Genomic DNA, 72,089 nt, shown 5'->3' with positions numbered 1-72,089 from the left:
TCTCTCTTATTCTATTACAACGAGAATCAATAGCAAAAACAAGCCCTAACACAATCTAATTTCCAACCACTAGCTAGCTTGGGTGAACAAAACCTCAAACTATAAAAGCTTAGGCAACACTAGGCAGTATCACCATGAGTATGTGAGACATTTCTAGTGTCACACTTATAAGACTATGTGTAGTGGAGGGGTTACAAAATGAAGTGTTTTGCGTCATGTGGCGTCCAGTCAGCAAATAGTGAGTTTTTGTTTTAGGGGTGTGATGGTGTTGTAGCCCATATATATATATATATATATATATATATATATATATATATATATATATATATATATATATATATATAGGGTAGGGTTAATATAAAAAACAATATTTTTGTGAGAAGAATAAAAATAGATCTAGGCCTTTGGATCTATAATCTAGTGGTTGAGATTGGTAGTTTCTAAATAATTGTATTGTTTCATATTTACATTGTATAGTGTCATATTTAGGTGATTTATTTTATTTTAAAGCTCTTTTCACACTTCTCACAAAACACTTGTTTTTTATTTGAACTCTTTTCTAAATATATATATATATATATCACTCACATATAATTATAATAATAAAAAAACAAAGATGGCATGTGACAAGAACTAGTCGTCCACCCCCAAATCGCCTTTTTTGTCGCCCTCCATTACTCGCCCACTACTGGCTACACCTAGCCCGGCTAAGTGTTGCATCAACATACTAAACATCAAAAATCTTATTTTCTGCATGTCTTCATCTCAATCCTTGATACAGTTGACACGTAGCGGTCTAATAAATTCTACATTAAAACATCAAAATCACCTTACCTTTTTCCTCTTGATTTTTATCGTGTTATCGTTGGAAGAAAGAAAAAGAATGCTATCAAAATTATTGGCTTATCGTCCAAAATCCGAAAGTACAAACATGAAAGCAAAGAGTAGGATTTTCTTTCCATTCTAAAATTCATGTGTTTAGTGGTTGTTCTTACTTAGTGCATGACAAGCTGCAAAAAGGAAATTATGGTAAAACGCCCTTTTTCTTGTCTCCCACTTTCTATTGTCAACTACACATGATGCTTCAAATTTCATTTTTTTCCCAAATATTATTATGTCATGTTTGCATTTTGATAATTGGTCAATTGTATGTAGACATCAAAAACCTGCCTTTGTTTCATTTTCATTTCCAATTATTTTAATAAGCATTGTCTTTTTTTAACAAATTTTGAATAGTTAAAAAGTGAATTATAATATTAAAAATATCAAATAATTATGATAATTTATGTAGTTTTATATATTTCTGTATATTTTTTTGAGACGGCAATTTAAGTTCTAACCCGATGATGAAATTAATGAATTGTATTAACAACTTGCATTGCTTAAACGCAAAATTGTATAAGAAAATTTCGATTTGCTCTATGCATTTTTTACTAATGCTTAAATTAATTATAGTCAAAGTGTATATTGATATTTTGAGATCACTTTCGTCAAACTTAACCCATTTATAAAAAAGTTAATACATAAATAACCTTTCCAATGTAAATTACTACTTCACACGGATAAAGACAACATATGGTATTACATAGGAAATATGGTGCACTCTCGTTTGTACCTTAACAAACCACGATCACTTATGGTCGGTTTTGTTAGAAAACCGTTAGTGCAGTGGGTTATCGACAAGAATCCGCCAGTGGTGCTCCATCATAAATATGATTTTGATGGCACTTAGACTCTATTAGTGGCGTTTTACTACCAACGACACATTTAAAACTTTACCGACGGTTGTCCCTAGTTAATTTTACAATGAATGTTGAAATGAATATGAATGACATTTTACCCATTACAATCTTATCAATTAGTATGTTCAAGCCATTTTCTCTTCTGTAGCGTGGACGATATCGACCATGTTTGGTTCAAGTCTGAGAATTAACCAAACCAGACGATCCCTATCCTCACCCCCGAAACACCACTTAGTCGATAGATGGGGAAAATCTCGGATCTAAAGTTAACATACAAATTAATATTGAAAACTAAATTACAAAAACAAATATAAATTCAATAGTTGGATTGGTAAAAAGAACCTAAAAAAGGGAAAGTGAAATTATAAAATTCAATAGCGAGTTTTAGCTTTTACATTTTTGATCTAAAACTCAAAAAAAATAAAAATTCTTGGCTGAATTTCATCGAGTTTCACAAGGAGACCTTCAAACTCATAGTTGTTAACTGCTCAAGTAACAAGTTGAGCGAAACCTATTACAAGAGTCGTCTAAAACCAATAGGCGAAAGCATGAATGTCAAGGGTCATCATGTTAAACTGTTTTGGATGGCGTGCATACTTAGTAAAGTATTTAAAGTTGTGTATGATTAACAATGAATTATCTTAAATATAGAGTAACATGATCAGTGTCTCATTATAGATGCGATGTGACTAAGCTCCAATTACGAGTCTAGTTATGGATACAATGTGGCAGGGGTCTAGTTATAGATGCGATGCGATTCAAGTTCAGTTCGGATCTAGTTATGGATACTGTGTGATAGGGATACGATGCGATACAAGTCCAGCTATGGATATGATGGAACAAGTCTCCATATATGAATACTAAGATTGTCGGGTCAGTCAGCCAAGGCCGACTCTAAGAAGTTAAAAAATATTTTGGGCATCAAGTAAAATAAGTACTTTGTTAGGTTTAAACAATTTAATTTTTAAATAAGCTAACTTGGTTATGATTTGGGTTATTTAAACTTTTTTTGTATAAAAACTAGTTTAAACATGTCTCAAGTGAAACTAGAACCCACAACATTTTGGTTGGGAGTTATACCCATTCGTAAAAAAAACATATGTTTAAAAAAAATTCTGGCCTAACGGGGTGTCGGGCTGGGTGGTCGACTGCTAGGGCCGGCCCTGGTTTCACTTAATAGAATCAAAATGAGTTTAGATTAAAGTTAGTTGTTTTTAGAAAAAGAACTATATATTTCATTCAAGTTAAAAACGGATTTTGACCAAAATGAAGTTGGATTGATAGGAATCGTTTTGAAAATTAGAATTGTATGTGGCTAGTGGCGATGTTGATTGTGTCATCGATAGTGAAAGGGAAGACTATTAGGTGGTGTTTAGGCGACGAAGATGGCAGCGAGGCCGTCCAGCGATGGATACAATAGTTGTGTAATGCTATGATATTCTAAGATATATTATCGTGCTATGCTATGTTATGACGTGCTACACCCGAATGCTTATGATGTGTGAACGAAAGGGGTATGATAATGATGAATGTTGTGTATCTTCATGATATACTATTACATGAGACTAAACTTGGTCAAATTCTATTTTGTATTTGATATACTATTAAGTTGGAGACTCATTTTAAGCTAATGTGAAAAAAAATGTAAGTGAGGATAATAGTTAGGATGAGCTCGGTAGTCGGTACCAAACCAATACTGATCCCAAAAATTCCAATCCCGTTTTTTCCAAAAAACTTTGTACCAATACCGAAATGTTAGGTTGGACACCGGTACGATACCGATAACAAATACAAAAATCCAGTAAATACGTTACCGGTACGTACCCATTCCAAATTCTCGATCCTGATTTTTCAAAAAACTTGTTACCGGTACCGAAATTCTCGTTTCTTCACTGTATCAGTAGCGGTACTGGTACCTATTACCATTTGCTCATCTCTTAATAATCACTATGATCCAGCTTTGGAAGGTCAGTTGTCGTAAAACACGATAACGTTTCATAGGTCAATGTCTAATTTTGATAAACAGATCACAAAGATAAACAAAAAGCCGAAAACATGAACAAGATGAAAAACTAGCGTAGACTTCAAATCTACAACAAAAATATTGATAAATACATACCAAAGATGAACATTCAGATTTACAACAATCAAGATAAATAAAAAACATTAGAAAAAGAAATTAATAGTAATCAAGTCTTTCAAGACCATCCAACAAAGAACAAGCTTTTAAAATCAGAAAACATGATATTCATAAGAGAGAAAAATAATAGACTAACAACATAAGGCTGTTCTAGATTCCTAGGTCAGATATACAACTTGTAATTCTTAGAAATTATCAATAAGAGACATAAACAGTAAAAAAAACATGTCACAAAAGATCTCATCTACTCATATGGAAGGAAGCATTCAAACTAATAAAAGAAAAATACAATATCTTAGATTACCTTTGTTTTATTTGCACAAGTCTATTCACAATACTAAAAAGCATCTTCAGGTTAATAAATAAATGGTCAACACAGCTTATGTTGAGTCACTTATAGTACAACAAACATCTGACCCAAAAATGGTCAAACTCGGGTCAATGAGCCAAAATTGCATAAACGCATTCATCTTCCCGTTACTCACTTGGTTTTTTTTCGTGAGGGTGAAGTGAGAAGACGTTTAAAAACGGGAGAATACGTGTGTCTAAGAATGATGGTGATCATGACATACATATTAGCAGCAAAGAATAATAAACTTGCAGCCCAAAGTTGTAAGAAGACTTGCTTGCCTTTAAATTCAAGCATATAACCCCAAAACAGCCAATGAGTTTGAGCTCCAATCCACAACAATATGCAGAAAACACCTTCCCATTTCAGCTTCATTTTGGTCCATGGTAGTACTAGTGGCAACAGACAGAAAAACCACACAAAGTACTGAGCTGTTATTACCTGAAAAATGTGGCATATATTATATCATCACATTAAACTATTTACAGGATTTAGGGAAGAAAATCCAAACACCCCCTTAACATGGTTTTAAAAAGCTCAAGGCGACAAGCAAGGGTGTAAATGAGCCATGCCGCTTGTCAGCTACTCAAAACCGGCTTGCTAAAAGCTCGAATCAAGCCAAACTTAAACAAGCTCAAGCCTAAAAATAAGCTTGCTTAGTAACCGAGCCCAAGCAAGAGGATCACTTATCGAGCTCAAGCTGACTTGCAAACCTAAACGAGCCTGTTATTTATACAAATTTTATTTGATATTATATATATACATTCATTTAATAATCATTATTATGTATAAAACTATGATAAAATAAATAAATATATATATATATATTGTATATATAAAAGTTAAAATAAAAAACTAAATATATATAAATAACTATAAATGTGAATAAACTAACTAAAAAAATAATAAAAGAGCTAAGCCTGAGGAGAGTATGAAAAGCAACTCACAAGCCAAACTCAAGCTTTGGAAATAGAGTTCGAAACAAGCCAAGGCCATGCTTGAGCTCTAGTAAGTTAAAACGCTCGCCTTGGCTCGTTTACACCCCTAGCGACAAGCTTGGTTTAAAAAGGCGCGCTTGAGGCGTGAGGCGCTCGAGGCGTTATGAAAAACGCCTTATTTCACGTGAGGCGAGAAATAACATGAAGCGCCCTGAAGCGGCGCATCAGTGGGTGAGGCATGAGGCGTTTGAGGCAGCGCTTCATGTGATGCAGTCTGAATTAAATTAAAAATGTAACTGCTTGGGCCCATTTGCTTAACATATTAACGTTGGGGCCCATCTGTAAAACATTATCAGTCATATTATATACATTTATCATTCTATCTTCAACTCAAACCACTCTTTAATTTTCATAGTCAAAGTTTATCTGCTCCTCGATTATTACTCCCGTCTTTTTTAATCAATTCAAGCTTATCCTCTCCTAATTATTACACATCTTTTTATGACTCGAGGCATGTTTTCTTCATTATTCCTTTTTGCTATACATTTATACTTTCTTTTGTTATTAAACAAAAGTGTAATACATTTTTTTTATATTTAATCAGCTTGTTTTTTAAGAATGTTTAAGTGTTTTGCAACTTTTAAGTATGATTTTGTAATGTTTAAACTAAGTATAAAGCATTCATGTTTAGTTTTATAAATATGTTTTATCTTTATGATTGATTAACAAGTAGAATATGGCATGTATAATTAATTTTTAGTATTTTTGTACTGAGCGCCTCACGTACGTGAAGCTCTCGCCTCGCGCTTTGCGCTTCGGATTTTTGGACCAAAACGCCTCGCCTCGCCTCGCCTAACGCTTTTTTAAACCAAGGCGACAAGGAAACGCATCACGTAAGTGAGACGCGAGGTAGTTATATAACATTTTTCATATTTCTGATAGGCTTCTTTCGTCACTACCCTAAATTTAGTTATAAATATCCTCTATATACGCCCTTAAGTATATTAATAATAATTGCAGAAACAACTACAACTAACCTTGTTAAATGCAACAAACGCCACCGTCTGAACAAAGAAACAGAAAGGAAAATCTTGTGCAAACCGGAAAACTAAAATAATCTGAACCATTAACTGAGGCAGAAACGAGATAAGTTTTTCCAACACTGCGAATTGCCGTTCATAATTGAGATAAATGTGATAAAAGTATATGGAAAAATTATGTCTAGGATCCGTGCGAGTTAAATGGTATAATAATGCCTCATGCAAGAACTCCCATTCGTATAGATAAAAGAATATTCCAGTGAAAAAGAAAAACACTGTTGCTGATATTAATCCAAACAAGATTCTTGATCTTGTAAAGATTTGATTAAGATCTAAAATATTGGTGGGGCCCAAAGTTCTGTTTGATTTGGGTTGTTTTGAATTCCAATTTGTGATGGAGGGGTTTTTACCGGATTGGAAATGGTTCGGATCAAGGGTTAGGATAATAGGAAGGGCGTATATTATAGGGTAGATTCTCATATGAACAACGAGCCCGTACCAAACAGCCCCTTGAAAAAGATTACCTACAAAACAAAACATACTGAATGTTGAATATTATTACAAAAATCAAATTAAGAGTTAAAACATCTATGAATGGGTTGGGGCGGTTGGTTGACCGGCCAGCACTTTTATTTTTCTTCCTTGCAAATTGCAATAGCACAAATGATTAAAATATTAAATACAGTTAAGATGTTTAGGGGGTGTTTGGGATTCCTTATTTTACCTCTTTATAACTTATTTAAGGCATAAGTTATAAGTTACAAAGTTCTAACTTATACCTTATACACTCACAAAGCCTAACTTTCCCAAACACCTTATAACTTATATCCCATAAGTTATTAGTTATAAGGAGCTAAAATAAGAAATCTCAAACACCCCCTTAGTACTTAAATATTAATCCATTTTTTTAATTAAACAAAGTAGAAGGTCGTAAGCGGTCTGGTACACTGCAGCTGTCTGCAGGCAACTTCTAAACCGTCACCTGTTTCGTTTTTAATTATTTTGTAAAGTTCCCAATATAACCCATTAGAAATTAAAATATAACACAAACAGATATGCCTGTAAATGCATTGACCATTCAGTGAAGAGTCCGTGAACCGTTTGGCAGGAAGTTCATAAACATAAACAAAAGATTTGTTTATTTAGTTAAACAAACGAACATGAACACATGTCTCATTTGTTCATTTACGTTCGTGAACTTCATTCATTTATGTTTGTTTGCTTACGCACATTCATTTATGTTTGTTCATTAATGTATTCACTAAAAAAATATGGCCCATTCCACCTTAGTCTAGTTTTATAAATCTTTAGGCCTAGTATGTTATTTTAACTAGTTTTAGCTATGTTATACTCGTTCATCTTTTTTCAGTTATGTTCATTTACTTTCGTAAACAGTTTGTATATTGTTAAAGAATGAAGATAATCGACCACAAACATGTTCATTTTGTTAACGAACGAACACAGACAAGAACAAGAAAACACCCTGTTTTTATAGTCTGTGTTCAATCGTTTGTTCAGTTAAAGTTAAATGAACAAGCATGAACATAGCATGTTCGTGTTTGGTCAGTTCATTTAAAAGCTTAAACAGACCGATTTCCACATAACGAGTTCAAACTGTCCCCTCTAACCCTTCTAACCGACTACTTATCATCTTTCTTTAAATAAGTAGCCATAAACATGCATGAGTTGAACTTATATCCAAGGATTTATAATAACCTATTTAATCAAAAGGCAAAAGTTATCTTATTATAGAAAAATTGTACCTCGCATTAGACAAATAATAATCCACAGAATGATGGCACAAATAACAGGCTCGCAGTTGCCTCGTGTTCCAATAGTAAAAGTAAACGGATTAAAAAGCCATACAATTACAGAATACATGCTTAGATTTTCAGGCACTCCACGAAGGTTCAGAATTATGCGGATAAAATATCCCACAAGTAAATCTGCATATTTTTAAATGTAACATTACACCTGTTTCAACTCAAATAGTAAAATGTGCATTAATGGGCCAAATGTTTGAAACAAACTGTTTACCCGAAGCAGAGAAGAGAAATTTGCCCCATGAGGGATGAATAAATGAACTTGGTGCGAGAATAAATGCGATTAACGGAGAGTAACGGTATGTGGATCTTTTGTAAGGGGATTTTCCAGAGGCTACTAAAGCAGCAGCATCGGAGAAAACAAGATAATCAACGTCTGTATACCTAACCTCCATATGTGTATCTTGCCACTCGCCATAGACAATCAATAACACCCGTAGAAGAGCAGAGAAAATGATAACGGAGCGAAGATTAAAAACTCCCATTGCTCTAGGCTGCAAGTAACCAAACAATACATAAAATATGAAAGATTGTTGAGTTTTGTAGTTGAAAACTAAAGTAGCAGGTGTTAAAGAATTGAAATTAATTACGCCTAAATTAGGGGATGAAAGAAATGACTGCTAGGGTTTGTGCTGCAAAATGGAATAGAAAACAACCGGTCGGCAAGGGGTATCAATCGATGGCTTAATCATTAACCCAGATTCAACTATCAATCAAAAGATTGAAATTATACATACCTGCCTGCGATCTCCGAGGGAGCAAGACCTCACTTCGTTTTGTTCCCTTTGGTATGGTAAATTCACATGGCTAATTAAGAGCTTTAGGGACGAGATAGATATATATATATATATGTAAACATCCCAAAAATTATAAACACAAGGTGGCTCTTGATATATATGGCAAATTAAAAGATTTCGTCATCTCTACGTATCTATAATATATATAAACGAAAACATAAAAATTTTCACCATAAGTGTATTATTAATTTTTATAAATATTATTTATAATTAAAAAAAATTAAACAGGTCTTGGATCTCATCAAAACCATATAGCTTTTAAACCAGGTTATAACATCTCATTTATATGTGAAACAGTTTATCATCAAACCATAAGTATATTATTAACTTTCATACAATAAAAAAAATTCAAAAAAATAAATAAATATTAGAACAAACAATATAAAACAACCCCGTAATACGGGGGATAAAAACTAGTAACTAACGAAACCATATTTGAAAGGTATTTTTTATAGGAAAATTGGATTTAAATAATCCCACATTTAATGTATTGGCCAATAATAATCTCACCTCCGGTATTTCCCGCTGGCAGTCCCACCTTTTCAAGGTTTTTTGTTTTATAATCCCCCGTTAAAAATAATTAACAGGGTTAAGTTTTTGCTGATGTGGCTGGTGACTTGGCAGTGTCATAATCCTACATGGCGAGTGACTTGGCATTAAAACCATTTCTCTTATTTTTAAAAACTGTAAATACTTAATTAATACTATCCACTCGCCTAACATCATCCGATCCACTCACATCACCACCAATCTCTGGGAAACCGTCTGCACTGGCATCCACAATGACCTCGAGTTTCCAGATCCTGACGTCATTATCGCTGCCGTTTCCATTCTCGCTGCCATTCCGTCTTTTCGCCTCGGTAAACTCATTACTGATAGTAATAAGGAGATCTCTAGGTGCTTTGATTCCCTTAGTGATAATTTGAGGTTCTTGATTACCGAGACGTTAGGCTGCGTTTTAGCGCGTGATGATTTGGTGACTCTGTGTGAGAATAATATTAATTTGTTGGCCTTCACCGGAACCCTAATTTCATCTTCCGGCGAGGTGGTTGTGGTGGTGATGAGACGATGCTTTCGTCACAGTCTGAGGATGAGAATCCGACGGTGGTGACGTGGTCGTCTACGACGCTTGATGCGGCGGTTTGACGGTGGAACTAGATTAATAGTAATCGAGGAGGAACTTGGATTGATCGTGTTCCATTGATGGAGTGAAGAAGAAGTTAATGGGAAACTGAAAGCCATGTAATTAATCAGATAGAGGGGGAAAAACTAAATAAATGCCATGTAGGATATTTAAAATGCCAAGTCACCAGCCACATCAACAAAAACTTAACCCCGTTAATTATTTTTAACGGGGATCATAAAACAAAAAACCTTGATAAGGTGGGACTGCCAGCGAGAAATACCGAAGGGATTATTATTAGCTAATACATTAAAGGTGAGATTATTTAAATCCAATTTTCCTTTTTTATACAATTCTAAGTTGTTAAGATGTCAAGTTTGGTGAAGTGCGTTTACAATACTCGATGACATATTGAAAACGAATTGAAGTTATCAATATTAATGTACTAATACCAGTATTTACTTATTTTTTATTTAGTGATGTATAAGGTGAATAGTATTATATATTTAGTATTAGTTTTTAGCCCGCGTGTTACGTGGGGTTACTTTATTTCTTTTTCTAAAATCATTGTGAATATATATTTTCATGTATGATGTGTTTAGATATTAAAATTAAATGTTACATGAATCTATAGAATATGTTATGTTTTTTAAGTTTTAGTTAAAGTATAGTTTGTTTTGTTTTCGGTTGTATGGAGTTATTATGGTTGATTGTTGACTTCTTGATGTAGAACGTATGTCACCTTAAATGGGTCTCATGAGTTTATCAATTAATGTGGCCCAATATTTTCTTGTTATTGGATCACTTTAAAATTTCATAGATCTATCAATTAATGTGTCATAATATTTTATTGTTTAATATGAAATTTGGACTTAATAGTGCATTGAACTTTTAATAAATTGTTGAAAATATAATATATTTTCAAGACAAACAACTACCTATACATTCTCATCTCTATTGATTCCACATATATTGTTACTCAAATAACAACCATCTCTTCTCATCACATTACCATAATAGAAATTCAAAGTTCATTCACAACCCAACATAAAGTCAAACAAAAGACGTATTGTATGTATAAAAAATTAACGAATATATCGAGCCGAGGGTCTCATCGGAAGCGGCCTCTCTATCTTTATGGGGTAGAGCTAAGGTTGTCTACATGTTACCCTCCTCAGACCCTACCATAGCTTTGCTATTAGTGGGATATACTGAGTACGATAATGATGATGATGATGATCTTCTACTTAAAACTGAATCTCTCATCTCCTCTGGTGATGACATATACAGTTCAATGTTACGACTGCCAAGTGTCATCAGATCTTTGGCAAATGCAGCCTTTGAATCTTCCGAACTTGCAAATTCCACAAAAGCTTCTCATGTTGATCTTTTTTCTGAATTAAATATTATATGACTCGCGTATTCAGATAATACAAACACTTTAAGAAATCATTACATTCATCTATTCTAGTTGAATATGGTAATCCCCTCCCTCCTGTGCAGCACATTTGTATCTTCGTCTGGTGGTGTTGGTACATTTCGTCTGAAGTTTGACCGAGAAAAGCCAAACTTCACATGTGAATTAATTTTGGTAACACAAAATTAGTGCTAGGCTCCAACCTTTTTCAGAAACAATTGTGGTAATCCCGTTCCGTTGTAATAGCCTGACTTTTTGAAAAGTTTCACATTCTCATCCATGATCAAAGAAACCTTTGAAAAACGCCTTTTTCATACGCAAGTTTCCCATGACCACCAGGTTGGCAGTCGGCCTAAACTGTCCCTTTGCTAGCCACTAACCATCTTCCGCAAGCTGGGACAAAAGTTGTTAGCAAGTACACTAAATAACAAATTATGTATTGTCTTAAATTTGTGAAGAAATAAGCACAGAAACTTAAACAAAAAAAAACATAAATATGTTGCTATATTTTTATACAAAAACACAACAGAAAGTTTATAAGTTTTGGATGGATTTGGTTCGGGTTCGCTAACCGAGTTCGGGTTCAAACAGTGTCTCATTAGAACTATTATAGATATAAATTTAAATAAAAGACGGCTTGTTTAGATCCGTGAGCCAGCTCAAGCTCAATAAGTGAAGCTAGGGTACATGCTCACTATTAAAAAAAACTTATTTTTAGGCTTTAGTGGTCTAATTTCAAGTAGCTCACGCGTGACTTGGCTCGTTTACACACTCAATTCCAATTATTCATGGTATGTAGAACTGACAGCCACAACCCATTTACTTATATATGGATTGATTTAAATTATGTTTTCTCTCTGTGAACTCTAAAGTGTATAAAGAAGGAAAACAAAACTCAAGGAATGGGTCAAAAGTCACCTAGAGTAGGCTTCTAATGCATCATAAACCTTCTAAATCATTTTGTTAACAATGATAATTTATTTGAAATAATACAACTAACTATTTGATGAAAATAAAAAATTAGAAAAATATAACTCCATGGTTTTGGGTCAACTGCCCGTACACCAGAAACTATCGTCCCTCACAAACTTTACCATCCTTTTAATTTGTGAAACCATAATAACATTATAAATTTTTTTTTGTATAAATTGCTTGTCATTTGAAATAAAATGATCCAATTACAACAAAGAGACAGGTAAGCGGGCAACAAGCTGTGTCGCCACCTCTTTTTGAATGGACATTATAAATTGTTCGTAATAACCATAACAAATATCTGCAGCTTTTAAACAAAAAAAGAAACAAATTATATATTGCTTTAATGTCCATTCCATACCTCCTCATTTGTGTTTTCAACCACAATTCTGTTTTAATCAGCTTTTTTAGCCATGTCTTCTGCTCCATGTTTAACGGATGAACGTGTTTTTTCATAAGCAAGATCAAAAATGTCCTCAGGGTTAGGGGCTGTAAAAGAGTGATAAATTGCCTGAAAATTTTTATAATAATGAAAATTAATATTTAAGACAATACTTGACCCAAACCCAACCAGAAGCACGATATTTATCGCCAGTAGCGAATTAACACCGATTATAACTTACGCTTAAAAATAATTGTTATATTGAAATTAAGGGTACACTGAAATGGAAGTTGTTTGGGTTTCGGTAGCGTCATCCTTGTGAGAGTTGTAATAGAGTCAAATGGTGAAGTGGCCATTGACTTTTGATGGAAGTCAAATTGGTAATGAAGATTAAAACATGTAATTGTATACAAAAATAGGGAAGATAAATCCAAACATTAGACGTGACAACTATGAACATCTTGATTCGGGCCATGTTTAATGGCTCAAACATGTAAACATGATTTAAAAGGTAGCTTATAACGAAACAAATCAAATGTTTAAAGTCACACAAATCATATTTGTCAAAATAAACTCTGTTAAAAAGTAGTAAATTTTGGATGATGTTTTATAACATGCCTACTAGCAAGAAGATGAGAAGAGAATTAGGGAGAGAATAAGTTTATATTATTATTTGTGTGTCATACAATGAAATACCAATTGGTATTTATAAGAGAAGGAAACTTAAGGAACAAGCCAATCTATATTTGGTGGTTGATAATCATAATAAGAAACATAATAATATCTATATTCATAACACTCCCCCTTGATTATCAACTTCATACGCTTTATGCTGCCTCATCAAAAACCTTGCCAGGAAACCCAGTGGGACAAAACCTTAGCTAAGGGAAAAAGAGTGCAGGGCGTATTTTCTCCCCCTGATGAGAATCAGTTAAGCTCCTTGAGTCGACGCATCCCGATCCCATGAACCAGTTTCTTAAATGTTGAGGTCGGGAGTGATTTGGTAAACAAATCTGCTAAATTATCACTGGAACGAACTTGTTGGACGATAACATCTCCACTCTTTTGCAAATCATGTGTGAAAAAGAACTTTGGCGAAATATGCTTGTTTTTGTCACCTTTGATATAGCCCTCCTTAAGTTGAGCAATGCATGCTGCGTTATCTTCGTGTAAAACCGTTGGCCCCTCGTCTTTGAAAGAAATACCACAAGATCCACGAATATATTGTATTACCCTTCTTAACCAAAAACATTCTCGACTAGCTTCATAGATCACTATTATTTCTGCGTGATTAGATGAAGTAGCGGTGATTGTCTGTTTTACTGAACGCCATGAAATTGCAGTACCTCCATATGTGAACAAATATCCAGTTTGAGATCGACCCGTATGAGGATCAGAAAAATAACCTGCATCTGCAAAACCAACCAAATTTGTTTTCGATTGGTTAGTGAAATACAAACCCATATCTTTTGTACCTTGGAGATATCGAAATATTTGTTTGACCCCATTCCAATGTCTCCTAGTCGGGCATGAACTATATCTTGCCAATAAGTTTAAAGAAAACGATATATCCGGTCATGTATGGCTAGCAAGAAACATTAGTGCACCAATTGCACTTAAATATGGTACTTCTGGACCAAAAATTTCTTCTCCATTTCCCGGAGGTCGAAATGGGTCTTTCTCAACATCCAGTGCCCTTACAACCATCGGAGTACTTAGTGGATGCGATTTCTCCATATAAAATCTTTTGAGTAATTTTTCTGTGTAATTTTCTTGGTGCACAAGGATTCCATCTTTAAGATGTTCAATTTGTAACCCAAGACAAAACTTTGTCTTTCCAAGATCTTTCATTTCAAATTCTTGTTTCAAGTACTCAATTGCCTTTTGGAGCTCCCCCGGAGTTCCAATTATATTCAAGTCATCGACATATACAACAATTATGACATATCCAGATTCTGACCTCTTTATAAAAATACATGGACATACATAATCATTTTTATATCCTTCTTTCAACAAATATTCACTAAGGCGATTATACCACATACGTCCAGATTGTTTTAGCCCATATAAAGATCTGTTTAACTTAATTGATAGATGTTCTCGAGAACTATATTTACATGATGTTGGCAATTTGAATCCTTCCGGAAGTTTCATGTAAATATCAGTATCAAGTGAGCCATAAAGGTAGGCTGTCACAACATCCATTAGACGCACATCAATCCCTTCTTGTATTACCAGACTAATAAGATAACGAAACGTCGTCGCATCCATCACTGGAGAATATGTCTCCTCATAATCAATCCTAGGTCTTTGAGAAAATCCCGGTGCTACCAATCGTGCCTTATATCGCGTAATCTCATTTTTCTCATTGCGTTTTCGCACACAGACCCATTTATATCCAATGGGCTTTACACCTTCAGGTGTATGGACTACAAGTCCAAAAACTTCTCGTTTCGCGAGGGAATTTAATTCTGTCTCAATTGCGTCTTTCCATTTTGGCCAATCTTTTATATTTTTACATTCATTGACAGATTTTGGTTCTTGATCCACATTGTTTTCCATTACTTCTAGTGCTACATTGTATGAAAAATTGTCATCGACGTCGACTATATTTCGGTTTCAAACCTTTCTAGACATAATATAATTTATTGAGATCTCTTCGTTTTCAGGTACATGAGGTTCTTCTGGAACCATTATGTCTAGTATCTCTTCAAGAGACTCCTTTTCAGGCATTGAAGTTACCTCGACAAGACCATCTATATTACTTGCTCTTTTTTCTTTCGAGGATTTTTATCTTTAGAACCGATTGGTCTACCACCTTTTAGGCGGACATTAGACTTATTACCAATACGTGGTTGTCCATCAGGGACACCAATTTTTATTGGAGCATTAACAGATGGTATATGTGACTTAGTCACTCTTTTCGGGTCAGTAAATGCGTCTGGTAATTGATTTGTTAATTCTTGTAAATGAATTATCCTTTGAACTTCTGTTTCACATTGTTTAGTTCAAGGATCAAGATGAGATAATGATAGTTCATTCCAAATTATATTGTTTTCCAATTGTTTTTCATCTCCCCCTAATGTTGGGAAGGTTGATTCATCAAAATGACAATCATCAAATCGAGCCGTAAATAAATCTCCTGTTGATGGCTCTAAATACTTAATGATAGATGTTGATTCATACCCAACATATATTCCTAGCCTCCTTTGAGGTCCCATATTTGTGCATTGTGCTGGAGCGATTGGAACATATAAGACACAACCAAAAATCCTTAGATGGGAAATATTTGGTTCCTGACCAAAAACCAATTTTAATGGGGATGAAGTATGATAACTTGTTGGTCTGATGCGAATTAGAGTTGCTGCACGTAAAATCGCATGCCCCCAAGAAGTAACTGGTAGTTTTGATTTCATAATCATCGGTCTTGCAACCATTTGAAGTTGCTTGATAAGCGATTCGTCAAGTCCATTTTGTGTATGTACATGAGGTACAGGGTGCTCTACACTTATCCCAATAGACATGCAATAATCATTAAATGATTGGGATGTAAATTCACCAACATTATCCAATCGAATTTTCTTAATGGGGTGATCTGGAAAATTTGCTCTTAGCCTTATCAACTGGGCAAGTAGTCGTGCAAATGCCATATTGCGACTTGATAGTAAGCACACATGTGACCATCTCGTTGATGCATCAATTAGCCCATAAAATATCTAAATGGTCCACTAGGGGGGTGTATAGGCCCACATATATCCCCGTGTATTCTTTCCAAGAAAGCAAGGGATTCACTCTCCACTTTAACTGGTGATGGGCGAGTAATCAACTTCCCTTTTGAGCATGCAACACATGTAATGTCCTTAGTCTGAAGAACCCTTTGGTTCTTTAAAGAGTGTCCACATGAATCTTCTATAATTTTTCGCATCATTATTGAACCGGGATGGCCTAACCGATCATGCCAAACCATAAAGTTTTCTTTGTTCATAAACTTCTTGTTTATGACCATATTAGATTCAATTGCAATAATTTTAGTGCAATACAAACCGGAGGCAAGCGCGGGTAGCTTTTCTAATACATGCTTTTTACCCGATTTCATACTTGTGATTTGAAGGTACTCATTATGACCATCACTTATTGTCTCAACATGATATCCATTTAGACGAATATCTTTAAAGCTTATTAGATTTCTTTGAGACAATGGTGAAAATAAAGCATTGTTAAATTTTAATTGTGTTCCACCAGGTAACACAATAAAAGCTTCTCCAAAACCTTCAATTAGTTTTGTACTACCGGATATAGTACTAACGCTTGCCTCTTTTATAACTAAATTAGAAAAATAGTTCCTTTTCTTGAGAATTGTATGTGTAGTTTCACTGTCTATTAAACATATATCTTCGCCATTAATAGGGTGTTTAGTTAACCACTCCATATGCTTCAAATAAAATAAAATAAAGTTGCATAAATAAAACATTTAAGATATTTCAAGCATAAAAAAATACCAAAACATAATGTCTAGTGTGCTTCAAAACAAAACATAATCTCAAACATAAAGTCTAAAGAAACATCAAGCAAATAACATAACTTAAACCAAATCATTCATATGTAAAAAAAAAATTGGAAGCATCCAACTGGGTTATATCAGCCAAAATATCACCAGAATCCAAATTAATTGGATCAACAAGGAAATAATCATAATCCAATTTAGTTGCATCATTAGTAAAATCACCAACATCCATGTGAGTATCTTCATTAAGGTCTTTTTGACCACCGGGTTTATCAACATTTCCATCATCATATGTGAAATGTGTCTCAATTTCTTCTCCTTTACCTTTGATGGATTGTTGATTATTTTGCTCAGCCACAAGCAAACAAGATATAAGCTCAGAATACTTGGTGAAACCCCTTTCACGATATTGTTGCTGCAGCAACATATTTGAAGCATGAAAGGTGGAGAATGTCTTTTCCAACATCTCCTTATCAGTAATATTTTCACCACACAGAATCAGTTGTGACGTGATTCTAAACATTTCCGAGTTATACTCGCTTGTAGACTTAAAGTCTTGCAATCTTAAGTGAATCCACTCGTAACGAGCTCTCGGTAATATTACCGTTTTCTGGTGGTCATACCTTTCTTTCAATTTGGTCCAAAGGACAAGTGGATCCTTAACAGTTAGGTATCCAGTTTTCAAAGCCTCATGGATATGATGGCGTAAGAAAATCATGGCTTTTGCCTTATCTTGGGTAGTTGATTTATTCCTTCTTTAATAGTATCACCAAGATTATTAGCATCCAAATGGATTTCAACATCCAATACCCATGACAAATAATTTTTTCCAGTAATGTCAAGAGCTAAAAACTCAAGTTTGCAAGATTCGTCATGATGAACTATATTGTAACGATACACATGAATTAATATTTGATATACAATTATTACATGAACATAAAAGTAAACCGTGAAGTAATGTTAACAGGATGAACAATAGTAATATCTTAAGATTAATAGAGGTATCTCAAATATAAAAGTTAATGAACATTTGTCACATATAACTAATAAAGAAAAGAAAACAGAAATTAACGATGTAGCATTATTATAATGACATCAAATCTGATAACCTAGTTTATTGCGTTTCCATAAAGTATTTCTTTGATGTTAATACGAGTTCGTATAAAGATTTCAAATCATATTATTCAAAATATTACATTATAATTTATAGAGAGATATTATTGAATCTCTTTTAATAATTGTAATGGATATCAGTTTTCATAATTCTAGAAAAAATAGTAATGATTAAATAATGAATACCCTTTATTTGTTGTGATAATTCTAATTTAATAAAGTTCCAACAATCTTTCAACATGTACACAACCTATTGCCAATCTTGCAATATATAAAGATTAACGAGAATAATTCAATTTTCAAAGCTATGCATAATTAATAATCGTATAATAATAAATCTTGATAAAACCCGTAATAAAATAATACTCTAATGCAACCCAAAATCATATGAATTACAATATGGATTACCTTAGAAAATAAATGCAAGTTAACTATAGTGACATACATTTCAACTACAAAAGCAATTCGTGCTGATAACGTGTTTTATAACAAGCCTACTATCAAGAAGATGAGAAGAGAATTAGGGAGAGAATAAGTTTATATTATTATCGGTGTGTCATACAATGAAATACCAATTGGTATTTATAAGAGAAGGAAAACTTAAGGAACAAGCCAATCTATATTTGGTGGTTGATAATCATAATAAGAAACATAATAATATCTATATTCATAACATATGAAGCTGTTTTGGGCAACCCAACTAAGCTGTTTTCTATTATGATTTTAAAAATGTTACAAATCTGGAAATGATAATAAGATTTTTGTATATGAAAATATAAGATATATAAATAATTTGCAAGTTGATCAACAGTGATATGAAACAGTTTACTAAGTTTAGAAACTGAGGAGATCATCCAACAATCAATTCAGGATTCTAATTTTCGTATATCCTCCACTGTGATAGTGAAGATGGGAATGTTTACCATCAAATGTACCAACCCGCCCGTTCTAAATTGTATACTTAACATAAGCTTAAAATCAGCTATAAATAGAATTTCCTTTTTATTTTCTTACTTGAGCACAAGTTCTTAAGTATGATGATAGAAAATAGTATTCTATTCTTTGATTATAGTTAAATTAAAGAATACTTTAACACCATTCTCACCATTTACTCCAAACTCCAAAGCCTAACAGCAATTTTACTAACAATTGATTTAGAAATTTAATTATAAATATAAAACAACAAAAGGAACAAAAGGCTGTGCAACACTAACCTTTGGCATGACAACGTTCGTCTAGGGCATTTCAATGTGTTCTTGGTGAAAGCAGGTCAAATTAATGATGAGTAATTATTTAAAAGACTCAAAGATTGATAGTCTTCCATCCGCAAACTTTAAAGCCCAATTTCCAAAGCCTGAATGTAAATTTGGGTTCATCTTGCTCCAAATCAGCATATTTGTGGAAGTCTTAACATATCACGGAAGCGATGGGGGCTGAGTTAGGTTTTATGAGTGTTTTGTGAGGGAATATGGTGGATGTAGAGAGGATGCGGAGGTGATGGGGAAAGGTAATAAGGATAAACGACTAAAGGAGGTTTGAGATGTTAACTCGTGTAAAGGTTGAACGGGTTAAATCAATGAGAGGTTTCCATTCAGAATTCAAGAAATCTGGTAACTTTAGAACGGGTGGGGAGCGACACATAAAGACAATTATATAGATGGTTAGATTTATTCTTCTTATCCTATGACATTTACCCTATGTATAAGTAGTAATGTGTTTATGGTATATGACACGTAATCAACAAATTCCTTGATAATAAAGATTCTATCATATCTCTAACTCATTATCACTATTGTATATTGAAACAATAAAAAAAATGGTGAGCCGTTTGAAAAGTTATGATCCCACCACTAAAATAGACCCGCTCATACTATGTATAGTGTTATTTGAAACAAGTGATATTTATTAGGATCAACTACTTGAGAATGATTCGATGCATACAAACCTACTAAAAAAACGGGTTTTTGGTTGTTCAGACATTCAATTGCCACCGAAGTAAAATTGAAATGGATGGTATTCTTTAATGATGGTGTTGGTGTGGCTTATATTTAATAAAATTATTAACAGAGTTAATTGGCTGGACTAAAACCGATACAACATAAAACCACCGAATTGATAACGCCTAAAAGTTATTTTGAATTAAAATAAGTAATTTGGTAAAAACACATGAACAAAACAAATAATGTTTTTTTCCCACCGTGTACCACGTTTGGTCGTCGCTAAATAAAGCGTAGCAAACAAGTTGAACCACAAATGGTCATCACCTCCTGATTTCACCTCATCATCATCTGCCATTAACATCACCTTCAATTTACTCAGCACCACCTACTACAAGAGCAATTAGCTTATGGATTCCATCCAGAGTCTCTAGTTTCTTTCCGGCAAAGAGTTGTAAGCAGGAGCTACTTGAGAGCAAAGCCCCACTCGATCGAGGTGCAAATGCTACTTCCCAACAACTGGACCAAGTTGATCAGGTTTTCTATTCTAATCATGTTCATGTATTGTATGTTGTTGACTTGATTGGAATTCCAATTCTCAACTTGCATTTATTTAATTTAACTTATTATTCTCTCACAAAACTTAGGAGATCATGTTTGATAATAAGTTAATAAAATAAGAAAGAAATCCCAAACACCCACTTAAATTCGGTGTCTACTGCTTGTTTTCAGTTTCACTTGTTTAACCACTTTAGTTAAACAATACATGCCAACCTGTTATACGTTTACCTGATTATCACCTGTTCAACCTCTTTTTTTTTTACAACCCCCCAACCTGTTTACAACTTGATTATTACCCGCCAACCCCCCCACCTTTTAAAACATTTAGATTAATACGATTTTTAAGTGTAGGTTGGCTAGGGTTGATGATTTTGACACAAATTAAAATATGGGTCGTGTTCGGGTGGATTAATCCAACCCGACACTGTTGATGCTAGGGACCTGGGTTCGGTTCGCGGGCTGTCAGGTTTGGAGTCTTGAGCCCTGAAGAAACACGGATCTACTCCCCAGTAATGGGTCATAGATCCAATGAATCTACATGGTAGGATATGTTTAACTGCCAACACGATATGAACTCAATTGCCCAAAGTACAGTGACGAAGACCTGCAAAACAGACACCGTGAGCTCGTTACGGGAAGGACAAGAAGGGGGGGGGGTCTTCCCGTAACTACCCTCCAGCGTGAGAATAAGTACAATTCTGATGAAGATAATGCACTTAAGTAAATTGAGAGAGTATAGTGGGAGTGAATGGATACCTTATGATGATTGAGAGGGTATTTATAGCCGAAGGGTGTAGGGAAGTAATTGGGCCAGCTGTCCCTTTAGAAGATGCTTTTATAACCGCCTGAACACGTGTCCTCGTATGATAGGTTTAGCCTATACGTTGCATGTGCATGTATAACAACCTGGACACGCGTCCTTCTGATATTGGTCCATGGGTAATACTAACCATGTGCATGGTTATAACGGCCTTGCCAGGTGTCACTTGCTGATTGGCCGAAGGATCACGTATTGCCCAAGAAAGCATCTTGGCAAATCTTCTAGAAGGTAATTAGTTATCGACAGCTGGCCTGGAGCATTACCTCGTGGTCATTTACGCGGAAGAGTATTCTTTCTTGCGGATGACTTTTGAGGGTGCCAAGATGCTTTCGCATGTGCCTTGAGGTTGTTTCTTCCTCAGATGATTTATGCGGATGGTTCATATGTCCCGCGGGTGCCTTATGAGGGACTTCTAGTTAACCCGCGGGTGTTACTTAAGGGTATTTGGGTCTTTTTGGTACCCTACCTCTATAAGTCCCCACAGTTCAGTGTTTCTTCCGTGTGAAGTATTTTATGCGAGTGAAATTCTGGATTTAATGTGAATTTGGGGATTATTAACTTTGCAAGTTGGTGAGAAATATCTTTTGTTGCTGTGGATAATCATGAAAAAAGGACAAGTTGACCACTCGCAGGCACGTGTGCAGGTGACAGGACGTTTATGACGGCTGTCACTGTATCCGACTATACAACTTTTTCCCTTTTTCGAATTCCCCGTGTGACGTGTCGATCATTTATTGGACGATTTTTTCTCTCTCCACTGTTCGCGTCCCATCGCATTAATTGCGGTGGGTATAAATAGAGGGAGTTAACTTCTTTTTGAAGTTTTATCGCTTTTGAATTCTGAATACTAACTTGCTTTATTTCTCTGAAACTTTCGATCTTTCTTTTAATTTCTTTAGAAATAATCCAAATATTTCACCGAGTGTTTTCCATAATGGCAGCTGTGCAATCTGAAGTTGATGAAATAGAGGTCCAATGGGACTTGGATGAGTACCAGAAACTCATCACGACCTACGGCATTCCGCCGGAATAGGGATCGGAGTTCCTTTCTCCCGGTTCTATTGCCAGCTTTCCACCTCCTGGGAAGATGGCTTTATATGCCGACTACTTTGACCGTGGGAACTTTCGCCTTCCCCTCATAAAGTTTTTCAACGAGTGGTCAAGGCGTTTGGGATTCACTTATCTCAACTTTATCCTCGTGCCGTCATGCAAATTCGTCACTTCGAGTTCGTGTGTATGGCACAAGAGATAGTGCCTCGGTTAGACCGGTTCGTTGTTTTCTACAAGATGGCCAACTGGAATGGATGGTTTACTTGCCACAGCTTGCCGGACAGAGTTATCGGCAACGTGACCGAGGAGACTTCCTAGGATTGGAAGAAAAAGTTCTTTTGGATCTCTGAGGACGTGGTACCGAAAGCCATGGTCCGTCGCGCTGTTAATGATGCTCTCATTGACATTACTCCTGCTTCCCATGAGAAGCGCGACCGGTTCCGCAAGCTAACTTCTTCACCTACGTCAATGCGGGCACTTCCTGAGGAAGCCCTTGTATGGGCGGGCATGAGCCATTTGTGGCCTTCCCCTTTCATGGAGCCTGTTTTAATTGAGCTAGATGGCCGTGAGTTTTACTACTTTGTTCCTCTGCCTTTCCGTTTTTGAGGTTTTATTGTTGACGTTTCCGTTTATTTCAGGTTTCGGATCAATGTTGAACGCCCTGGATGACGGCAAGGGCTGCGTGGGTAAGACCATTCGCGACGCAAAGGATACGCCTATCCTTGAAAGGACTGCTAAATACTTCCTCTTCCCAGTCAAAGTGCGTGCTGAACCAGTTGTCTCAGAGGCTATCTTCGAATCAGGTGCATACATCCTGAACCCTCCGCCTCTTAATGCGCTGACCTCCGACGGGACAATCGTCATTCAAGTGACGATTCTGCCATCCTTGAGGAAGAAAGCTCAGATGATGCTTCTGAATTTTCATTTGTCTCTCATTTGCTGGCAGAACTTTACCGGAAGAGGCCCTTCCACGTATCTCAGGCGAGTGACGCAGGTACTAGTTCTGCGGATGCCAGGAAGGGGCCGAAGACGAAGAAACGTCGGACACATCGTCCGAGGAAACCACCACCGCCCAGCCTTGCGGAGCGTCTGGGGACGGTGACTGGTGAGTTCTTACTTGTTAACTTTGTTGTTTTTTGATAATGAGATCTGATTATGATTTTCTTATGCAGATCCGTCCATTGCTGAAGGTCATGCGGTTGGTAGGCAATCGACACCGACACCAAATGTTGAAAAACAACCGTCGCCTCCTCCGGAGAAGGAGGTTGATAATCCTGTTACCCCTCCTATTGAGACGACCGTGGAGGGGTCCAACGTTCAGCCGGTGACTACCGGATCCCTGGATTACCTTTTCTAGGGTGGGGATGCCACCGGTCCTCAAAATGATAACCCCGAAGTTACTGAAGAGGGCTTCAGGGTTAATGAATCTCCTCCTCAATCCGCTCCTCAATTTTACTCTACTTCCTCGCCTTTTACGTCGGGTGGGGGAGGTGATTTCTTTTTTGAACCGTCTATCCATGAGGCCGGAGGAGGTTCTTCACAGGGTGCCCCACAACAGTCTTCCTCCACTCCTGTTCGTCTCGGAACTTCAAGTTCTCAATATTTCGGGAACGTACAGTTGGGGGGAGACTATAACTTGTTTGTCCCATCTTGGGGCATTGTCAATGGGTCTCGGGTTTCGAATCCCAAGACCTGCATGAGTTTTGTTGAGCACTGTATGCCGCCGGCTGAAGTGGCGTACCAACAACTCGCTCCCGTCAGGAACTTCATACTGACTTGTCCATTTCTTTGACTAACAGCTTAGCCTGTTGTCAAGAAATCTTACGAGAGTTGCGAATAATGGGCGGGAAGCTTGGTGCAGCTTCCGAGGCCATGAAGGTTGCGCAGAAGGAAGCCGAGGAGCAGCGGAAAGCAGCGGTCGCGGCTAAATGGAAACAAGTTGATGCCGAGGCTGCAATTAAACTGGAAAAAGATCAAAGTGCTGCTGCTGCTAAGAGTTGGAAAGAGGCCAGTGAAAGGTCTAAAGCCACTCTTGAAGCTTCCCGAGCTGAAACTCAAAGGAAGAGGGATGATTTGGCGAAGACACATGACGAGGTGTCTTGTCAAAACACCCGGATCCAAGAGCTCGAGGAAGAACTGAGATTGCAGAAGGAGCAATCTGAGCTCAAAGATAGGACTGCTGCTGAGATGTAGTCTGCTTATGACTCCTTGCTGCAGTCTCGTATTGAAGCTGAAACTCGCACCTCCGGCGAGTTGTAAGTGCTTCGCGATAGGGCGGAGCGTGCTGAGCGGGAAAGAAAATATTTCCTCAACCGTGGCCTTGACTCAGTAATATTTTCTCGTATGTTGCTTTGTCTGTGCACTTCAAGTTTTGTGTGCTAATATGTCCCTTATGTTTTGTTGTTAGGTCATCCGTCATATCAAGAAGAGTACGGAGCTTACTGACTGCTTCGTGAACTTAAAAACTGCTTCAGAAGGCGTTGGCCGGGTGAAGGGATTTAATGAAGGGTTGGCGTTCGTCCAATCCGGACAGTCTATTGAGAGTCACCCGCTTCATGGCCTCGACGCGAAGCAAGAATTGGATATGCAGATAAAAGAATATGAAGATCTGACCTTCCCGCTGTAACATATGCTTCCAGAGTTTGCCTTGACTGAAGATGGCGTAAAGCAGTTGCGGGTCTATATTGATGATGAGTCTGATGATGACAAGTCTGAAGATGTTTCCCACAATGCTCCGAAAGGCACTTCGGCCCCTAACCCATAGGATAGATCTAGGAGCTAAAACTGAACTTGTACTTTCTTTTCATGTTTTTGTAATCACCATTTTTGAATATTAATGAAAAGAACTTCATGTTGATAATATCTTTTGTGAAATATCTTTTCTTTGCATTTTGTACTTGTGTAAATTGGATAGTACTGGTGACGTGGCGGAGAGAGAGTTTTAAGCGGTGGCTGACAAGATGTGTAGAACGCCTGTTTGATAGCCTGTAAACGCTTTTTCGAATCTCCCGCCTGACGTGTCAGTCATCCCGTGGTCCTCATTTTCTCTTTCCTCTGTCAGTCAGACGGTCACATTAATTGCGATGGGTATAAATATGCCTTGATGTCTTCAACCCATTCTTATTACTTACATATTTTCTCCTTCAATCATACCAGAGAAATTTTGCTTTCTTACATCCGTCTTTTATATTCGATTCTAATGGCTGCCCAGAAGAAAAATCCACCCGCGATTCATGAAGTCGGGTGTGATATAAAAGACAAAGATTTCCAGGATGTTAAAAACGTATATGGCTTTCCACCGGAATGGGAAGCCGAACGCCCATCTAAAGGGGCAATTGCAACGGTGCCTCCGGCAAAGAAGATTGCCATCTATGTGGACCATTTTACTACGGGTAATTTCCGGTTATCTGTGTCAAAATTCGTTCGGTCCATAATGAGGGCCTATGGGCTTCATTTATCCCAGACCCACCCATTTGGGATGCTGAGAATTCGACACTTCGAATTCTGTTGCCAATCCCATAACTATGACCCATCCGTCAACATGTTTGCCATTTTTTATAAAATGACATATCGTGACAGATGGTATGGTTTCGCCACCACCCGGAAGGGTCCGATTGGCTTTGAATGGCTCCGGAGTATACATGGGTGGAAATCCAAGTTCTTTTGGATTCGGGAGGATACTATTCCATTTACAATGACTCGACGAAAACCGGAAGAAGCGGCCCCCGAGATCCCGACCATTGAGTATGAGGGTCATAAGTGGTTTAACACTTTGACCAAAACACCGACGCCCATGCACCCTATTCACGAAGGAGCGATGGTTTATGTGAAGATGAGTCGGTTGTGGCCGTTTCCTACCTTGGAGCCCTATTATGAGAATTCTGACGGAGGTAAGTCTTCATTTGTAGCAACCTGGATTTTCCATTTTCTTACTATAACATTCACTGATTGCAGGTGAAGGTACAGTTTTTACTACCCTGCTGGATAGGGTGGGAGGCATGATGGTATGCTGCCCTATTGCACAGCATGACGTGCCGTTTTTGGATCGCACGCAGAATAACTTCCTTTTCTCCACTACCCTCAGTCCGGAGCCTGTTGTCTCCGAGGAAATGTACGCACAAGGTGAGGAGTTTGTCAAAAAGTGTGAAGGTATTCCCCAACCCCGCCCTATAACTGCCGTTACTTCGAGCGGAGTGATAGTACTTCTTTCATCCAGTGAGGAGTCGTCACTCTGTGAAGAAGGATTATCAAGTGGTGCTATTAATCCTTCGCATTTAGCTGTAGGTTTTACCCGTAAGCAAGATTCGAAGTGCACGACCGATCCGACTATAGGTGAGGAAGGTAGTCCTCAATCCGTTGAGGGCGAACTTCAAGTCGTGGAAGCGGGTGCATCAAAGATTGCTGGCAAGCGGAAAGCACAACCTTCCGATGATGCCCCTTCCAAGAAGAAGAAAAAGAAGAAGGCGAAGGTCAAGCTTCCGGACTTGGGGGCTCGGCTTCGAGAGCTTTCCGCCCAAGATGTTTCTAAGGGTAAGATTTGAACCCTTATGATTATAGTTGAACTTGTCGCTCCTCGGTGACTTAAAAAGTTTTATTTTGGAAATTTTCAGGTATCAAGAGTTCAGTTGCTGCAAAGCTTCCGACTCCACCAACCTCACCATTAAACATTGTTCAAGAACCGATCAATTTATCGGATACGTCTCCTATCGGAGAAAAAGAGGTAGGTGAAACTGATCGTTTCCGCACATCTCCACCCCATCACGAGCATTTCTTCCGAAATCAGGGTGGGGTCAGTGTTTTTACTTATGGGGGGCAGGCTTCCTCATCTCGAGTGAAGGAGGATACTGCTCCGCATAACCCTCACTGGTCATTGCGTCAGAATTCAGTTTTAAGCGACGCGGACGTTTTCCATGAATATCTCCAGGAAAGTCTCCCTCCCGCCGAGAGGGAGCGAGAACGTCGTCGTATTCGCCAAGAACTACTGGACTCAAATTCCTATCACATGGCGAACACTGTTTCCACCAACCAGGAGATACGCCGGGATTGGTTAGCTATGAATGAGGAGCTAGAGGAAATCGAGCGAAACTTGCTTGACGCCAAGAAAGAAGCTCTTAAAGCGTTAACTGACGCCCGGGATAGCCATCGGGCCATGGGGGAGGAGAAAGTCGAACGCCTTGTCGCTGAGGAAGCTAAGACTGTTCTCCAGAAACAGCTGGAAGAACAAGCTAAGCTGATAAAGACCCTTCAGGCTGACTCAGCGGCTAAGGACAAGCGCTTATCCGACCTTAATGGCAAGAATCGAGACCAAGCCTTGGAGTGTGCTGGTCATAAGATGGATCTTATCCAGGCTCAGGCGGATAAAAAGTGGCTTCTAGCGACGGCGATTCCCAAGGTATCAAGTCTTTTTGTTAACATAATCAGTTCTGATGTGTATGTGCTCACACATGTTTATTTGACTTAACAGGTTATCACTGACGTTCGGAATAGTGACGATCTTGGGAGCTGTGTTGCGGTGCTTCTCCGTGCTTCCGAGAAAGCAGGCCGACAAATGGGCTTTGAAGAAGGATATAAGTTTGGTTCTGAGGGCTGGGTTCCAGAGGAGTATGTCTTGACCGGCAAGGACATTGCTTTTATCCTTATTGAGAAAACCAAGGATTTTGATACTCTGAAGTTTTCCCTTTCCGACCATATATCGGAGCTCGCGGATAAGGAGTATGCCATAGAACAACTAAAGGAGCTATTAGATCTTGATGAGGAGGAAGAAGAAGGTGAAGCCGATAATACTGCGGAAGACGAGAATATCGTCCCGTAGATGTATATATGTTTTCCCTTGTAAATTTTTCCCTTTTGTAATCTCTTTTGACTATTAATAAAAAGTCTTGTTTTCTTCCGGTGCACTTTGTCTTATGTACTATAATATAAGTGTCTGTCCGGAACTTCGTTTTTTTCAATAAAAGATTACAACTTATCAAAATAACATGGAACTAACTCGACATTTTTCATACATTAGGCATAAACCTTCTTACAATAAAGGAGATTGCATAACTTTCTAGTCTATGTGGGCACGCATGCCAAAATAAAAGAGTAAATAAAACTGCTACATATAGCATTTCTTTAACTGTGTTGTGTTCCAAGTTCGAGGGATTTCAGTCCCATCCAACTTCTCTAACTTGTAGGCACCTTTGGATAGTACTTGTTTGATTTTATAAGGTCCCTCCCAAGTTGGGGCTAACTTGCCCGGAGGCTCCTGACCGGAAGCCTCGTTGTTGCGGAAGACAAAGTCTCCCGCATCGAATCCACATGTCTGGATCCGCGAGTTATAATACTTCTAAAGTTGTCGCTTGTAATTGTGCTCGCGGATCGATGCTAATTCTCTTCTTTCTTCAAGTAAATCAAGATTCATCTTGAGTTCGTGATCATTATTATTAATTAGAAGAACCCTCGCGGATGGAATCCCAATTTCTGCCGGTATCATGGCTTCGGTGCCATAGGTTAGACTAAACGGCGATTCCAAGTAGCTAGAATTCTTTTGGGTTCGGAATGCCCAGAGTACATGTGGCAATTCGTCAACCCAACCCGTCCGTTTAGTACCTAACCTTGCCTTGATCCCTTCTTTGATAGTTCGGTTGGTCCTTTCGACCTGACCATTTTCTTAAGGGTGAGCTACAGATGTAAAAACTTGAATGACTTGAAGTTCTTTCAACAATTCTTATAGTCCGCTGTCAGCAAATTGGGTCCCATTGTCACTTACCAGTTCTTGCGAAAGACCAAACCGGCAAATGATGAATTCCCGAAGGATTTTTTTCACGCTTGATGCCGTTATTGATGCAACTGGTTTGGCTTCCACCCACTTGGTGAAGTAATCAATGGCCACTATCAAGAATTTGACTCGTCCCGGGGATTCTGGGAAAGGTCCCATAATGTCGATAGCCCATTTCTGGAACGGCCAAGCAGATTTATCAGTTCGTTTTTGGGGCGCAGAGTATTGGGGGCGTGACGCTGGAAAGAATCACATTTTCTGATTTATTGCACAGCGTCCAAATGCATGCCAGGCCAATAGTACCCCGCGTTCATGATCTTTGCAACTGTCATTCTTGGTCCCGTGTGTAACCCGCAAATGCCTTCGTGAATTTCTCGAATTAGGTACTTTGCGTCTTCTGCGTCCACACAACGTAATAGCGGACCAAGAAATGATCTTCGGTATAAGATACCATCAGTCAACTGGTAATTCAGAGCTTTGTGCTTAATCTTCCGAGCCTCAGCCTTTCCTGCTGGAAGTGCTTCGGAAGATAAGTAAGCTTTAATGGGTGTTATCCAAGATTCAACGCCAGTTTGAATTACCAGGACTTAGTTTTGTGGAACGGATGGATGGTCTAGAACTTCTACACAAATATCTTTGGTGAAATGCTCAAAATTCGTTGAAGCTAGCTTGCTAAGAGCGTCCACTGATTTGTTCTCGCTCCTCTTAATGTGCACAACATTGAAAGAGGAAAATTGGCGAATCAAGACCCTTGCTTGCGACAAATAAGAAGCCATGACATCGTTTTTGGCTTCATATGTTCCATTTATTTGTCCCGCAATTAGCATGGAATCCACCTGTGCTTCCAAATGTTTCACCCCAAGCTTTTTCGCTATCTGCAGTCCTGCCAGGAAGGCTTCATATTCTGCCTCATTATTGGTACTTTTAAAGTCTAACTTGATGGCGTATGTAAATTCATGCCACTTAGGGTTGACTAGCCTTAAGCCCGCACCTGACCCTTCACTGCTCGAAGCTCCGTCCGTGAACAATGACCAAACTTGCCCTTGAAAAGGAGGTGCTTGGGGGTTGTTGTTCAATTAAACATTCTTGTTCTTTGTTCTGCGGGACTTCTGTAACGAAGTCCGCCAGCACTTTCCCTTTGATTGCCGGTCTTGGTTTATATTCTATCGAATGTTCACCCAATTCGATAGCCCACTTTGCCAATCGCCCGGACAATTCAGGCTTACTCAACACGTTCTTGAGCTTGTATCCGGTTAACACATTGATGGGGTGACCCTGAAAATATCTGCGGAGCCGTCTGGCGGCATAGACCAATGCCAAAACCAACTTTTCCAACATCGAGTGCCCTGTTTCCGGGTCCGATAGTGTTCTACTGACGTAATAGATTGGAGTTTGAACATTTTTTCTATCTGTCAATAGGACAGCCCCCACAGCAATGTCGGATGCCGACAAATATAGTGTTAATGGTTCACCTGCGTGAGGAGCAGTTAACATGGGTAATTCCATTAAACACTTATTGACTTCCTGGAATGCTTGTTCGGCTTTCGGGTCCATCTGAATTGTGCCTTTTTGAGGCAGTTCCTCAATGTTGAAATGAACGGGTAAGATTTAGCAGCGTGGTTTTCCAGAAACCTGTTTAACGCTACCAATCTCCTGTTAAGTGTTTGAACCTCTTTGAGGGATGCGGGAGATGGCATGTGGGCTACTGCTTGTATCTTGTCCGGATTAGCCTTAAAACCCGTGCCTGTAACGATTACCCCGAGGAACTTTCCTTCCTCCATCCCGAAGGAACACTTTGCTGGGTTGAGTTTCATGTTGATGCTTCTCAACGTCTCAACAGTTTCCTCTATGTTCCTCAACATTTGGTCTTCTTCGATGCTTTTTATCACTAAATCATCCATATAAACTTCGAGATTTCGACTTATCTGACCCTTGAAGGCCTGATCCATCAGTCGTTGGTATGTGGCCCCCGCATTCTTTAACCCGAAAGGCATCATTCTGTAACAGAATGTTCCTTGGTCAGTGTGGAACGCTGTCTTGTCCTCGTCACCAGCTGCCATATGAATCTGGTGATATCCTTTGTAGGCATCGAGGAAGCACTTGAATTTTAATGGGGCCACAACATCTACATTCAAGTCGATCTCCGGAAGTGGGTAACAATCTTTCGGAAATGCCTTGTTTAGATCTTTATAATCTATGCACATCCTCCACGTTCCGTTGCTTTTCGGGACAATCACTGGGTTGGCCACCCACGTTTGGTACTTGATTTCTCGTATAATCCCTGTGTGAAGAAGGTCTTGCACTTGCTCATTCATGGCTTTCGTTTGTTCCGGGCCCATCTTTCGCTTCTTTTGTACAATTGGGGTGATTAGTGGATTCACCTTTAACTTATGCTCCGAAATGTTTCGCGGGACACCTGTCATGTCTGCGGGTTGCCATGCAAAAATGTCAATGTTCTTCGTCAACAATTGTTTTAAGAAGATTCTGACGATTTCAGAAATAGCTGGACCAATTATTACGGTTTGATCGGGAAATTTCTTGTTAATAATACATTTCTCTGGTTCAGTCCTCTGATTTTGCTTTGAAACTTTACCTGGCCTCAAACTTTCGGTCGTGAAGCAATGTCGATTAACATGAATTATTGCTACTCCATTGCGGGTCGGAACCCCTACTGCTCCGTGAGCTGTGGACGGATGGGCATTGAAGTCACCGATTGCTTCTCGTCCGAGGATAATATCATGTTTGGAAGTTGCCGGTAAAACTAAAAATTCAACTTCCTCAGTTCTTGAGTGGACCCCATCACTAAGTGTGACTGGGAGTGTAATGACACCCCGAGGGTGCATTATTTCCCCACCAAACCCAGAAACGGGTGCATGAATAGGTCGTAATCTTTCTTTATCATCTTCCTCAAGCTGTTCGAAGCACTGTTCGTACATAATGTCAGATGTACTACCAGTGTCAAAGAATACATATTGCGACCGATAGTGTCCAAATAAAGCAGTGATTATTAGAGAATTCTTGTTGCACGGTCCTCTTCTGATACGCGGAAAAATGACTGGCTCGTTTTTCCACTCCTCATCCGCAAACTCTTTCCTCTTACCACTGATGTGTTGACCTCCCTGAATCATGTGAACATTCAGATCTTTTATTTGCCTTTTGGGCGGGCCCTGGTTATCCTTTGCGGGAGGTTTACCAGTCCCTGGTAGCACACTTTTGACCAATTGATCTAACTTCCTGTTCTTTACGGCTACCTCTATTTCATTCCTTAGGGCCACACACTCGTTTGTATTGTGCCCTATATCGTTGTGGTATGTGCAGTTTTTTTTATTATCGAGGAATGATTTTCTCGGTAACGGTTGAGGCTTGCGGAAAGTCAAATTCTCATTTGTGAGGATCTCTGAAGGAGTTTTTCACAACTGAGTCCAACTGTTTTTGGAAGATCGTGCTGGAAAGTTACGCTTGTTCTTGTTGCCAATCAACGATCTTGCATCGAACTGCTTCGGTTGTTCTGTGGTCGGTTGTAGCCTTGACCATATTGTTCCTTTAGCTTGTTTGTTTTGTCTTGGAGTCTGGAACTCGACCCTTGGTAATTGCTTCTGGCTGCTGGACCCCAACGTTTTTTCAATTCTTGCAAACAGCTTAACCGCTGTCATGATTTCATCCCAAGACTCGGGCATTCCGTCTTTCCCGGTTGGTGTGCGGATCAGGGCATCACTATGGACATTTTTGCGGAACGCTCCCCGCAGCATATCTTCACTAACCCCTCTGATGTTAAGGCTCTCGTTATTAAATCGAGTAATGAAGTCCTCCATGGATTCATTATTTCGCCTTTCAACATCTAGTATTTCCGAAGGGTCGCGTGTATGTTTTCTTTGTTGGCTGAAGTGTTGAGAGAATTTTGCTACGAAATCTTTCCAACTTTTGATCTGCCTGCATGGTAGTTTTTCGAACCATTCTCGCGCCGCCCCCATGAATGTTAGTGCAAACATGTGACACCAATATGGAAGAGTCCAACCACTGACTCCTCATACTGCTTCAAATCTTAGCAGATGGTCACTAGGATCTGTCATTCCACTATATGTTCCAACAGATGTTGGAATTTTTGCGTTTATCGGATTAGGGCCGTCGCGATGGCCGGAATGAACTTCGATTTTTCTGCGAATGATTCCGGACGGTATGGTTTGAGAAAATCGTGTTCAGCACTACTATAATATTCCGCATGGCGAACAGCTGGTCGCGGGTGACTGGCCCCTCCGTATGAAGGGAGACGGCTATCCCCGCTATAATAACTACCTTCCGGACGATATGTTGAGTCGTGTCCGTCTAGTTCTTCCTCGTAAGCCGGTACCCGCATATCTATTCGGGGACGAGGACGTAACCTTGGGATTGCTCCTAGGTTTTGCTCCACTGGTTGACTATATTGAATATGACTTCCCCTTAAGGGAGGAGAAACAGATCTCCTGGGAGAGTCATCGTACTTCAGGATACGAGCATGGAAACGCTCATTTCGTACCCTACGTTCATACTCAGCGACCAGACTTTCTTGTTGAATGCGGAGCCATTCATCTTCAGATCTAGAATTATGCTGCCGAACTCTCCTTTGAGCATAATCACCGGAATTTTCATCCAAGCCTAATTCTGAGTGAGTTCGATTAGCATCTCTCATAAATTGGTCCAGATCTCTGAGATCGGACCCTCTTGGAGCTGTAACGTGCCCCAAATCAGTAGCTGGTCTAACAACATTTCCGGTGTCTACTGGAGTAACACCTTCTTGTTGAGCAAACAACCCCCGAGCCGTCGAACCACCGATGGAAAAACTTCCCGGGTTGACGACATCGGTTCTTGCGACAGGAGTCGAAATTCGAGCAAACACAGACGTTGCTCCTTCACGTGTTTCAAGGTTGGGACCACGTGAAGATTGTGCTTGATTCTCTGTCGGCCCTTTAGGTAACTGATTCATATCGTAAAGAGGACGAATTTTTTTGTTGTTCTAACAAAAGTACGAATGGCGTCAATGAAGAAACACGGATCTACTCCCCACTAATGGGTCCTAGATCCAATGAATCTACAGGGTAGGATATGGTTAACTGCCAACACGATATGAACTCAATTTCCCAAAGTCCAGTGACGAAGACCTGCAAAACAGACACCGTGAGCTCGTTACGGGAATGACAAGAGGGGGGAGGGGGGTCTTCCCGTAACCATCCTCCGGCGTGAGAATAAGTACAATTCTGATGAAGATAATGCACTTAAGTAAATTGAGAGAGTACAGTGGGAGTGAATGGATACCTTATGATGATTGAGAGGGTATTTATAGCCGAAGGGTGTAGGGAAGTAATTGGGCCAGCTGTCCCTTTAGAAGATGCTTTTATAACCGCCTGGACAAGTGTCCTCGTATGATAGGTTCAACCTATACGTTGCATGTGCATGTATAACAACCTGGACACATGTCCTTCTGATATTGGTCCATGGGTAGTACTAACCATGTGCACGGTTATAACGGCCTTGCCAGGTGTCACTTGCTGATTGGCCGAAGGATCACGTATTGCCCAAGAAAGCATCTTGGCAAATCTTCTAGAAGGTAATTAGTTATCGACAGCTGGCCTGGAGCATTACCTCGTGGTCATTTACGCGGAAGGGTATTCTTTCTTGCGGATGACTTTTGAGGGTGCCAGGATGTTTCCGCATGTGCCTTGAGGTTGTTTCTTCCTCAGATGATTTATGCGGATGGTTCATATGTCCCATGGGTGCCTTATGAGGGACTTCTAGTTAACCCACGGGTGTTACTTAAGGGTATTTGGGTCTTTTTGGTACCCTACCTCTATAAGCCCCGGTAACAGGTTGTCCCTAAAAAATACTAAAGTTTGATTAGTGGTGTGTAATTATTATTCAACTGTCAACAACCTCCTCCTGTAATAGCATAATAAAGAAATCTTGGGAACAATGATATCAGTTTTAGTGAAAAGTGGTCATTATGAGATTGAATCTTTGCTAGTAAAGAAACCTTGCAAAAATGATAGTAACTTCAAATGTTTACGCTTTAAATTATGATGATGTTTTAGTCATATCTCGTTACGAGATGGGACTCAGAAGATCAAGATGAGAAAGGCATGGGGAAATTGCTTTAATCTCCTTATGATGGCTGATGTTCAGATCGCACGTAAACTTGAAGCGGTTAATAAGATAAAGGAGCCACTTAAATCCGACTTGCTCAATGGAAAATGGGAGCTTTTGTACACAACATCTCAGTCAATCCTGCAGACAAAGGTGACATCTCTCTTTAACTCTTTTAACATTTGAATATATTACTATCAATTTATTTATCTTGCTTGCTGTTACTTGTAGAGGCCTAAAATTTTACGAGCAAACGGAAAGATTTACCAGGCAATTAATGTGGACACTCTCAGAGCTCAAAAATATGGAAACGTGGCCATTCTTTAACCAGGTACTTGTCCCTATTTTCCTCAAAAGTTTCCAATCTTTACTCTTAACTTCATTTGCTGTTAATTATGTTTAATCATGAAATAATTGTACAATCATGTATCTTGCAATATATAGTATCTTAAACTTTTAGATGTTTTTACTTTCTTTGCAGGCTACTGCTAATCTGGTTCCCCTCAATGCAAAACGGGTGGCTGTCAAGTTTGATGCTTTTAAAGTATTCGGCCTGGTAGGCGAATCTTTGTTAAGTTAATTGTATAAGAAATAGTGGTACAACTGTGCATCTTGTTTGCTTGATATTAAACAAAAACAACAGATAGAGATTGGACCTTTAAAAGAAAATGGTACTGGAATTTGTATAAATAAACAACACTTGTGCTGATTTGCAGATACCTATAGCAGCTCGTGGAAGTGGTCGTGGTCAACTGGAAATAAAATACTTGGATGAAGAGTTAAGGTACACAACACTATATGCTCGTGTACTATACTTTGACTTTGATTAGTTGATTCGATTTTATGTTTGCAGGATATCAAGAGGCAATGAAGGAAATTTGTTCATATTAAGAATGGTGGATCCAACTTATAGAGTTCCTCTATAGTTCTTTCTTGCACATTGTTTTGTTAGTCCATGCCAAGATTTAGTATAGTTTGACCACATGTAGGTGGTCATATATGTAATTTGACTTTGACAATGGAAGGTCAAATGTGCAGTCAAACTACTTTTGGTACTTCTATACAAAAAAGTGAGAAATAGGAGTGCTAAGAGAGAAAATGTGTATGAATAAAATAAAGGTCTGGATGATCTTTTATGTAAAATAAAGAGAGGATGTATGTAAAACAACTTATCCTAAATCTTTATGATTAAAGTTTAATAATAGGAGAAATAATGAAGTTTTTAAGAAATTTTTGTCAATGGTGACTGCAGTCTTCTAAATTTTTTAAAACAATAAACGTCATATTTTATTACAATGATGAAAAACAGAAAAAAAAAAGTAGTGTTTACATCAAAACAAAACGTAAATGGGCAACAAGCTACGTCGCTATCTCATTTTGAATTGCAAAACCAAGTTTTTTAAAAATTACATAGATAAATCTTGAAGACATAACCTTACTATACATAACCCGTTTGACTCGGCTAAGTAGCTTCTCTTTCCAAACAAAAAAAATGCAATCTTCCGATTATACCCATAGGCCATTAACTTCTACATATTTACATATTAATTATTGCAACTTATGGATGTCACCTATTGATCATTAGATGTGATTGTTTTCTTGGGTTTCATTAAAATCATGATTTTTTTTTCCTAGGATCTCTTTAGTTTAAGTTGTTGATTTTCTTGGATAGACTGATGGATGCGCACCCACATCACCACTTTTCATAGTTGGTTCAAAAGAGTGCATAAATACTAACGACAACGACAGTTTTCTTGGTAAAGGAAGCGTGGGACCAATCATTGGAGGGATGTACCCCGACATCATTGTTTGAAAATTTTGGTCCTGACGGTGTAGGAAGACTCGAGGCCCACAAACCTTCGAGCATGATCACAACATCCGACATCGTTGGTTGCAACTGAGGCTTTTCTTGGACATGTAATAACGCGATACTGATCCATCTAAGAACTTTGCCGGCTGGATAATTTTGGACCATGTGATGACTGACTCCAAAAACTCTACCAGTGCCAAAGTATGAAATTCTAGGGTTCATATTATTGTCCAATAGAATATTGTTGGTCTTCAAGTCCCGGTGGATTATTTTGAGGCGTGAGTTTTTGTGTAGATATCGAAGTCCCTTTGCAACTCCAATCGCAATGTTAAAACGCTGAGCCCAGTCCAATTCTTTACACTTGTCATCATCTGTCGCATAAAATCTTTGGATAAATGACCCGAAAAAAAAAACAATTTTGTGATGAGGGAACAAATACGTACCAAAAAGGAATGTGCCAAGGTCATTGTTATCCATAAACTCGTAGACAAGAACGTGCTCGGGCCCTATTGCACAATAACCCAAAAACCAAACTAAATTATTGTATTGAAGATTTATTATTAGTTGTACTTCGGCCTTAAACTCTTCAGAGCCTCTGATAACTATTGCAATGTTATTTCTGTTCCATCTTCTAGAATTCCCTACAAAGGGAGTTTATTTTTTTTTCTTTTCTTGAAATATATAGAATATAAAAACATTCAAGGATCATGAAAATTGTATGTTACCTTATAAGCGAGACCAAGTCCACCTCTTACTTTATGGTACTAAGATTAAAAGAATTATTATTGGCTTATTGGCTTTTTTAAAAAGCCAATAAGTTAAATTGTGTTTGACAATCACAAAAAAAACTTTCTATTTTAGCTTTTGAAATGGTTAAAAAGCAGTTTTCGAAAAGCCTCAAATCCTGGCTTTTTAAAATGGTTTTTTGAAAAGCCATAAGCATTTTTCAAATTCAATCCCAAACATGCTCTATGTCAACTTGCATTTCAGGCTGACTACATTGTTCGTCGCTTAACCCCACTTGAGACTCAGTTTCAAGCCTACGAACTTTGTCGCTAAACCCCCGCTTGAGATTCAGTTTCAGACCTACGTGCTTCGTCACTAAACCCCACTTGAGGGTCAGTTTTAGGCATATAAACGTCGTCGCGAAATCCCACTTGAGACTCAGGACCTATTCATCATACAAATTGTTAATTTTGGAGCTCTATTCACTAAAAACTAGAGCTGTTATTACATGTTTATAAATTTTGTGCGTATCAAACCGTCTATGTACATGCTTATATATATGTTGACAAAACGACCAAACCCTAATCGGCTTAACCCTAACGGTGATGACATATGAGTCAAACTCAATGGAACATTCATTATCCACCATGAAATGACTAATAGAGGTGAGATTTTAAATAAAATTTTGGTTAGTTTTTATCGTCAGACTTAGTTTTTCACCTTCCGTTTGTCTACAATGTAAAGAATTCATGTCTTGTTTTCCACATCGTGATCTCCTCTATTAAAATCTAGAATTTTTTTTATCATTTCGTCTTTTTTTTTATCTCATTTAACATATAGTAATAGTAGCAAAAGACTTTTATCTATATGAAATATGGAACGGAATCCCAACGAAAAATAACTGAGTCTTTTTTATAAATATTGTAGAAGAAAAACACTTTTGGTTGCCTTAGCCTATTTTACCATAGTGCGATCTTGACGTATAGGTACTTTCAGTTGGCTTACGTCACCTCATTTGTATCTCTTTGGTCTGATTTATTTTCCTTCTTTAAATCCGTTACAAAAATTATTTTCTCACATTTTTATCTTATCCTAGTATTTTTAGTACACATTGTTTTGTTGTTATTGATGTTGTTTCCTTGACTCACTTAATGATCTTTCGATGTTATACGCAATATGTCATCAAAGTTTTTATGTTGAGTGTCTCTTTATCTATTAGAATATAGGAAAGGTTTATCCCATCCTACCCTCCCTCAAATTTCAAACAGTCTACTTTCAAAAATAATTTGCTTTGAGTGCAATTTAACTAACATACATGTTTGTTATTATTTGGTGACAAAAGAAGATAAAAGTGAGTATGAGTCGACCTCTTGGGTTTCGCATCTGATATAAATACAGTAAATAAACAAGCATGATGATGATGATGATCACCACACCCTACGCTAATCCTATACCAACATAGACTCAGACTTGCTTTTCAAAATTTCCAACAAACTCATGAGTTTTAATAATCTAGCAAAAACTATGTATGAACTTTGAGGATGGATTTTACTAAAAATAACTCACCTGAAAATGTCAACACCCAAGCCAGAAACCAAGTTGAAAAACTTAAAATGTTGGACCCAAATAACACAAAATCTTGTAAACTCTAGCTGCCGTTAATCTAGTGATCGCACTACACATCCAAAAAGAGTTGTGGTTGTACATATATAGTTAAAAAAAAATTGAACGGCATATAGAATTAAATGGGAAGTATGGAAGAAAATTTAATGTTGTACCAAAGATCACGTATGTGGTTTCATACTTTCATTGTTGAAAAGTCAAACATTGTACTTTCCACATTAATATTTTATAAAGCACCTTTAATTGGAATTTTTTTTAACGGCCAATCAAAGCAAGATCCAAGTGTTTCCCCCACCTTCATCCACAAGAAGCTTTAACGCCTTAATCTCACCCATCACATTATTAAGTCTAACTGGTTTACCCTCAAAGACCAACGCATTCCTTGCCCTCCAAATACACCATACCGTTGTCAAACAAACCGCATAAAACGCCTTCGCCTTTCGTTTGGGAAAAATTGTATACTATGCAATTCTAATAAATCTTTAACCGTAAATGCGTAAATGGTTGGTACCTTGCACCACAAAGTAATAACGCTCCAAATCGTTTGAGCGAAATCGCATGAAATCATCAAGTGCGGAGCAAACAACAGACGGGACCGATATACCTTGCTTTACCAACGAAAATAAAACATGAATTCTCTCGTCTCAACTCTCCACGCATGAATTCCAACTTTTTTAGGAACATAATTGTTCCACTCCATGACAAAATTACCATCCAACTCACCATTTTCTTCCAAATCAATCTTCAAACTTGTCACTGAAAAACTACTTTCCACATCCAAATTCCAAATTATCCTATCCATACCTTCTCCCAACCTTACATGTTGACACTTGAACAACAAATCCTTAAGTTCCCCCACCTCAACAGCCCCTAAAGGCGCACGGTTCCAACCCCACCTACCACACATACATCAATAGCCGGTCGAAAACACGACAACCTTCGAGTGCATACAGTTGTGGAAATCTCAAATGGATTGCAACGTCACCCCACCAGCCATCTTTTATTTCTTTCCTAATCACTTTTTCCAAGTCAATTTCGAACTGGTTAATATTCACAATATGTTTCCACGGCCTATGGATCGAAATCTTCGCCAAATAATTTTCCTCCATAGCTCGTCTTTTTCACTTATAAATCTCCACCACTTCGCAAGCATGGTTAGATTCATTTCCCCAAGCCCGAGACCCCCGGAGCAACAACTCTCTGCCATGCTACCCAATTCATTTTTGAATCTTCCTCTGAACCGCCCCAAAAGAACACCCTACTGATTCTTTCGAGCTTATCGATAACTCCCTCCGAGGCTTTATATAAAGAAAAATAATAAGTTGGGAAATAATGTGACGTTTTATACCATACATAAATTTTGGTTATAATATATTTTTTTACTTGCGACTTTTTTGTGTGTTAAACCACCGCACTCTTTAATTTAGAGCATCCACAACAACAAACCCATACAAACCGACATATCATCGCCACATCAGATTCCAAACTTTTCTTAAAAACCGAACTTTTTTCCATAACAACAAACCTCATTAAAAATATTAAATATGTGTTTATATTGTATAGGTATATATATTATGTGTGCATAAGAGGAGTGGGGCCTACACTTTATGTTTGCTGGTCCATGGACTTGGGCACACAATGGTGAATTACTATCACCTTAAGTTTGTTGCATTGACACATCATCCAAACAAATGAAAGTTTTAACCATTGTGGATGCTCTTAGATAGCCATGTTGCCCCCATGATATATTGCTAAATATATATATGTTTTCGCTTATATAGTTCGTATCGTAATTGATTAGTTTTAATTAGTTTTTATTTAGAATTTATATACTACTAACTAAATGATGTTTTTAAGGCCTCGAGAGTTATAAACGGTTGAAAAGTTGAAAAGGAGCTAAAATGAGTTTTAATGGAGAACCGGGCCAAACCATCCATCATGCAAACCAACGAATATATGCAATATGCGCCATGCGACCATGATAAGTGACCACATCACGCGACGCGTCGTGGTGGTGAAGCCTTGGATTTTCTTTGGCGTCACGCCCCATATTCACCTATCCTTTGCTCTCCGTGCGATGCGGGGAGCCTAAATTTCCATAAAGTTTCGCCGTTTGCAAGGGTTTGGAGGCCAAAACATCAATATAATCATACTTAACCTTAACCATAAGAGAGACAAACCAGAAGCCGCCAAGGAAGAATTTCGGAGCCAATATTGTAAGTTTTGGAGTTCTCGGAGGCAAGGAATCACGGTTTGAAAAGCTACAAGTGCAAGATTGAAGAATTCACGGGTTTTTATCATCCAGACTTCTTTATTCTTTTAAATTTGTTTTGTCACTATGAATCCTGGTTGTGTTTTCATTATTGTTTGTTTGATTTACCGATGCTAGGCTAGACTTATTAGACTGCCTAGGATTGTGATGAACTATCGTTGACGTTTGATTTTTCTTGGATTATTGCTTTTGGTTATTGTTATGAATCAGTATAAAGTTTGATGTTATTTATTCGATGCATATATGTGCTTGGTTTTATTTGATAAGTTTTATTGTTTCGCAAAGTCTTTGGTGATTGTTTCATATAATATGATCTTGTTAGGTTATTTACTATGTGTTCTTGACTTGTGATTGATTTATAATAGATCATAGAATCGATATTATTAATCAAATAAATAAAAGTGTGTTGTTAATCTAAAAATTTGTAAGGTGATAGATTATTTGATAGGTCTCTGTTGATTAAATTGCTAGATTTAGTTATTCGTAAGGAGTCCGTCTAGGTTTGATTTGTCAGCTTTGTCTATTGAGTCGAATGAATTTATTAAACTACCTTCGATTTCCATGGTGTAAGGTAGGATTTAGTTTAAAGGTACTCGTTTATAATTAAATGAATAATTGTGAGTAAGTCTAGGATTAACACTGGTATTTTTAAGAACTTATTAGGGTTCTATAGGTGTTTCCTTGAGAAAGGTCGATAATTTTGTTCGGTTACCCCTTAAGTGAATAATTTAAGATATCGGTTCCATAACTTAGCATTTTCTCAACCATTTGATAATTGATGCATTAGGGTATCTAGATTAACGTATTTTAGTTAATAAATTATAGGGATTACTCTATAAAATAGTAACCCAGTTTTGAAAATTTTCCAATTAAGTCACTCATAATATATTTTGTTGCAATCATGTCACTAAAGTTTTATTTGTGTTCCAATCATAGATATTTTACCTTGAAAACAGGTTATGTAAGCTTTTTTTTATATTTTTAAATAGTTTGAAATCGCAAAGTATTTTTTTTAATTGAAAAAATTAGTACAAATTGAGAAAAATAGTTTTTAAAATGCGAAAGAAAAAGAAAAATTGCAAAAAAAAGGTACTAAGAAATCAACTTATTTTTAAGTTACGATTATTTTATAAAAAGCTACCATTTATTAGAAAATTTTCAAAAAGATAATTAGTTGATATTAAAATATTTAATAGTAGAATTATTAATTTTTACAATTTGTTTTTAAAAAAAATACTATGCAATATCAAACTATTTAAAAATAACAATAAAACTAGATAATCTGTTATTTAGGTAAAATATCTAGGACTGGAACACAAAAGAAACTTTAGTAACCTGACTGGAACAAAATATTTTATGAGCGACCTGATTGGAACAATTTCAAAACTTGAATACTATTATATAGAGTAATCCCAAAATTATATAACTACGTTTAGCACATCACCTGATGAGCAAAACTGTCTATTAAAAACTTAACATAAACTAGACACTCTAGTTTTAAATTTATAAATCTAGACTCTCCTAATGCTAAACCACTAGATATGCAAGTGTACCTATCGACTGTAGTAAAGCCTAATAAAGTCCGGATATCGAATCCACAAGACACTAGCGACACCTAACTAGACTATGACTAATAATTTAAATAATCGATTTAATTGATTTTTGTGTTTTTAGTTATTAACTATAAAATAAATAATATTTAAACTAGAACTGACAAAGAGACTAGACACAAACATATCGGGCAGGAACTTAAATAGGAGAAATAACTATCTAGGCAAGGAATCCTACTAGTAAACTTGTAAACTCTCGGAATTTGATATATGATTGGCATCAGATTCTAGAAATATGAAACTTAAGGAATAACTAAAGTATGTTAGATCACCTCTCGGTCTCACCAACAATACTTAAGAACCCTAAATATCATGTAAAGCTCAACGGTCTAATGGTTTGGATCACCTCCCGGTCTCACCTTACCTAACTATACTAAGGTACCCATAGACAAAATTACCTCTCAGTTTCTCTAATCACAAAACACCCTAAGGCGTAAAGGGGTATTTTGACTGAATTCGGTTATAATTCGGATATGTAAGTGATGTGTGCTGTGTGTGGTAGGAATATTATGAAAGGTTGGATGCTTTGCTTTTGCACAAGATCGTGTTTTAAATTTATAAAAGTGATTTCTACAAAGACTAAACACACACAAAATAGGCAAGTGTACCTATCGTATATGTAGAATAGTAATGGTAAGAACCAAGTATCAATCCGTGGACACACAAGTTTCTAATAATAAATCGTTTTTTACTTCAATCGTAGGTTTTAATCATATTGGGGTTGATTTTTAAACTTTTTATTAAATATAAATACTTATATTTATAATATATAGGTGACCGAGAAAAGAGATTCTAAACGAGTTGTTCAATTATGCGAAGGTTACCATCTAAGATCAAGAATCCACTCCATTTTAGCATTGATAATTAATATGTAGACATGTGATAAACTTGCCGTAGCAATATATGATAGATAGCTCCTTAAACCTTAAGTGAGTATCTTCGGCACTAAGGAGATGGTATGCGCGTTTTAAAGTCCACCCTTTCCTAATGTCATACCATCTCAATGATGTCGATTTGAGTTGACAAGTAGTTTTGTAAAGTAGAAAGATTAGGATTGACTTCGATTTCTCAAATACAAATTCTAACAACTTCGGGTGGTTGTAGTTCATCACACAACCTCCCCTTGGTTGATTTATGTAGGTTATAATTATACATTCCGTTAACATATGGTTTCTTTAACTAATTTGATATCCTAAGCAAAACCATTTTCGGATTACCAAGGTTTAGAAAAATACACCATAACTTATATCTCATCATTTCTAAGTACAATATAAGGATCCATGTTTCGATAATGTATCAAATTATTTCTATCTTTCAAGAACATGAATCGATCATGAACGATTGCCAAAGATATTGACAACCACCAACTTTGATTTAGTGATTTAAGATGGTGAAACATTTCTCATCAAAAGATAATTGTAATATAACCATGTACTTTAGTAGACTGCATCACATGTCTTGATTAATTATCAAGTAAAACAAAGCTTCTTCATAGATTTTAGATGGTAAAAGGAGTTTAGCTCATAATGAGCATAATGATGAACATTAAGATGATTGATAATAACAAATACATGATTAAACTTAGAACAATCTAACCAAATGTAGATGAATCCTTCTTCTTAATGATGGTAATGATGGTTGATGATGATGATTAGTGGTGATAACCTCCAAACCTTCAAACTCTTCACTAGATCTTCAAAGTGAGTGTTACTGTGTGTTTTTATAAGTGAAAACCGGAGAGAATTCTTTGCAAGGCACACTCTTCAAATGGCATAAGAGCCACTATTTATAGGCAATCTGGAGTGTGAAGCACGGCCCCGTGCTTGATAAGAACGACCCCGTGCATTTTTATGACATGTGCCAGATTTGTTTTGTCTTTTGTGTGAGCTGGCAACGGCCCCGTGGTTGGAAGGCACGCCCCCGTGATTTTTAGTGACATGTGCTCAATTCTTTTTTGTCTTTTCTGTGTTCCCGTCCACGGCCCCGTGCATGATGAGCACGGCCCCGTGCTTTTGCTTCCAGATTTTGTCTTTTCTTGTGTCAGAAGCATGGGGGCGTGTTTCTTGAGGCATGGGGCGTGTTTCTTTGTTTTCTTCTCTTTTCTTCGTCTTTTTGCTTGTTTCTTCGTTTGAGGCTTGGTTTCACCTGAAATTATGTTTTATTATGATAAGTAGTCTTTTATGCTATGTTATTGGATAGAAATTACAGTTTTTAGAGATTATTTGATGCCGGAAAGATGTATATTTATGTGTACATCAAACATCCCCACACTTGAACATTGTTTATCCTCAAGCAATCCTCTTATAAATATCTTCTAAAAACAGCAAACTTAGATCATAGCTACCCCTTAAGTGAGCTTCAAGAAGACGAAACAAAAAAACCAATCTTTATGTTAGTGATAAAAGAGAGAACTTTTATTGTTATGTATATCTGTTTATGCAAAACGTTACGTTCTCACAATGTTCACTCACACTCGGTTTTATATCTGATCATACCTGTGATGTAAGTATGTGAACACTCTTAGCCAAAATGCAACATGTGATAAATAAGCTTGTAACAAGTTCAAATCTCCACATTTTTGAAAGGTTGCATAGCTTAGAAGGTAAAGAGGGGTTTTGGTTTTGTGTGAGTCGAAATTGGTATTTTGTGGTGGTTCAAGGGTTAATGGTAAATACAACTTCTACTTGTTTGGGAGTTTTGAGATGTCTTCAATGGTTAGCTCCTTTTTCTCCGAGAGTTTTTTTTTTTATATATATCTAATGACTCTTTTAAGGTCAGATCGTCAAGACCAGTTTTATCAAGGATGTAGATCAATTCTTCCTCAATCCTGTTCTGAATATAACTTCCAACTCTAATGGATCGTTCGGCTTTGAGCCTAATAGCCCCCACCCTCATTAGTTCGGTATATTCATGCTGAGACTGAGTTTGACTTTTTCTACATCTTCCTTCGTGTGACCATTTTCGCAACCTAAACATCGTTCATATCTTTTTGCTTTTCTCTTCATTGCGTTTTTGGAAATTCCACAGAATGGTGGCCTTTGTTCGTCTTGGCGCCACTTTTTCCTTACTCCATTGCTAAAGAGAAAGATTCTCTCCCTAAGTTCTGGTGGCAACCTAGGTTTTGCGAAATGTATGCAGCAAAGGAAATTGAAATCGAAAGAATGCATTTCCAGTTCTTTTGGGTCTGCCGGTAAAAGACCAGTGTTGTATTTTACTGGTGAAAATGGATAAAGTGTTCGGGTTTTTTGGTTTTGTAATTTGATAACGGGTTTGATGGAATGGTGTAAATATTACCTTCTTCCTTATACAACTCTTCGTTCGATCTTGAAATGAATAATTGCGACAAGTTCTAAATCACATGAAACATATGACTCACTCAAAGCTTCCGAAAAAATATTTATACGATATGAGGTTTATCTCACGGTAACGGAGGAATTGGGTATTAACGCCATATTTTGCATAAATTTATTTTCAATATAACAAAACCTTTTCTTACTTTTTCACTTTTAAATGATTGGTTATTTGCAAAAAATTTTCTTGGATTTTAGGTTTAGAATAATCTTTGTCTGCTGCAAAAAATATTTGTTTTGGAGAATTTTTATGATTAGTTGGACAAACAATTGGTCAAGTAATTCCCCTCCCCACACTTGAATCTCACATTGTTCTCAATGTGTCAAGATTCATGAAAATATAAAAATTCTAATTTATGGGTAAAAATGGAGAGTTACTTCCCTACAGGTTAACGAAATTTCGACAGAGCGTCCCTGTTTTTCGTCCGTTTTCCTGTTTTTGTACCTGTATAATATAAAACTGCAAATATCCACAAACAACCAAGCATAACTACTGAAAATTGGGTATGGAATCATCCATCCCTTTCCTTATCGGGCTAAATTAGTACCTAATAAAATGTCTTTGGCACTCATGGCCATAATAGTATCCAAACAAACACAAACACAATAAACAAGTACGACGAAAAGCAAATTGTTCAAACACAAATAATAATAAGTTCATGAACTAACACCAACCCATGCCAGTGCCCATGCCCAACTACCTGTGCCGACAGTCATCAGTTACCCGTGTCCGGGTCAAACGGTCCCCACTGCCTGTCCATGCGATAGCCCAATCGCTCAATCTCTCGCCTCGTTGCTTCATACTCGGCTGCTCGCTGTGCATCGGATGCAGCCATTTGCTCGTTGATCCTGTTAAATGAGGCGGTAGTCTTAGTTGAGAATTGATCGATTAGTCCATATATACCCTCCAAAGAGTATCGGCTATCATGTGATGAACTGGGGCTGGCCCCTGATGAAGATGGGCCTCCTGTCTGATGGTAGGTTCGGCGGCGGTGTTGTCTGGGCGGTGATTGTCGTCTCTCATGCACATCCTGTATCATCATATCTGACGGGTCTTCTGGGTCCCAAACCTGATTGTACTTGTCACAAAATCTCCACACACCCGGGCTGATTTGCTGTACCATCTGCATGCTCTCACAGTAATCAAGGTTGAGAGCTATCGAGTATGGGCTCGGATTTCCTTCTATGTCTGCACCATAGGCCCTGCAGAGGTTGTAGATCCAGGGACCACCAAATATCGGGGTATTTCCTCGGGCAGTGGCATTTGACATGAAAAGCTTGCAGAATAGCATAGTGATATTGCATGGTATTTCGTTTTTCATGCAGTACAATACCCAAAGATCCCTTAGGTTAACAACCCCTTCGCTCTGACCTCTAGCTGTGACGGTATGACTCAGCAAACGGTGGATGTACCTCATGAGTGGGTCACGCAGTGCTGTGCTCTTTGAAACGCTCGGCCTATAGCTTGCTGTTCCATAACTCAACTGTTCCCAAGCTTCGTCCCTAATGGCACCTGCTTCAGCCTCGTCATCATCACCTTCATCTGTAAAAGTCGTTTTGGCCTCGAACCAGATATCTGTGTCAGTTTCCTCGGTTGTGTAGATACCCACATCGATTCCCAGTTGAGTGACAGAGGTTGTATTCCAAATACCCCCACATCGGAACTTTATTGCCTTGGTATCCCACATGTCGAACCTTTTCTTCTTCATGTTGAATGAGGCTAGGAACTCCTTTGTAAGTTCGGTTACTGAATCCCCTGTCTGGTTAAAAACTCATTTCCACGGCCCTGTGACGATGTTCTGGTAGTGCTCCCATTGGTTAACTTGTCTGAGGGTTTCTTCGCATGCATGGAAGTGAGCTTCAGGATATCTTTTATTGAGATAGGTTAATCTTTCGTTTGCCGATCGGTCCTTAGTCCTCCGGTTTCCGAAGACTAGGAATGCATGAAACTCTTCCCCATACTCGGCCACTTGCAATTTAAACTTAAATTAGTCCAAACTCATGAAAAATTTCCAATTTGCTGAAACAGAGAGCAAAGCACGGGGGCGTGCTTTCAGAAGCACGGTACCGTGCTGCTGCTTCTGGTTCAATTCCTTTGATGTTTGACTTTTTGTTGACCACGGCTCGTGTTGTTTTGGGCACGGCTCGTGTTCCTAATACCGATTTTTATCTTACTTAGACTCGAACCCTCGTTTCTAACCGGTTATATCAATTGGGTTTAATTGTTTGTCGGGTATTTATCCTAACACCCGAAACCCGAATTGTTTCTTTCATTTAATCCCTAACCATCAAACATTCAACAATTTATTCATCATAATCAAGCATAATAACCCATACCCTTTTTGGGTTTTGACCCGATTTGGTCGATTTGAATAAATTTTGGGTTAATCTAGACCTAAAATTACGAATTTGAATAATACAATTGTTAAATTAACAAACCTTAGGTTTAGATTCGAAGATTAGATGAAGAAATTAGCAAAATAATTGAAGGTCGGCGGTTTCTTGGTTCAGAACACAGTGAAAAATAAGGTTGGTGGTTGGAGACAGTTATTTTATTAAGTTAAAACTCGTAACTGCCCTGACACCAAAAACACGGCACCGTGCTTTTGGAGCACGGTACCATGCTGCTTAATGCAGACTGTAGTGTTTTGTTTATTTTGTTTGTCGAGATTGGTTCTGTTTTTACTGGGTTTTTATTTTCTAGTTATTTTAACATGGTAATTAAAAATCCTAGATTTCATTAAAACATAAAACTAAAGACATAATTAAAGATAGATGAAACGAAAAGTACAACAAAAACTCTCGGATCCTAACACATAGTACTAGCGGGAACAACTTAAACACGAGACAAAGTCAGAACTTCAACGGCCACCACCCCTGAACAAGTCCTGGATGTGTGGTGGTGCTCGTTTGGCTTCCAAAAGTTCGTCAAGCCTTTTGTTGAGCGTGACGAGTTCTCGGTTGAGAAAGTTAAGTTTGGAAGTCACATCTTTGTGGTGGCCATCCACAACATGGAAGTTCTCGAACCTAAGCAGGTCGACTTTGTTGATCAACTCGACTACTCGAGCTTCGGTTTGCATGTTGCTCTCAACTTGGTCTCTTACGATGCATTGGAGTCTCATGATTTGTTCCTCAAGGAAGGAAGATTCATGTTGTTTCCCCTTCTTCACTGGTTTCCATTCAACTTGTTTTCCTTCCATTTAGGTAGTTTTTGTTTGGTGTGAATGGAATAGTGAATTTATGCATGCATTATATAGAGACTGGAAAGTTGAACACGGCACCGTGTTTACTGGAGCACGGCCCCGTGCTGCTAGAAGAATAAATGTTTCTGAGTCATAGAATTGTACGGAGTCAGCGCGTATCATGCTGAAGATTCTGGGTGACCACGGCCTCGTGCTTAGGAAAGCATGGCACGTGGTTTTTGTCACAGTGTATTTCTTTTTTAGTTTTTAAATGATTCATGATCCGAAATTTTTAGAATGACGTTTATTGTAATAATTTGGAAGTTTGGTCATCTAAAGATTACTTTTCATTAAATAAAGATCCTAGAACAGTTACGGGATAAGCCCGGGTTTCCTAAGAAAAGAAAATAATCAGGTTAAGCCCGAAGTCCTAACACATTGTGCTTAATGCACTTTTTAACATATAAAAACATAAAATTAAGTTTCCTAGAGCTCACCGAAAGGCGCTCCCCTCCTAACGGTCCTGGTGGTGGAAAATACGTGAAACCGAGAACTTGAAACTGGAGTTTCTCGTTGATGTCTCGGAGTTCCATTTTCATGTTCTCCACCGATTCGGTGAGTTGCATGAGACGCATCTCTGCGAGGACATTCATTTCGGTGAGTTCTCTTACGAGTTCTTGAAGTTTCAAGAAAAGCTCGGTTTTGGAAACATGGCGGGCATCGTTTCTCGGATGTTGGGAAACGAGAATTGCTTCATTCATCTCGGTTGGCATGCTGAATTATCAGAGGTTTTTTTTGTTTGTTTTGTTTTGGTTTTGGTTTGTGCAAGGAATGCAATGACACAAGGTACCTTTTATAACCAAACAGAAAACCGAGCATGGCACCGTGCTTATGGAAGCACGCCCCCATGTTTTAACTCTGACAATTCTGTTACAAACCAGTCTGACTGAGATTTTTGCAGCGTAGATGCCGACCCGCATTTTTAGGCACGGGACCGTGCTTTAAGGAGCACGCCCCCGTGGTTTTCTGAAAAATTTTATATTTATATTATTATTATTATTATTATTATTATTATTATTATTTAAATAAAACAATATTTACAAGGCCTACTTTTGTGAAGGTCTTGGCCAGACCTTGTTTCCTTAATGTCTTATTTAAAAAGTTTGGAGGGTTAGTACCTCCAAACCTTCTTTAAGTGGACCGTCGATGTATGGTTTTAATCGATGTCCATTGACTTTGAACTTTTGACCGTTTGAACTTGAAATTTCGATGGTTCCATAGTCAAAAACTGTTTCAACTACGTATGGACATGTCCATCGGGATTTCAGTTTTTCTGGAAAAAGACGTAAACGAGCGTTGTATAACAGTACACGATCGCCAACTTGAAATTTTTTATTTCCTTTTAAATGAGCGTCGTGTATGCGTTTAGTCTTCTCCTCGTAGGACCAGGAATTTTCGTAGGCTATTGTTCTCAGCTCCTCGAGCTCACGAATTTGATCTTCCCGGTTTGCTCCAGCGGACGTTAGATCAAAGTTCACCGCTCTGAGAGCCCAATAAGCTTTGTGTTTTAATTCCACTGGTAGATGACATGCCTTCCCGTAAACGAGCTTGAAGGGTGTCGTTCCTATGGGAGTTTTGTAGGCCGTCCTGAGGGCCCATAATGCGTCATCTAACTTTTCTGCCCAATTTTTGCGATTCATTCCTATAGTTCTTTCTAAAATCCTTTTAATTCCTCGATTCGAGACCTCTACTTGCCCACTGGTCTGAGGGTGATATGGTGTTGCCAGTAGGTGGTTAACTCCATATCGTGCTAAGACCTTGTCCATCAGGGTGTTACAAAAGTGAGTACCTCTGTCGCTGATGAGGGCTTTCGAAGTACCGAATCTTGAGAATAACTTTTTCAGAAATCGTACAACTACTCGAGCATCGTTGGTGGGAAGAGCTTGTGCTTCTACCCATTTAGACACGTAATCGACTGCTACAAGGATGTATTTATTTCCGAATGAGTTAGGAAATGGCCCCATGAAATCTATCCCCCATACATCAAATATTTCACAAATTTGAATGCCTTTTTAAGCCATCTCATTTTTCGATGAGATGTTCCCGGCTCTTTGACAAGCATCGCATGCTTGGATCAAAGTTTGTGTATATTTGTATATAGTGGGCCAGAAAAATCCTGCATCAAACACTTTCCTGACCGTGGTGGCTGTACCGTGGTGGCCGCCTGTTGGTCCTTCATGGCAGTGTTTGAGAATATCTAAGGCCTCTTTTCCTGCTCCGCACCTACGAATGATTTGATCCGCACCTATCCTAAACACGTGTGGATCTTCCCAGAAGTAAAACTTAAGATCGGAGAAGAACTTCTTCCGCTGTTGATGAGTAAGTCCTTTTCTGAGGATCCTACAAGCTAAGTAATTGGCGAAGTCGGCATACCAGGGACTTTCGTCCTTTTCTTCTATCACTCCTTGAATGTGCATGAGAACCTCATGTGGGAAATTATCGTTGATAATTTCTTCTTGAAGCTCTTCGGGAGTTAGACATTCTAATCGTGAAAGATGGTCTGCGGCTACATTTTCTGCTCCCTTCTTATCTTTAACTTCGATGTCAAATTCTTGGAGTAGTAGGATCCATCGGATGAGTCTAGGTTTGGCTTCTTGTTTGTTGAATAGGTATCGTATTGCGGCATGATCGGTGTAAACTATGGTTTTGGAAAGAAGGAGGTATGATCTAAATTTTTCAAAGGCAAGGACTACTGCTAGTAACTCTTTTTCTGTTGTGGTGTAGTTTTCTTGTGCATCATTAAGAGTCTTACTAGCATAGTAAATTGGGTGAAAGTGTTTTTCCTTGCATTGTCCGAGTACGGCTCCAACTGCAAAGTCACTTGCATCGCACATGATCTCGAATGGAAGGGTCCAATCGGGTGTGGTCATGATTGGTGCGTTGAAAAGTTTGTCTTTCGGTGTATTGAATAACTCAACACATTCCTCAGAGAAGACGAATGGTGCGTCTTTCTCTAGAAGTTTGGTCATAGGTCTTGAGATTTTTGAGAAGTCTTTTATGAAGCGGCGGTAGAAACCGACGTGACCTAGAAAACTTCTAATGGCTTTGACTGAAGTTGGTGGTGGGAGTTTGGATATGGTTTCTATTTTGGCCGTATCAACTTCTAGTCCGTTTTGAGAAATCTTGTGACCTAGAACAATGCCTTCCTTTACCATAAAGTGGCATTTTTCCCAATTGAGCACTAGATTTATTTCTTCACACCTAGCTAGCATTTTGTCTAGGTTTTTCAGACAATGATCGAAGGAATCTCCAAAGACTGAGAAGTCGTCCATGAAAACTTCCATAGAGTTTTCGATCATTTCATGAAAGATGGCCACCATGCAGCGTTGGAAGGTGGCTGGAGCATTACATAATCCAAATGGCATTCTTCGGTAAGCGAAGGTTCCGTATGGACATGTAAAAGTGGTTTTCTCCTGATATTCAGGAGCAATGGGGATCTGAAAGTATCCGGAAAATCCATCAAGAAAACAGTAGAACATTTTTCAAGATAATCGTTCGAGCATTTGATCTATGAAAGGAAGTGGAAAATGATCTTTTCTTGTGGCATCATTAAGCTTCCGGTAATCGATGCAAACTCGCCAGCCTGTGATGGTCCTCATTAGTATTAGTTCGTCCTTCTCATTCATTACGACTGTCATTCCTCCCTTCTTGGGTACTACCTGAACGTGATGAAGGTCCAAGTATTGAAGAACAGGCCATGTTATATTTGGAGGCCCATGATCGTGTCTCCAAAGGTGGCCCACGAAAACGGGCATAACTTGGCCCACGAAGCTCCGTTTCAGGCCCATTACCAGTCAATTCGAAGCTTGAGATGAGAAGCACATTGTGGCAAACACCAATGGTGGTTTGGCCCCTGTCCGAATCCAAGAAACGACTCCTAAATAAAGTTATAGGCCATTTTATGTTTTTTTTTTGTCAGTTTTTATGTTTTTGTTTTTGGGTTTGTGTTTGGCCCATGGCCCATTTTAGGCCCATTTCGTATTTGAAACTCTATTTATATTATGTTGATGTAATCTGAAGAGATAGACTTGAATTTTATAATAAATAATTTTTCTCTTCAATTTTCCTGACCTTTGGGTGGGATTTTTAGGGTTTGGAAGTTCATCACGGTATCCGATTGAATAAACGTGATTCGAACTTCTGTTTGGTTTTACCTCTGCATCAGTTTGTATCAAAGCCAAATTTCTTGTTCAAAAATGCCTCCAAGGCGAAGACCGGTCGATGAGGTTTACGAACGAGAGTTAGAACAACGGTTTATGGCGCGGGTGGAGCAACGATTGGATCAAGTGGTTGATCAACTCACTGATCGAATGGCTGACTTGATGAATCGTCGAAGGCCGGCCCCAGAAAATAGGGATTTCGATAATTCGTTTTTTGGTAATGATGATTCGTCTTCCGAAGAAGGTTACGAGAGGGGACCAAGACCAGAACGTGGGGATGGAAACCGGCGTTGGGATGCTGGGATCCGTACTGATATCCCATAATTTGATGGGACTAGTTTGGATCCGGAGGGGTTCATCGATTGGTTGGTTATTGTAGAAGACGTGTTTGAGTTCCGAGAGGTCCCTGAAAATAAGCGGGTCTCTTTGATCGCTACTAGGCTACGTGGGAGGGCGTCAGCTTGGTGGCAACAGTTGAAGATGACACGAAATAGACTCGGGAAGTCACGATCGTGACATGGGCCAAGATGAGGAAGTGTTTGCGGGACACTTTTTTACCTCACAACTTTCAACGGTTGATGTATCAACGTTTGCAGAATCTGAAACAGGGATCCAGGTCGGTTGATGAATATACGACCGAGTTTTATCATTTGATTTCTCGTAATGATATTCAAGGAACTGATGAACAACTTGTTGCTTGGTATATTGGAGGTTTAAGGGTTCAAATAATGGACTCTGTAAATCTTTTTGATCCGTTAACGGTCGCCGAGGCATACCAAAGGGCCTTGGCTTTTGAAAAACAAAACCGTCGGGTGGGCGGTTCGTATTCACCAGCCCCTGCTGGGGAAAATTCGGGGTCGGGTAGTGGAGGACCTCGTGTCGTGCCTAGTCAACAGAGGTCGGGGGCCAACAACACTGGGTCGACTTCTAAGGGGGCTAGTAGTAGCGGGGTGAAGTGTTTCAAATGTGGTGAGATGGGTCATCGGCAAGTTGACTGTAAACAGGCGGGTAAGAGGCACTTGCTTGTAGAATCCGAAGATGAACAGTATGAAGAATATGAAAAGGCCCCAGAGTATGATGAAGAACCCAAGTATGAGGAGGAGTTTGTGACCGGTGATGTGGGGGTGAACTTGGTGGTTAGGCGTTCTTGCTATACACCAAAGGCTGATGGGGACGGGTGGCTTAAGCATAACATCTTCCACTCCACATGTACCATTCTCGGGAAGGTTTGCACATTCGTTATCGATTCAGGAAGTTGTGACAACCTGATTTCTGAAGAGGCAGTCCAAAAGTTGGCCTTGAAGACGAAGAGTCACCACAAGCCTTATAAGCTTCAATGGCTTAAAAAAGGGGGAGAGGTATCGGTCTCAAAAAAAGCCCTTGTTTCTTTTTCTATCGGGACCACATATATAGATGATGTTGTGTGTGATGTGGTTCCTATGGTTGCGTGTCACTTGTTGTTGGGTATACCTTGGGAGTATGATCGAAGTATAGAACATGACGGACGATCAAATTCTTATGGCTTCATGTTTGGTGGGGTAAAGATAACGCTTGTCCCTAGCAAGCCGAAGCAGCTAACCACAAAGCAGTCGGGTAACCTGTTGACCATTAGTCAGTTTGAAGATGAGTTGGTGGAGGCAGACAGTGTGTTTGTTTTGATAGGGAAACCGGTGCCCGAGGAAGTTGAGATTCCTGAAGCTATGATTCCTTTACTTGAGGAATTTTTTGATGTTTTCCCCGATGACTTGCCGGATGGGCTGCCACCTTTGCGTGACATCCAACACTATATTGATTTGGAGCCTGTTTCACAATTGTTCAATAGGCCACATTACAGGATGAGTCCGAGAGAGCATGAAGAGCTGCGTAGGCAGGTTGAGGAGTTGATTTTTAAGGGCCATGTTCGTGAAAGTATGAGTCCATGTGCTGTCCCTGCTTTGTTAACTCCAAAGAAGGATGGTACCTGGCGGATGTGTGTCAATAGTCGAGCCATCAACAAGATTACTGTGAGGTACAGGTTTCCTATTCCTCGCCTTGATGATTTGCTTGACCAGATTAGTGGTGCCATTATTTTCACAAAGTTAGATTTGAAGAGTGGGTATTACCAGATTCGTCTTAGACCTGGGGATGAGTGGAAAACAGCCTTCAAGACTCGTGAAGGATTGTATGAGTGGTTGGTGATGCCTTTTGGTTTATCAAACGTGCCTAGTACTTTTATGCGTGTGAAGAATCAGTTGCTCAGGCCTTTTATTGGGAAGTTCGTGGTGGTATATTTTGATGATATTCTTATTTATAGTGTTTCTTTCAGTGAGCACGTCGTGCATGTCAAGAAAGTTTTGGCCTTGCTTCGCAGAGAAAGTTTCTATGCAGCAACAAAGAAATGTGTGTTCATGACCCCTAAAGTTTTGTTTTTAGGGTATGTTATTTCAGGGGACGGGATACAGGTGGATGAATCTAAAATTGCAGCTGTTCAAAACTAGCCAACTCCTACCACCATTACCGAAGTCCGCAATTTTCATGGGCTTGCTTCTTTTTATAGGCGGTTCATTCCACACTCCAGTTCCATTATGGCCCCTATGACAGATTGCATGAAGGGAAAGACGTTTGTTTGGACAGAGGGAGCAGAATTAGCTTTTCAGGTTATCAAGGAAAAGCTCACTACCGCACCAATTCTGGTATTGCCTAACTTTTCACAAGTTTTTGAACTTCATACTGATGCCTCGAAGGTTGGGATTGGCGGGGTCCTCAGTCAGGGGGGTCGACCAATTGCTTATTTTAGTGAAAAGTTAACAGGGGCAATGTTGAGATATAGTACTTATGACCTGGAGTTTTATGCAGTGGTCCAAGCTGTAAAGCATTGGCGTCACTATTTGTTTCATAAAGAGTTTGTTTTATTCACTGATCATGATTCTCTAAGGCATATTCGCATGCAAGACATGATATCTCATAAGCACGGGCGTTGGTTAGCTTTTCTTGAAAAGTTTACTTTTGTGGTTAAACACAAAACTGGTGTTTCAAACCGTGTTGCTGATGCCTTGAGCAGGAGGGGGAATCTGCTTGTTGCTGTGAGAATCAATGTGCTGGGGTTGGATGTTATTCGTGAGCAGTTAACCACTGACCCATATTTTTCAGTTGTGTTGCAGGATGTGCAAGCGGGTCAGAAGTCAGATTTTCTTCTGCATGATGGGTTTTTGTTCAAAGGGAATCAGCTATGTATTCCTGACTCCAGTCTTCAGTTGAAATTATTCAGGAGTTACATGGGGAGGGTCATGTTGGTCCTGACCGTACTTTACATTTGGTGCAATCTTCCTACTTTTGGCCTACTATGAGAAAAGAGGTAGATCGTTATGTCAAAAGGTGTCGAATTTGCCAAGTCTCAAAGGGCACTGCTACTAATGCGGGTCTCTATATGCCTTTACCAGTCCCTTCAAAGCCTTGGACTGACATTAGTATGGATTTTGTGTTGGGGTTACCTCGAACTCAGAGGGGTAACGATTCGATCTTTCCTGTTGTTGATCGGTTCTCCAAGATGGTGCACTTTATTCCTTGCAAGAAGACGAAAAATGCAGTTAATGTGGCTCAATTATTCTTTCGGGATGTTTATCGTTTGCATGGTTTGCCATCTTCTATTGTTTCTGACCGGGACACTCGTTTCTTGAGTCATTTTTGGGGCAGCCTATGGAAAATGGTGAACACTCAGCTTAACTTCAGTAGTGCCTATCACCCTCAAACGGATGGGCAAACGGAGGTTGTTAATCGGTCACTTGGTAATCTTTTACGCTGTCTTGTGGGTGATCATGTGAAGTCTTAGGATCAAAAGCTATGTCAAGCTGAGTTTGCTCATAATCATGCTGTCAATAGAAGTACCGGGTTTAGTCCTTTTCAGATGGTTTATTCTGCTCAGCCACGTGGTCCCCTTGACCTGATGTCACTTCCTCTTCCTGGTTCTGTAACTAAGAAGGTGAAAGATTTTGTTGAAGGGCTACATGAAATTCATAAATATGTGCATGACAACCTGGTTCGAGCCAATTCAAAGTACAAGCAGGCTGCTGATCAAAAGCGAAGACAAGTTGATATTGAAGAAGGAGACTTTGTGTGGGCTATTTTAACTAAAGATCGTTTTTCAGTTGGGGAGTATAACAAATTGTCAGCCAAGAAAATCGGGCCAGTGGAGATTGTGTAGAAAATAAATCCGAATGCTTACCGTCTGAAGTAACCAAGTCATATTCGTTGTTCGGATGTTTTTAATGTCAAACACTTGCTGCCATTTTATGGGGATTCATCTGATGATGAGGTCATTGCAGATTCGAGGTCGAATTTTGTCTATCCAGGAGGGAATGATGAAGGCCCAAGTATTGAAGAACAGGCCATGTTATATTTGGAGGCCCATGATCGTGTCTCCAAAGGTGACCCACGAAAACGGGCATAACTTGGGCCACGAAGCTCTGTTTCAGGCCCATTACCAGTCAATTTGAAGCTTGAGACGAGGAGCACATTGTGGCAAACGCCTACGGTGGTTTGGCCCCTGTACGAAGACCAGAAATGACTCCTAAATAAAGTTATGGGCCATTATATGTTTTTTTTGTCAGTTTTTATGTTTTTGTTTTTGGGTTTGTGTTTGGCCCATGGCCCATTTTAGGCCCATTTCGTATTTGAAACTCTATTTATATTATGTTGATGTAATCTGAAGAGATAGACTTGAATTTTATAATAAATAATTTTTCTCTTCATTTTCCCTGACCTTTGGGTGGGATTTTTAGGGTTTGGAAGTTCATCACGGTATCCGATTGAATCAACGTGATTCGAACTTCTGTTTGGTTTTACCGCTGCATCAGAACAGGACTTACCCAAGGTGAATATGAGATTGGGTAGATTAATCCGGTGTCAAGCAGTTTGATTACTTCCTTCTTCACCACATCTTGCATGTTGGGGTTGAGACATCTTTGATGTTGAACCATGGGTTTGTATTCTTCCTCCATGAGGATTTTGTGGGTACAAAATGAAGGACTGATGCCCTTGATATCCATGATCTTCTTATGGTTTTTGAGAACCTTAAGAAGTTCGTCTTTCTCTTCTTTAGAAAGGTGAGATGAAATAATTACTGGGAGTTGAGAATCTTTCTCTAGAAAGGCGTATTCGAGATGTTTTGGCAGTTCTTTTAAATCTAAGGCTGTCTTCGATTGATGGTTTTGATTTTTCATTGTTTTCAATGATTTCGTATAACGTTTCTGATTCTTCGTGGTAGTTGTTATTGAAATTTTCATTTTCTAAAATTTTGGGATAGAGGTAAGGCTGTCTACATCTTACCCTCCTCAGACCCTACCATAGCATTGCTATTGGTGGGATATACTGAGTACGAAAATTGGTTTGTTTAGTGTTTTGTCTAAGACTTGTGTTTCTAGGGGAGTATTTATGGAGGAATCTCGCATATAGCAACTTACGATGGAGTCTATGATATCAACCCAGTATAAGGTGTCATCGTGTTGTTATGGATATTGCATAGATTTTCCTATGTCAAAAGTGATTGCCTCGTCATTGACCCTAAGAGTGAGTTTGCCGGTGCAAACATCAATGATAACCTTTGCAGTGGCTAAAAAGGGTCTTCCTAAAATTAGAGGTACACTTTTGTCTTCTTCCATGTCTAGAATCACAAAATCTACTGGGAAAACGAACTTGTCAATTTTGACAAGCATGTTTTCAACAATGCCCCGAGGGTATTTAACGGATCGGTCAGCTAACTGAATGCTCATGCGGGTGGGCTTTGGTTCTCCTATCCCTAGTTTTGCAAAAACCGCATAAGGCATTAAATTAATACTAGCTCCTAGGTCAGCCAGGGCATTGCTAACAGATAAATTTCCCATGAGACAAGGGATAGTAAAGCTCCCTGGATCGGTCCTCTTTGTTGGTAGCTTGCTTTGGAGGATAGCTGAACGTTCTTCACTTAGGGTGACATGCAAGAGTTCCTCCAGCTTCCTTTTGTTTGTCGGCACTTCTTTGAGAAACTTGGCGTATTTTGGCATTTGAGCGATAGCTTCGACAAAAGGGATGTTGATATGGAGTTGCTTAAAAAGTTCTAGAAACTTACCGTACTGGGCTTTCAATCACTCCTGCTTCAGTCTTCCAGGGTATGGAATAGGCGGAACATAGGTTCGGACTGGTTCCTTAGGCTGTACTGTGCTTGTTGGGGTTAGTCCTTCCTGTGTTTCATCAGGAGACTTTTTCTCCAAAGTTGGTAGAACAACAGTGGTTGTACCACTCCTGAGTGTGACGGCGTTAGCTGTCGCATTCGGGTTGGTGATTGTATTGCTTGGAAGAGTGCCAGGTGGTCTTTCGGATAATTGTCGGGCAATTTGTCCAATTTGGGTTTCTAGGTTCTGAAGCGATGCTTGTTGACTTTTGAGATCGGCTTCATGTTTTAATAATACTCCGCTGATATCAACAGCTCTTGAGTCGGCTTTCTTTTCTGCTTCATTTGTTTTTGTCATCAATTGAATTAGAATTTCTTCGATCTTCGAGTAGCTTGGGTTTTGATGGCTACTAGAACTTTGATTTTGAAATTGAGGTTTAGGCTGGAAGGGTTGATTCATAGGTCTCTTTTCGAATCCGGATAAAGGTTGAGTGTTACCTCCGTCTTTCCAGCTGAAATTCGGGTGGTTTCTCCATCCTGGATTGTAGTTATTGCTGAAAGCGTTGTTCTGTCGAGCGATGAAATCGACTTCTTCCATGGCCATAATGACTTGTTTACAGTCACTCGTCTTATGACTTCCTCCACAAGTGTCATAGGTGAGTCTGGTTTTTAATAGTTCGGCTTGAAGTTGTTCGAATTTTTTAGAAAGAGCTTCAAGCTGTGCTGTGACAAGAGTGTTGGAGTCTACGTGGTGTATTCCTTTATGGGTAGGTGTAGATCTTGGTGGGTTGTAAGCGAAAATCTTCTTTGCGGCTTTCTCCATGACTTCAAATGCTTCGTTAGGTGATTTGGATCCCAGGTCTCCACCAGCGATCTGGTCGATGGCCTGTTTGTTTTGACTGGATTGTGCGTCAAAGAAAGTTTGGACTTGTAACCACACGCTAAGTCCATTATGTGGGCACCTTCTCAGAAGACTTTTGTATCTTTCCCATGCTGCGTGTAGCGATTCATCATCATCGGTCCGGAATCCGGTAATGCTGGCTTGGTATTTGGCAATTTTGTCAGGCGGAAAATATTTGAGGAGAAACTGTTCAACCATTTGGTCCCAAGTGGTGATGGAACCAGAGGAAATAGATTCTATCCAATCTAAGTCTTGGCCCCTTAGAGAGAAAGGAAAGAGTTTAAGTTTGATTTGATCGCATGAACAGTTTTGAATTTTAAAGGTTCCGCAGATTCGTAGAAATCGAGATATGTGAGAAAGAGGGTCTTCGTCGAGGAGACCATGAAATTGAACTGACTTTCCACCATATGAATGGTGCTAGATTTGATTTCGAAATTTTCGGTAATTTCGGGTGGAGCCACTCCAATGCCATAGCCTTCGAGAGTTGGCTTGGCATACTGGCTCATGTTCGGCTCATTGTTCTGGGCCGCCATCATTTCTTTGGTTTGATTTTCTCCTGATGCGGTGGTGTCTACTGATTCGTCTTTGATTGCTTCTGCCGTTTCTGAAGTCCGTTTACGAGTTCGTCGACGAAAGAGTCGTTCCGGTTCAGAAATTGGAGAAACAAGCTCACGCTCAAAAGTAGAGGACATACATGAGGCTAAATCAAAATTACAATAAAGTAAAAGTTAGCTAAAGTTAATCTAAAGGTTAGTCTAAGTTAAACTAAGCTATTTTAAACTATACGATTGTCTAAGTTTGTTAAACTAAAGTAAAGTAAGGTAACTAAAGGTAAAAAGTAGGCTAGCCGTAAAATTATATAGTTTTATATTTAGTAAAAATTAAAGATAAAATAAAATATAAGTAAAAAAATTTGTACAATTATAGACAATGATTAAATTAAAACTTGGATCGTTCATAGAAACGTACTGTGTATCCCCGGCAACGGCGCCAAAAACTTGATGGTGTGTGCTGCGTGTGGTAGTAATATTATGAAAGGTTGGATGATTTTCTTTTGCATAAGATCGTGTTTTAAATTTATAAAAGTGACTTCTACAAAGACTAAACACACACAAAATAGGCAAGTGTACCTATCGTATATGTAGAATAGTAATGGTAAGAACCAAGTATCGATCCGTGGACACACAAGTTTCTAATAATAAATCGTTGTTTTACTTCAATTGGAGGTTTTAATCATTTTGGGGTTGATTTTTAAACTTTTTATTAAATATAAATACTTATATTTATAATATATAGGTGACCGAGAAAAGAGATTCTAAACGAGTTGTTCAATTATGCGAAGGTTACCATCTAAGATCAAGAATCCACTCCATTTTAGCATTGATAATTAATATGCAGACATGTGATAAACTTGACGTAGCAATATATGATAGATAGCTCCTTAAACCTTAAGTGAGTATCTTCGGCACTAAGGAGATGGTATGCGCCTTTTAAAGTCCACCCTTTCCTAATGTCATACCATCTCAATGATGTCGATTTGAGTTGACAAGTAGTTTCGTAAAGTAGAAAGATTAGGATTGACTTAGATTTTTCAACTACCAATTCTAACAACTTCGGGTGGTTGTAGTTCATCACACAACCTCCCCTTGGTTGATTTATGTAGGTTATAATTATACATTCCGTTAACATATGGTTTCTTTAACTAATTTGATATCCTAAGCAAAGCCATTTTCGGATTACCAAGGTTTAGAAAAATACACCATGACTTATATCTCATCATTTCTAAGTACAATATAAGGATCCATGTTTCGATAATGTATCAAAGTATTTCTATCTTTCAAGAACATGAATCGATCATGAACGATTGCCAAAGATATTGACAACCACCAACTTTGATTTAGTGATTTAAGATGGTGAAACATTTCTCATCAAAAGATAATTGTAATATAACCATGTACTTTAGTAGACTGCATCACATGTCTTGATTAATTATCAAGTAAAACAAAGCTTCTTCATAGATTTTAGATAGTAAAAGGAGTTTAGCTCATAATGAGCATAATGATGAACATTTGAATGATTGATAATGACAAATACATGATTAAACTTAGAACAATCTAACCAAATGTAGATGAATCCTTCTTCTTAATGATGGTAGATGATGATGATTAGTAGTGATTACCTCCAAACCTTCAAACTCTTCACTAGATCTTCAAAGTGAGTGTTAGTGTGTGTTTTTATAAGTGAAAACCGGAGAGAATTCTTTTCAAAGCACACTCTTCAAATGGCACAAGAGCCACTATTTATAGGCAATCTGGAGTGTGAAGCACGGCCCCGTGCTTGATGAGCATGACCCCGTGCATTTTTATGACATGTGCCAGATTTGTTTTATCTTTTGTGTGAGCTGGCAACGGCCCCGTGGTTGGAAGGCACGCCCCCGTGATTTTTAGTGACATGTGCTCAATTCTTTTTTGTCTTTTCTGTGTTCCCGTCCATGGCCCCGAGCATGATAAGCACGGCCCCGTGCTTTTGCATCCAGATTTTGTCTTTTCTTGTTTCAGAAGCATGGGGGCGTGTTTATTGAGGCTTGGGGGCGTGTTTCTTTGTTTTCTTGTGTTTTCTTATGTTTTTCTTCGTCTTTTTGCTTGTTTCTTCGTTTGAGGCTTGGTTTCACCTGAAATTATGTTTTATTATGATAAGTAGTCTTTTATGCTATGTTATTGGATAAAAATTGCAGTTTTTAGAGATTATTTGATGCCGAAAAGATGTATATTTATATATACATCAAACATCCCCACACTTGAACATTGCTTGTCCTCAAGCAATCCTCTTATAGATATATTCTAAAAACAGCAAACTTAGATCATAGCTACCCCTTAAGTGAGCTTTAAGAAGACGAAACAAAATAACCAATCTTTATGTTAGTGATAAAAGAGAGAACTTTTGTTTTTATGAGTTTCTGTTTATGCAAAACTTCACGTTCTCACAATGTTCACTCACACTCGGTTTTATATCTGATCATACCTGTGATGTAAGTATGTGAACACTCTTAGCCAAAATGCAACCTGTGATAAATAAGCTTGTAACAAGTTTAAATCTCCACCTTTTTGAAGGGTTGCATAGCTTAGAAGGTAAAGAGGGGTTTTGGTTTAGTGTGAGTCGGAATTGGTATTTTGTGGTGGTTCAAGGGTTAATGGTAAATACAACTTCTACTTGTTTGGGAGTTTTGAGATGTCTTCAATGGTTAGCTCCTTTTTCTCTGAGAGTTTATATATATATATATATATATATATATATATATATATATATATATATCTAATGACTCTTTTAAGGTCGGATCGTCAAGACCAGTTTTATCGAGGATGTGGATCAATTCTTCTTCAATCCTGTTCTGAATATAACTTCCAACACTAATGGATCGTTCGGCTTTGAGCCTAATAGCCCCCACTCTCATTAGTTCGGTATATTCATGCTGACACCGAGTTTGACGTTTTCTACATCTTCCTTCATGTGACCAGTTTCTGCAACCTAAACATCGTTCATATCTTTTTTCTCTTCTCTTCATTGCGTTTTTGGAAATTCCACAGAATTGTGGCCTTTGTTCGTCTTGGCTCCAATTTTTCCTTACTCCATTGCTAAAGAGAAAGATTCTTTCCCTAAGTTCTGGAGGCAACCTAGGTTTTGCGAAATGTATGCAGCAAAGGAAATTGAAATCGAAAGAATGCATTTCCAGTTCTTTAGGGTCTACCGGTAAAAGACCAGTGTTGTATTTTACCGGTGAAAATGGATAAAGTGTTCGGATTTTTGGGTTTTGTAATTTGATAACGGGTTTGATGGAATGGTGTAAATATTACCTTCTTCCTTATAATTTGATAACGGGTTTTTGGGTTTTGTAATTTGGAAGGCACGCCCCCGTGATTTTTAGTGACATGTGCTCAATTCTTTTTTGTCTTTTCTGTGTTCCCGTCCACGGCCCCGTGCATGATGAGCACGACCCCGTGCTTTTGCTTCCAGATTTTGTCTTTTCTTGTTTCAGAAGCATGAGGGCGTGTTTCTTTTTTTTCTTGTGTTTTCTTATGTTTTTCTTCGTCTTTTTGCTTGCTTCTTCGTTTGAGGCTTGGTTTCACCTGAAATTTTGTTTTATTATGATAAGTAGTCTTTCATGCTATGTTATTGGATATAAATTGCAGTTTTAGAGATTATTTGTTGCCGAAAAGATGTATATTTATATGTACGTCAGTAAGAATCTAAGGGAATCTAGGGTAACTCACTCCCATGCAATCACTACCCAAACCCGCAAAATATCAAAACAGACGACAGTTAATTACCTCCCGGTCTCTCAAGTGGCAGAATATAAGATATCTCTAAACTCTCAATTACCGTTCATATAGAATACGTTAACAATAAACCATAAACTAGTTGTAAACACACAATAAACAACTTAACATGCATCTACACATGAAAGACGTTTACAAAGACGCATAAATAACAATTAATTGATCATAAATTAATACCGAATACGCACATGCATCACAACCAAATACAATAAAACTTTACCAAAGTATGAACCAATCAATATATAAACCAAAAGTTAAACGAGTCTAAAAAGTATTAATCCAAACCCAGACAGTATAACAGTTTAGCATTTCATAATTATGAAAGAAACAAATATAAAATATATATTACGATTCATCAAATAATATAATATATGAGACCTGCTAGCTTCCTTTTCTCTTCTATGTTCCGAGCTCACAACCAACACCAACAGGGGTGGCCCCTTCTTCTGCCCCCGTGACCTTCAGATCCCACGACTGCCTCTTCTTTTTTGTTTTATGAAAGTCGGTTTAATAAAATGAGGGGTAATATGGACTTTTGAATTCACAAGTAGTGGATTGTAATATATTAATTGTAGCTGCATTTTAAGTTGATATCACGCGGGCCTGCATAATTGTTTATGACTTAATATAAATTCTTGAAAGCCTTTATCGGTTCAACGGCCTGGACTTATCATCTACTAAACATGAAAAAAACTTCATGTTATTCGCACAACATTACTATATGACTTCACATAAAAGTAGATTACTTTGATTTTAAAACATGTGATATCATGTTACTTAATATAGATGATAGTTATATAAATTTACTTTAAGTTAAAATAGTGGTTAACAATAATAAACAAAAATTATCACTTGTCGGTTTCAAGTGTAGTTTAAACACGTCATTTTAACTTGTTGTCTTTAGAAACCTTCAAAATCGTTGTACGAACCACTTGAGAATTGAGATCAAAATTTAATAAAACTAATTCAAAAGCCACTCAAAGTGTAGGAAATATTGATATTATTAATGTATATTTTAGACTACATCATTACCCCACTTCGACCAGACTTTGTTTTCTTAACCGGACCCACACTAGCTTCAAAGTTTGACATGGGCGTTCCCCGGGAACCATATTGTCGGTTTCCACTAGATAGTCGTTGTGCTACCACAATAGTAGAACTCTCTGGCCTAACACACAGTAGAATTAATACCCGAGTGAGCTTGGGATTCAAACTGACAATCTCGCAAGGCCTAGCTCAATTCCTTCATTGCCGATATACACCCAAAGTGTCACAAATGGGGATCAAACTTGGGTCTCCATTGGAAAGCCTCGTTGCCCCACTCCAGCCATACTATGTTGTCTTAACCTGGCCCACGCTAGCTACATAGTTTGACTTGGGTATTTCCCTGGAACACTACCTTCGGCAGCCACTTGACAATCATTTTGCCATCACATGAGCATAACTCTTTGGTGTAACACATGGTGGGACTAAAACCCGGGTGAGCTCGAGATTCAAACTAACAACCTCACAAGGCCTACCTCAAAACCTTCATTGCCAATATCCACCCAAAGTTCCACAAGTGGGGATCGAACTTGGGTCTCCCCTGAAGAGCCTCGTTGCCCCACTCCTGCCAGACTATGTTGTCTTTACCGGGCTCACGCTGGCTTCAGATTTTGACTCAGGCGTTCCCCGTGAACCATACCGCCGACTTCCACGTGACAGTCATAGCGTCACCACAAGAGCAAAAATCTCTAGCATGACACACAGTGAGACTAGAACCCGGTGGGTTTGAGATTCAAACTGAAAACCTCACAAAGCCTAACTCAAATCTTTCATTGCCAATATTCACCCAAAGTGCCACTATTGGGTATCGAACTCGGTCTCCATTAAAGAACCCTGTTACCCCACTCCGGCTAGACTATGTTGTCTTAACTGGACCCACACTGACTTCAGAGTTTGAATTGGGCTTTTCCTGGGAACCATGCCGTCGGTTGCTACTTGACAGTCGTTGTGCCACTACAAGAGCATTACTCTCTGGCGTAACACACGGTGGGACTAAAACACGGGTGGACTCAGTATTCTAATTAACAACCTCGCAAGGCCTAGCTCAAATATTTCATTGCCAATATCTAACCAAGTGCTACAAGTGGGGATCGAATTTGGGTCTACACTGGAGAACCCAAAGTCTCCTATCACTAGGCCACAAGTAGAGGATATGATAGAAACAATCGCCTTACGAAAAATTTACTACGAAGAAACATTTGAAAATGAAATCCATAAATTTTAATTTAACTTGTTATATATTTTTGGCCCTCGTTAGTATTTTGATATTATTATAAACATTATATTACGATTTAACAATAACTTTTTTACTTATCGTCATCTGCGTCGCAATGCACGAGTGTACCTGCATTGACGCTTTAACCGAAACGCGTGATGACGATTAATTGTTAAGTTAGAAAAGTTAAATATACAATTTCTAATGCAGACACGGTAACGTGAATGTTTTTCACAATTAAAGTGCGTATTTGAGTATAAACTATAAAATTAGTGAGTCATTTGAATTAACATCAACTTGGTAAGTTTATATAGATAGAATTACATCAATTGCTCTTTATGTTGTACCAAATTTTACTTTTTGTTCTTTATCCTCAAAATTGATTTGTTTTATTCTTTATATTTATAAAATCCAACAATGTTTTTCATTTGATCCTAACCCAGTTATTTTTTCTCGTTAATTCAGATGTGCATTGTACATGAGGTTAAATTGATCATTTTACCTTAACTAAAATATTTTAATAGTAAATTTCATCAAAAACCAAATCCAGATCATGACAACCCAACGCCACCACCACCTTCATCTTTGTGTCTCGATCTAACACTATTTCATCAAAAACCAGATCTAGACTCTTCAACAGTTGTGTAATCACAACCACCTAATACAAGATCGTCACGATCCTCAAGTTTAACCGTCATAGTCGCCCGCTGTCTTCACCGGAGCTGACAACGACACCGCTGGTAAACCATGGGCCACTACCAACTTTCCCTTTCTATTTCTAATCGATGCATTACCATCAGCATCGTCTTCGTCAAACCCCAGCCCCCACTCAAATCCTTGTGCAAATCGTATCTAATCAAACCCTAAAGAGAGAAATATATAGAGATATGGAAGAGAGAGAACCACCATCACCATCTTCGGTGAAGACAACTGTTGGAATTATGGACCGGTCTGCTTAAGTCAACGCGGCCGACAGGGTTTTGATCCGTAAGAGTTACACCTTGGGCAACGGACAATAAACCCGCTTAACTCGCTTAACCGGTAATGGCGAACAACTAACGGAATTTATTATTTATACTAAATATAAGTAATAAATTAATAACGTTTGTTTACTGATTAAGTAAACTGGTTTGGGCTTTGGACGAGAGTTAGATCGAGATGGACTTTGAGACCCGGTTAATATTTATTTGAGATAACTATAATATTATCTATATATATAAATACATATTATTATGGGTGAATATAACCCTACGTACGTGAATTCTTGGAAACCAAGAATTGGAAGTCAACCAAACCAAACTCACGGCCGTCACGTTCCGCTCGATCATCCGTCCATCTCCGACATCGGTTTTCCGCTGCTGCAACATCGGAAGCCAACAGCCCCTGCCTGCGCCGCTGCCGTAGTGCACCGCCGCCGTCCCGCTCGTTCGGTTCGTCACCTAGCATCGTTCGTTGAACCTCGGTGTCTCAACCTGTTATTGATTAACCGAGGTAAAAGTTAAATAATGTCATGTATGTAATTATTTACTTTGGTTGTTTTTGACTCGTACTCGTATCGTATGTAACCGGATCCTGTACGGTTCCGTTTTTGGTGATTATTCGATTTAATATTCCGCTGCGTTTTTCTTATTTATTATTAATTTGATTAATAATTATGAAACCAATAAAACCGGGTTTAATTGTTAAACCGTTGACTGATCACCACTGGAACCCAACAACAACAACCCCCATCGTCGACCACTTTAGAGACTGGAATCGAGGGTGATAGTGGTCCGATTTGTCTTCAATCCCGACACCACGCAAGCATCGTCTTCTTCTTTTTCTTCTTAATATTCGGTGCACGACCATGCAAACACAGAGCCGCCTCCGTAACCACTGCCACCAAATCTACTCTTAATTAAGTTTCTTTTGGTCAAGATCTGGCCGGTTTTTGGTCAGAGGGGTGAAGGAGATGACGATGTTGACCAGATTTGGTGGCCACAGGTGGTGGGAGTTTATTTAGTGGTTTATGGTGGTGGTGGTGATAATAGGTTAGTGAAGTTTAGTGAAAGAATCAAGGCGCATGTTCGTTTCATGGAATGGAATTGAATAAAATGGAATTGGAATTTGCATATGATTTGAGATTTGAATGAATTGAATTTGGAATATGAACATTCCATTAGGAATGGGAGGGAATTGAAATTCAATTACATTCTTAATGTGTTCGTTTGACAAATGAGTAGGAATTGGTTTATTTATTTATTTATTTTCTAACAAGGATAATGGCAAAAACGTTTTAGTTTTTTAGATTTTTTATTTTATATTTATATTTTGCTTTATGATTTTTTTTTATTTTTTTTTTGAATTTTTATTATGGGTTTTTTTATTAATATCAAAAACCCCTTAAAAATTATTAAAAAATAATAATAAAAAAAATTCATAACTCAAAATATAAATAAAAAACGAAAAAGGTAAAAAAAAGCTAAAATGTTTTATTTGTTGTCCTCTTAAAAAAAATCGAGAAAAGATTCCAATGAATTACATTGAATTCCTCCACATTTTGGAAGGATTTGGAATTCCTTAATTTAAAGGAATTGAATTCCAATTCCAATTCTTTGAACCGAACACATCAAAATGAAATTAAGATTCTAATTCTAACGAAACGAACACACCATGTCATAGGATTTTAATTCCAACTCCTTTGAATTTCCACGAATTCTGTGAAACAAGAGTCCATCCATGTGGTTGTTTTTGTGTTGTGACCCCTTTGACCTGATTGGTCTTGCTAATAGGCTCTAGCAAGACCAATCACCTTTTTGGCCATTTAAGATTTACATATTCTTGTTTGCTATTGTGGTTGCTTGCTTGATTATAATAGGTTATAATACCACCAACCTAATACCAAATATATTATAATAAATTTTTATTAACCGATTAAGTTTTTGCAAAATTAAACTAAATTTGATTTTCCAAAAAACCTTATAAATTTAATAGTTTAACTATTAACTTAAAATTGGTTAGTCATATCGCGACAAACTTAGTTTTAATAGGTTAATAAAAACTAAGTGTCCTGAGAGATGAAAGGGTTCATTAAGTTGTCCCGATTAATACAGTAAAACTGGACTTTTACTCTATTTGGTAAATTCTAAAATTAATCCTAATTTTAAAATCAATAGTTTATTTCATCCTACTATAAGCCACACTTGAGGCATACTGCAAAATTTCAACTGTTTGGAGCTACAGCACCGCACTTGTTTTCTAGCCTATCCCTTCAAGGTGGAAGGGTTTTGTTGACACATTCGGCCCTTTTACACGTGACTGTACTAGGGCGACTATTACTTTACTCTTCTGTTACGTGCTACAGCTGTCTGAAGACTAAAGTGGTCATGGATGAGGCTAAACGTATCTACTTAGGCAATTGTTGTCTTAATAGGCCTCATAACCGAGAGTTGTGCTTTATTCACAATTGGCCATTGTTGTCAGTCTGCCTAACCACTTACTAATGTTGTGTGCTACAGCTGCCATTACTAATTGGAAGCCAGATTCTCAAATCCCTATTTTATTAATGTTAACTGGGTTATTAATAATAGGATAATAACATCGAAAATACTAATTTAATTTACTTTTGCTTTTTAATCAGATGTCATCAAACGAAAACTCACCCTACTCCCTTAAGTCTATCCTTGAGAAGGATAAACTGAATGGTACCAACTTCATCGAATGGCACCGCAACTTGAGACTTGTTCTCACCATGGCAAAGAGCTTGTATGTTCTCGATGGACCTGTTCCAGCCGAGCCTGAAAACAACACAGCCGTTGCTCGAAAAATTCTTGAGAAGCATAGGGATGACTCGGCTGATGTCTCCTGTATTATGCTAGCCACCATGACTTCTGAGCTCGCTAAGGGCTTATTATACTTTGGTGCCTATGAGATGCTAGAACAACTCAAGGGCATGTTCCAGAAACAAGCCCGTCAAGAACGGTTCGATACCATGAAACAACTCATTAGTTGCAAGATGGCAGAAGGGTCTCCCGTCAGTGCGCATGTTCTTAAGATGAAGGGGCACATAGATCAGCTTAAGAAACTTGATTATCCCCTGCCCGATGAAATGGCAGC

At 38.3% G+C, this 72,089-nt stretch overlaps 2 protein-coding genes and 1 pseudogene across 3 annotated transcripts; 2 read left to right on the top strand and 1 right to left on the bottom strand.

The window, feature by feature from the left end:
- Positions 1-4,259: 4,259 nt before the first annotated feature.
- On the bottom strand, positions 4,260-8,517 carry LOC143635893 (GPI mannosyltransferase 1-like). The gene is made up of 4 exons (XM_077103611.1): positions 8,247-8,517; positions 7,973-8,155; positions 6,207-6,733; positions 4,260-4,672 (listed from the first exon to the last, which is right to left on the bottom strand). The coding sequence occupies exons 1-4, from the start codon at positions 8,515-8,517 to the stop codon at positions 4,364-4,366; spliced, it is 1,290 nt and encodes a 429-aa protein (XP_076959726.1). The 3' UTR covers positions 4,260-4,363.
- An 11,320-nt stretch (positions 8,518-19,837) lies between these two features.
- LOC143635115 (putative plastid-lipid-associated protein 4, chloroplastic) lies at positions 19,838-36,788 on the top strand (annotated as a pseudogene). Its single transcript, XR_013153994.1, has 7 exons — positions 19,838-19,847; positions 20,660-20,814; positions 35,622-35,735; positions 35,814-35,913; positions 36,064-36,138; positions 36,299-36,366; positions 36,436-36,788. The product of XR_013153994.1 is annotated as a putative plastid-lipid-associated protein 4, chloroplastic (transcript).
- An 18,114-nt stretch (positions 36,789-54,902) lies between these two features.
- On the top strand, positions 54,903-56,852 carry LOC143635348 (uncharacterized). Its single transcript, XM_077103204.1, has one exon. It carries the CDS (start codon positions 54,903-54,905, stop codon positions 56,850-56,852), a length of 1,950 nt encoding a protein of 649 aa, XP_076959319.1.
- Positions 56,853-72,089: the final 15,237 nt, after the last annotated feature.

The sequence above is a fragment of the Bidens hawaiensis genome, unplaced genomic scaffold, assembly GCF_021521415.1.
Source record: "Bidens hawaiensis isolate Kalapana, Puna unplaced genomic scaffold, B.hawaiensis_p1.1 tig00000536_1, whole genome shotgun sequence".
NCBI classification, from domain to species: domain Eukaryota; kingdom Viridiplantae; phylum Streptophyta; class Magnoliopsida; order Asterales; family Asteraceae; genus Bidens; species Bidens hawaiensis.
This window is presented reverse-complemented; position numbering and strand designations above follow the sequence as displayed.

Coding starts and splice junctions, on each gene's coding strand:
- LOC143635893 (XM_077103611.1), bottom strand. CDS start 8,517: ATGGGAGTTTTTAATCTTCGCTCCGTTATCATTTTCTCTGCTCTTCTA. Junction 8,156..8,246: donor ATTTCTCTTCTCTGCTTCGG/GTAAACAGTTTG, acceptor AAAAATATGCAG/ATTTACTTGTGGGATATTTT. Junction 4,673..6,206: donor CGTTTGTTGCATTTAACAAG/GTTAGTTGTAGT, acceptor CACATTTTTCAG/GTAATAACAGCTCAGTACTT.
- LOC143635348 (XM_077103204.1), top strand. CDS start 54,903: ATGAGGAAGTGTTTGCGGGACACTTTTTTACCTCACAACTTTCAACGG.